Genomic DNA, 72,089 nt, shown 5'->3' with positions numbered 1-72,089 from the left:
TTGAACTCATTCTGACCAAAAGTGTGCTTAAAAGTTTTGATTTGCATGTTGCCTGTGTCTAATAAAATGTCAAACAAAAATAATTGGTTGACCCTTAACTTCTTTTGAGTAGTATATAAAGTCAATTGGATATTAACTTTAGACTCTAGAGCTTCTACAAGATTTTTCAAAGAGGTTAAGGGCTATAACTCTAGCAGTAATTAGACTGCTTCGTCTATTGATCTTAAACACTGTGTATAAATTTAAGGTCAGTCAGATATTAACTTTAGCATCTAGCTACTAAAGAGTCCAAAAGATATTCTAAAGTGATCAAGGATCATAACTCTGGCCGTAATTATCGGAAATTGTTGACAAATCAATAGTATTCTTTGTCTCATAACCTTAAACACTGTGTATAAATTTTATGTAAATCGGATATCAACTTTAGACTCTATAGTTTCTACAAGATTTTTCGAAAAAGTAAAGGGCCATAACTCTGGCAGTAATTATCGGAAATAGTTGAAAATCAATAGGATTCTTCGTATTAACTTTAGCGTCTGCAGCATCCACAAGATATTTCAAAGTGATCAAGGGCCATAACTCTGGCAGTAACTCTGACCTTAAACACTGTGCATAAATATAAAGCCAATTGGATATTAACTTTAGCCTCCAAATCAAGGGCCATAACTCTGGCAGTAATTATCGGAAATCGTTGAAAATCAATAGGCTTCTTTATCTCATGACTATAGACACTGTGAATAAATTTAAAGTCAACTGGACATTAAATTTAGCCTCTAGAGCTTGCACAAGTAAGTGTGGTCACGGGGCAGACAGGGTGCGTCAACAATATACGACCACATTTTAATGTGGGCATAAAATAAAATTGTACCATGATAGTTTGTGTTGAGTGGACATTAAATTCTCTCTGTCTCTCTCTGTATCTCTCTCTCTCTTTTGTAACAACCCTGCCCCACCAATATGATCACACCTAAAGGTGCCCTGTCCCTACCGATCTGAAATAGGAACACACCCAAAATGTGCCCTTAACCACTGTGTATATTAATCTAAAGTCAATTGGATATTAACTGTAGCCTCTAGACGGACAGAAGCGACAACAACATACGACCACATTTCAATGTGGGCGTATAAAAAAACGAACGAAATATAGATCTGTATTTTACAGGGTTCCCGTGGCTTCGTCAAACATTTTTTCAAGGATATTCAAGAATAAATATACGTCAAATTCAAGGATTTTCAAGGACATTTTTTAGCCTAAAGTTACAATTTTTCATCTTAAAAATAACCAAAACATTACCAACTATCGTTATAATCTCATAACGAAGACATTTGAAACAAAATTAAGGATCTCAACTGAAATTCACCGATATTTTTCTATTTCCGCGAAATTCAAGGATATTCAAGACCTTGAAAATGAAATTTTAAATTTAAGGATATTCAAGGATTTTCAAGGACCGCGGGAACCCTGTTTTAATCAAACTGTGTTAAAGTTCGGCCAATTCTATTTTTTGATCACCTGATATTTTAGAAATTTATCAACTTCTCTTTAATACTAAAGATGTATAAGTTAAGCCCAATTGCATTCCATTTCATTAGAGATAACTGAGACTTGTAATAGTTATACTGTCTTACAGTAAACATTCTTGGAATGTTTTCGGACTGTTTTCGAAATTTTGAGTTTGTTTCACCAAGTTTTTATGTCTGATCAGATTTTAATAATTTCCCAATTAATTATCATATTTGAACAGTGGTCGAGAAATGAGGCGCTTGTAAATTGGACGCTCATCAAAATTGAATGGTCAGCCTTAAACTGGATACAAGTACATATTAGATGATTAAATACATGCATACAATGTTACCTGATCCCAAAATGGGTAAAGTGATCATTTGTATTTTACTCTTTTCTGCCTTGTGAAGTATTGTAGAATACAATTTCTTAAGTTTCTCTACCCATTTTGATAAATCTGTACTGGTACGTCCAGTGTACATGGTTGTTACTGCTAAGTAGATACTTTTAAATTCTATGTATAAATCACCTGGATGCAGTTCATATACGTTTCCTTCTGCAAGGAATTTGTGTGTTTTGTGTAACTTGGCAAGTGCATTCCTGTAACTCACACCTCCGCGTATGTCCAACTGCCGTGCAATTGCACCTGGGTTCTTCTTTGATGATCCAGAACTATAAACTAAGACATCAGCTTTGACGGAGAATATGTCACCACATTCAACAAAAACAACCATATCATTTTTTAATTTCTGCTGCACATTAACTTTGCTAGATGCCATAATGTTAATTATTTACAACTGAAAATTAAAAAAAAATATTACATTTGGTGAGGCTCGCCAAAAGGTAATAAACAAGCCAACAGTGAGGCTGATGTCCCCCGCCGAAATAGGAAAATAATTAGAGGACACATATAAATTTATCACAAATAAGCGGAACGGACAGACAGACAAACAGACAGACGGACGAACCCATTTTAATAGTTCCCTGCTTTCTTCGAAAGGCGGGGGACAATCAAAGTAGGAGAGTTATTGTTTTCCAAAGTCTCGACCAATCAAATTGCGTATCGCTCTGCTTACCCTGAGCAGAAAATGCTCATTATCAAACTTAGTCAAGGTATTACTGTAATGAAACTATACACCAAGTTTCATCAATCTCACTTAATTAGAACTAAAGTTATCGTGTCCCAAAGCATCAACCAATCAAATTGCTTATCTCTGCTTACCCTAAGCGGAAAATGCTCATCTTCGAACTCCATCAAGGCATGACCTAATCAACACATACACCAAGTTTGAACATTCTAGCTCAATTAGGAAGAGAGTTATCGTGCCCCAAAGTATCAACCAATCAAATTGCTTATCTCTGCTTACCCTAAGCGGAAAATGCTCATCTTCGAACTCCATCAAGGCATTGACCTAATAAACACATATACCAAGTTTGAACATTCTAGCTCAATTAAAAGTTATCGTGTCCCAAAGCATCAACCAATCAAATTGCTTATCTCTGCTTACCCTAAGCGGAAAATGCTCATCTTCGAACTCCATCAAGGCATTGACCTAATCAACACATACACCAAGTTTGAACATTCTACCCCAATTAGGAAGAGAGTTATCGTGTCCCAAAGCATCAACCAATCAAATTGCTTATCTCTGCTTACCCTAAGCGGAAAATGCTCATCTTCGAACTCCATCAAGGCATTGACCTAATAAACACATACACCAAGTTTGAACATTCTAGCTCAATTAGGAAGAGAGTTATTGTGTCCCAAAAAGTGTGACGGACAGACAGACGGACAGACAGACGGACGAACCCATTTTAATAGTCCCCTGCTTTCTTCGAAAGGCGGGGGACAAAAAAAATAATTAAGAAGGGCATACACCATAGAGAGTGCCATGAGGGAAATATCGAATTCCAATTGTCAAGGGATATTTTACATGCATCCACATGTGCACACAAGACCTTGTTTTTTTCGTACCATCCAAATGACTGTACGTTGTCCCTTGCCAGGCCCTCGGTCCTACACTGCACTGACAAGGAAGAACCACGCCACAAAATCCTGTTGCACTTTCTCGGTCAACGCAAGGATCAAACATAGGACCTCGAATCCAGGTTAGCGATTTCCAGAAACAAATAAACATTTGATTGACTTCTGGCTGTTCCTGGTGCTAACATTTATTATACAAAAAATACCGTTAATCAGATGATAACTCTGACAGAAATTATAGAAAATCATTAAAAATTAATAAGCATCTTTGGGTCATAAACATAAACACAGCGTCAGTAGAGACCATTTACAATATCTCAAACAAAACACAACTCGTAAATGGAAGTACAGTACTAAACTGGTATTCTACAGTAGGGCATTATACAATGGCATGGTACTGAATGCGCATGAACCAGAGAAGCCTTCAGCACCTAGGCATGTGCATAATATAGTAGCCTAATATGGCATAAAGTTAAGTTACTACATATTCGCATTTAAAATTGATTTCAGGTCAAACAGAAAATTAATTATAAAATGCACATTATTGAACTTAGTCTTGTTATTGATGTTATGTAACTGCACACCCAATTCCACCACTCTCAATCAATTAGAGGTTAAATCCCATTTCATTTCTCAATCATTTAGAAAGAGTTGGTACCGGTATTTTAAAGTCACAGCTAATCAAAATGTTTATCTCTGCTTAAGCAGAAAATGTTCATCATCAAACTCAGTCAAACATTCCACTGATAAACAAATACACCAAGTTTGAATATTCTAGCTCAATTAGAATCAGAATTGGTATTTGAACAAATGTGACACATATGTGTTCGACGTGGACGGATGAAAAATGGACGAACCCATTATAATAGTAACAGACTTCTTCGAAAGGGAAGAGAAAAATAAATACCTGCAGAAAATTTTCTTATAGCTAAAGCACATAACAAAATGTGTTAAATATTTAACCAGAAACGGGGAAGCATTTTATTTACGATGACGAGAAAAGAGAAATCGAAAGTAGAGTAATCACCCCAATAATGACTTTAATTCGAAATATAAATCGGTGTCCTGAATAAAAACCATATGGCAAATATTCTGAAACTATAGTTGAACCACACAAGAAAAAAGTGGTAAACGCAACAGACAGAGACAAAGTCATATTTATTAATTTGAAACGAGGAAGTATTCCACTATGACAAGAAATTGAAATCGAAACCGAGAGTAGACTAAACACTTACTCAAAATATAAATAACGACCATTAATAAACCAAATATGGGTAAATAATATGAGCCTCATTTACAATGCCTTCACTTCGTCTCAACTTAGCAACAATACATTTGAACTTCGGGCTACATGTCATTTTTTATTTAGAAGCTTCGTAAATATTACCTCGTTGTCACTGTCGTCAGCAGCTCGTAATGCTCTATTTATAGAATAGTCTCTACAATCCAGTATGTTTTTGTTTTTACCGCGCTTTACGTGGGCGTATTCTCTTGGCTTGCCCAGTTTTCTTTTTGATGAAATTATAATGAATTTAAGTTTTTTGCAACCACAGTCACTTGCACCCTGACACTGCAGTAGGCCTAATTATCAGGCCCGTAAGAGGGGGGGGGGGGGCTTCCTCCCTGCAAAAAGTTATCCCCCCCCTCCATTGTCGACAATAATACATTGTCCGTCAATTTTACTGCACCCCTGAGAACATTTCTCACCTCCCTCGTTGATCTGAGATAGTTGCGGCCCTGCTAATTATATATTACTCAAATAATTGCCTTCATCAGGTAGAAACTATGTGTGTGATTTGATAATATGTATTCGGCTTAAAAAACATAAAACTAAGTTTGCTTCATAAATTCTTCTTGAAACCAGTGGCGGCAAAGGTTAAGGGGGCAAAGGCACGAGCTTCAACTAGGGGTAGGGGGCGTCCCCCAGAAAATTTTGAAAAACAGGTTGCCGGAAATGCAGCCTGGCATTATTTCAGGCACTGATCGATGAGGTAAAGTGTCCAACGAACGTACTTGCGAATCACGGCGAAGCCCACTCACGAGCGTCAAAGTAGGGAGTCCTCCCCCAGAAAATTTTGAAAAATAGACTGCCGGAAATGCTGGCTTACAGTATTCTTCAAGGCACCGATCGTCGAGATAAATAGATCTGCCCAGATACCGTTCGTCGCCTGATCACTAGTTTATTCGACTAGAGAACAAAATGTCAAACGAACGGACTTGCGAACCTCAACAAATTCCCCTTGTGAGCGCCAAAGTAGCGAGTCCATTGGGGACCTCGCCAAGACAATTTTGAAAAATAGACTGTCGGAAATGCTTTACAACATGCAAGTTTATGACTGAGTGGGGATGTGGGATTTATTTGCCCCCCCCCCCCCCGACGCCGCCACTGCTTGAAACATTTGAATCCCAGGGAATTCAACAACTTCGTTCTAAAAATCTATTCTAAGCAGCCTTGTTTGCCAAGTGACTTAGTTGAGGGAAAGCCCATTTCCATACTCGCTTTTTATTTGTTGATACCTACCTGCTTCCATTTGCTATATAAATATCGAAGCTAAGTGGGTATGATGCTGGCTCGCAAGCCTGGAAGTCACAGGTTTGTTCCTCGGGGTTGGCCGAGAAAGTTCATCAGGATATTCCAGCGTGGTTTCCCCTTATCCATGGTACAGGACGGGGGGCCTGACAAGTACAGCTGTCTAGTCGTTCAGATGGGACGAAAAACAAGGTCCTGTGTATACATTGGCAGGCACATGAAAAATCCCCTGGCAGTTGGAATTCAATGTAAGAGTAGGCTAAGCTGTAGCGCTGCGGTGCGGGCAAAATTTCCCTCATAGCACACTGTATGGCGGATGCACGTCTTCAGTAACCCAGTAGAAGCAGAACAGTGGGATGTTAAATTCCATTTCATTTTATAAATATCAAAGCCTAAGTAAATCCTTGAATAATCCTATGACAACTTCCTTTACCATCATTTAATCAGAGTATGCTGTATTTTAAGTATTTCACTGTTCTCACAACCGCTAGTCATTCGAGCTACACTTATCATAATAACCACACTATTAAAAGTTATGTTGCCAGACAACGAAACATGCACACAGCAACTAAATCCTTTGGACATATACTAAATAATGCAAAATGGATATATTGAACATTTCATTCAAATTACTTTATTCTGAGCTAAGTTATCACTGTTTGTAGTTATGAACAAGAGCATCGCTAACGCTGCAATATATGTCCACATTCCAGCTTTGATTGATATATGGTACTTTTTAAAATGAAGAGAATGAAATATGAAATTGCTGTAATATGATCAGAGGCAAAGAAGGCTAGGCGTCGGGTTTGTTTTGCCAAATATCCAGACAAAATACTAACAATAAAGTTGGTGTGACACTGCCCCAGGAGGTTGGGGCAAGCATCAAAATAAATAGTTGCTGTCTTTATGGTATAAGGAATAAATATGCAAAGTTCCAAGATGATCCATTCAGAATTGCAGCATGTAGACTATAAATACAAAAACTGGGCGTGGCTTTGCCTGTGGGGGTTGGATATGGAAACAATATAAATAGGTACCATCCTGTTATTGATATGACAACATCAATAGTTGCCGTCCTAAGGGTATAAGGAATAAGTATACCAAGTTCCAAGATAATCCATTCAGAATTGTGGCCTTTGGGCGTTAAAGGCAAAAATTGGGCGTGGCTCTACCCCTGGGGGTCAGGGCATTCACCAAATCAATAGTTGATGCCCTTAGGCTATAAGGAATACATATGCCAAGTACCAAGTTGATCCATCAGAATTCCGGCCTGTAAATGATATAAACATAAAAATTGGGCGTGGCTCTGCCCCTGGGGGTCGTGATATGCAGTTGTCGTCTTTGGCTATAAGGAATACATATCCCAAGTTCAAAGACAATACATTAAGAATCGTGGCCTGTAGGCAACTCACAGAGACACAAAGAAAAAATGGTTGTGGCTCTGTCCCTGGGGGTTGGGCAATCACCAAAAAACAATTGGGGGCATCCTTAGGGAAAAGGAATAGGTATGCAAAGTTTCAAAAGGAAATGTTAAGAATTGCGGCCTGTAGGCGACACAAAAGGCACACAAATTTTGGGCGTGGCTTTGTCCCAGGGGGTCGGGCATGCACCAAAAATAATAGAGGTCAGCCTTAGGGTATAAGGAATAAGTATAAAAAGTTTTCAAGATGATCGATTAAGCATTGCAGACTGTAAGTGACATACAGACACACAAAAACAAAATGGGCGTGGCTAAGTCCCTGGGGGCTGGGCATTCACCACAAACAATCGGGATGTTCCTTAGGATAGAAGGAGTAAGTACGCAAAGTTTCAAGGTGATATGTTAAGAAATGCAGTCTGTAGATGACAAACAATGAATAAAAGAAATGGGCGTGGCTCTGCCACTGGGGGTCGGGCATGCACCAAAAACAATAGGGATCATCCTTAGGGTATAAGGAATTCATATGAAATTTTTTCAAAACGATCGATTAAGAATTGTGGCCTGTAGGCGACACACAGACACACATACGCACACACCCACACACACATAGACAAGGGCGACGGCAATATACGTCCACATTATAAATGTGGACGTATAAAAAAATGTGTGCATTGATTGTTTATTCTCATAATTATGGTACTGATATATTCAAGACTTAGCTAGGCTTCTCTATTTTTAAATTAAATCATTAAATGGATGAACCGTTCTAGTTAAAATGTCCAGCATCCGATGGCATTTTGAGCTGATTAAAGTCTTGTCATGTTTATAACCATCTAACTGATGATTTATATAACATATAATATTCAAAAAAAGTAGGGGATATTTGATTTTTAAGTGTTATTAAAGTCACCTAATGAAACTGACGAAGAAACAAATGACAAAATGAAATGAAGTTCACATTCATCGATTTATTCCAAATGATCGTTAGACTAAGTAAGGCACAGACTGACCATTATAAGGGTAAAATGATACCCGGGGTCAAACAGCAAAGTTACCACAGCATCACAACCAAGTCAGTAACGGGTAAATCCTCCTCTGTTTGCCAAACAAGCATTGATCCGACGTGGCATACTCCTAATGAGACGTCTAAGGTCATTTTGGTCCAGATTGTCCCATTCCTGTTGCAACAAAGCAGCAAGTTCTTGGACATTGGCAGGACGTTGTTGACGTTGACGTAACCTCTGTCCAAGCATGTCCCAGACATGCTTGATGGGGGAGAGGACGGGACTCAGTGCTGGCCAAGGTAATGTGGTGATGTTCTGTTGTTGGAGGTAACCTGTAACGATCCTGGCCCTGTGACATCTTGCGTTGTCATCCTGGAAGATGAAACGGCGGCCATGACGTCGTGCGAACGGCACAACATGGACTGCCAAGAAGTTGTCCCGGTAGTACTGGCCTGTAACACGCCCTGCAACAACATGTAAAGCCGTTCTTCCAGCAACAGTGATGCCTCCCCACACCATAACAGAACCACCCCCAAATCGATCATGTCTGATGACGTTAACGTCTTGGAAGCGCTCGTTTCGACGACACCACACCCTCCTACGTCTGTCCAAAAAATCAACAGTGAACCTTGACTCATCTGAAAACATCACATTGCTCCAGCGTCGATTATCCCAGTGTTGACGATCCCTACACCAACGACGTCTTGCCTGAATGTGATGATCTCTCAAACAAGGGATCACGCGAGGACGTCGGGCGCGAAGGTGACCCCTATGCAGTCGATTCCGAATCGTCTGGCCACTCACTCTCACACCAGTGTCTGTTTGAAGATGAGCGCTGATCTGATTTGCTGTGATGACACGATTTCTCAAGGCCAAGGTACGGATAAATCGATCCTGGGCTTGAGTTGTCGCCCTTGGTCGACCTGAGCGTGGTCTGTCCTGTACAGATTGTGTATCACGGTATCTGGACCATAGCCTGCTTATGACAGACTGAGAAACATTCATCGTCCGCGCCACAACCGCCTGTGTTGTGCCGATCTGTAGCATGCCAAGGGCAAGTAACCTTTCATTTTGGGTAAGCCGACGCATATCAAAATTTGTTTTCTGGTCACTAAAACAATTAAACTGATGTTTCCACCCTGGAATTCAATGCCACAATGACTGTAACATTCAAAGTCAGAGTCGTGCAAATCTTGGGTTGGACCCCCATGATGATCCCAAGCATCACCTGCATTCCATGCGGTAGCTATTGGTGCGTTAGGGCGTCACATGTAACTGGAAATGTTTCTTCTGTTAGGTTCTATAGTGACTTTTTTCGTTGTCATTTGCATATTTTAGTATTATGCCCCCAAAATCAAATATCCCCTACTTTTTTTGAATAGTATATAAGGCCTAAAAGAAAGACCTGCAATAGGCAAATTTAGCTCTTACATGATGCCTGTTTAATAATGCCCTTTAATGTAAACAAACATTAATATGTGAGCGAACAAATTTCAGAAATGTGGAGGTTTCTAGGATTCAGTTTGTAGATCAGATGACAATAATATAGTATGTTTTAACTCCATACACAGACTGGATGTTGCTGGTTTTCATAAAAAAAAATACCAATATTGCAACTTAACACAAGAATTTCATATTTTTAAGTTATATTTTTAAAATGTATTAAAATAAAGCCTTAAAATAGATGGTATCTATAAATAGTCCTACTTTGTTGAAGAATAATCCTACTAATCCTATAATTCACTATTGCCAGTTGAGAAATTTGCAAAAATACAATTTTCAACTTAAAATGTTTGAAGATAGCTATTCCATGGGGGGGGGGGGGGATAGAAAAACAAGGAAGGTAATTGTGTTATTATTTCCAGTGAGAATGATACCTATGATCCTATAATAGTGAGTTGACAACCTATTGAGCAAAGACATGGAAATAATTATGTTTTATCTTTCTTAGAAAATATGAAATTCTGGCTTTAAAAACACTTCAAGTCAACACAGATAAAATACGAAGAAAGAAATTTAAATTGTTTTTATTTCTCCCTGGACATAAATTAACACATTGATTAACTGAAGAACTGCTCCCGATGATATTTATACATAAACCCAACAGGGTTAAATTGTCAAAACTATAATTGTTGTTGAAAAATGGAAAAAAAGTTGCAATTTATAATGTAAATGTCGTGGAAATGTCTTGCTTCTATTTTAAACACAAATATAAAATATAACCACATCTTTTGTTTCATCATCCATCTTGTAGCAAGTCATTCATACTCATCTTCTGAAAAATATAATACAATACTATTATTAAGATGTATTTATATATAGCTCTTTACACAGAGTAAACAATGAATGTGCATAATATAACTACATGACAGAATATAATAGAGAGAGAGAGAGCGAGAGAGAGAGAGAGAGAGAGAGAGGGGGTTTAGCCTCCATTCTACACAAATTAAGTTATTTTGGGACTAACATACATGTATGGTTCAATTTTACTTCAATAATTCATTGCTCGTAGGGGTCATTTAGCAGTGGGAGGAAACTGGAGGACCCGGAGAAAACCCACGAGGTTGGACAGGCGACCTGTATTTGTCACGTACAACCGGGGAGTTGAAAACCCACCTCTTGACTCAATGATAGAAATTATGATACAGCGCGCACATGCTAACCATTCGGCCATCCAAAACCACCCAAATATGATAACAGAGCTGTTTAAATGAAATGGAGTTTAAATGTGCTCCTATTTTAAAATTGCAACTGTCAATTATTTTTTTTAAGTGTACATGGAGCCTCGATTTTTGGTCCTATCCAAACGACTAAATGCCGATATTGCAAAACCACGCTAGAAAATCGTGGTACATGTAAGTAGACCAGCACATCACACACTGAGCCACAGCAGCTCCCTGTGATTGGAATAGCAGCGTTTTCGTTGGCTATTTCGGGTACACGACTAAGAACACAACACAATAATATAATTTTGTCAGATGTTACTTAAAACTGAGTCTGGTACGTTGATGAGTATAAAACAAATAAAACATAAACTTAGAGTGCCAGGCAATGAAACATAGGCCTACATCCACAGCACCTAAATCATCCCTAAAGAGTGTCACATTTTAATTCTTTTGTAGGCTAGACACCTAAAACTGACTAAAGGCAACCGATCATGAACTTTTGATCAGAAATAATTAAAATTTGAAGATAGGCTTCCAGTTCTTCCTAAATAAAACATGTTCCAATTTTCAGATATTTTCCATGTGTAAATTTCAAGTCACAATTCTTCAAAAGTGATCAAGGGCTATAATAATAAAAGTTATTATCAGGTGCTGCGTATGAATTTCAAGTCAGTCATATGATAACTTTAGCATCCACAAGATTTTTGTAAGTAATCAGGGGTCATGATTTTGTTTCTTTCCCGCATGAACATGAATGCTGTGTATATAAATTGGAAGGTACTACAATTTTAGATACGTGACCATCTGTAAATTTTTCTATGTAATCAAGGGGCATAACTCAGAAAGTAATGATCAGAAATTGTTGAAAATCAATTAGCTTTTACATATCATGAATATTAACAACTGTATGAGTCAATGGAATAATGGGAACAGGATGACGTCCACTTAGGATTAGAATTACAGATATCAGAATTATGAAAAACAAACAACGATCAATAGGCCTCAATATTATACCTGTCATTAGATAGTTTTCAGAACATCTGGGAGATCGCACTTGGGATGTTTACTTTCAAAATGTTGTTTATATGTTTTAGGATCTGGCATCTGGGACTGAAACAACAAAAATAGTGTACGTAATATTGATTTTTCTTCACAGTTTTACACACCATATATATATATTACACACACCATACAATACATAAAATACATTTACCATAAAAACTCTACTGTACGACAACCATAAAAACTGAACAACCATAAAAGTGTACAGTTACCATACAAATTATATGGACAGTACTATACAAAAATAATGGACTGTATAATAATGGTACATACAGAATGTACAACAGCCATATAAACTGTACAATAACATTACAAAATGTACAATTACCACAGAAACAATAAATCATACACACTGTACACTTGCCACACAAAATGTATAGTTACCATACAAACTATAAATCATACACACTGTACACTTGCCACACAAAATGTACAGTTACCATACCAACTGTACATACAGAACCACACAAACACTAACTGTTCATACAGAACCGCACAAACTGTAGAATAACCATAAAAAAATACCACTTACCATACAAACTGTACACTTATGAACCAATGCTTTTGCTGCAGCTTCTTTTTGGCTGGTTCCTTTCTTAAGTTTTGCTGCTTTCTCAGCATTTTTCATTTGAGACTGAATTTTTTGTTGGCCTCTTGCCATTTTGATTCTATTCTTTAATACAAGTCTGAAAATATATGTATACATACAGTCTTTCAATTTAATAAATTCCAATACTCGAATTTGAATAGTTTATCTACAATGTAGGTTACTGTATTCGATCAGATTCTTCAGCTTTCTTTATTTGAAGTCAATCGAATTTGATCTCTAATTACGAAATATTTTATGAAGAAAATTAAAAATTTGAATGATTTATAGTTTTTAGAAATCTGAAACTTGATCACAAAAGACATACATGTACAATATCTCTGTTCCTAATAAAAAAATAAACCTTGGAGAAAAAAAGGGTTCAAACTTTGTCTTAATTTTGGTTGACAAAGCAGCAGTCAATTGTTTGACAATATGTATCATCCTATATTGTGAAGCGTGAGATAATCTGTGATATTTTAAATTTGTTTTCTTAAAGGCTCAATACCACTCTTGTTTTAACTGAATAATATGTCCCAATCTTTATTCTAGTCAACAAATTGTACTATTTTACAATATTCCAATTAATTGATCATACAAATTTCATCTTAACACACCTAATTTAAAAAATTGGAAAAATTCAACTAAATGATTTGAAAAGCCTGACGTACATGTAAAGCTTTTCAAATGTTACTTGGATTTCAAATATTTTTGAACCCTCTGGACAAGTAAAATAGGATTTAATGGATAATTTACACAACAGGTAGGACACTAACGCATCTAGTACTTAGAATAAGGCTATTTTTTATTTTCTGGAGCTGTCAAGCCTGCCAGAGTGTTATTGTCCCTTTAACTAAATGTTAAATAATAAATGTAAAGTACATTTGAGCAAGGATTAAACCGTTAAAAATAAGATACTCTACGAAAAATAGAAATGACTAAGCTGCATTAAAATGTATTTAACCAACAAGGATCTATTATATGTAACTGATCTATTAAAATGTATTTAGCCTACATAACCCAGCAGCGTCAAGAAATAAATATTGATCTGTGATCATATGAAATTATACATGTATTTAAACTAGATTTACATCATATACCACCTGTTGTTCTTCACATGAACATTAAAAACAGAAAATAAACAAAGCCAATAACAGTTTTCATTGTTTACATAAATAGACAAAATATGACTGATAAATGTTAATTGATAGTAATTTAGCAGATTAAGACAATTTATTTACATGAACATTTGGGTTATACATTGTCCATGTATATTACATAGATAGATCATGTTACAAATCATTTATTTACATCTGTAAATTTGTATTATTTTCAAGTATTACTTGCTGAATTTATTTTTTTTATAAATACCCGTAAAATGAAATGGGGTTTTTAACATTCTACTTGTATGGACACAGGCATACACCATGCAGTGTTTTATTATTATTATTAGGGAAATTTTGATTGGACAGTCAGAATGCTGTCTATTCTTTATTGAATTCCTATTAGCAAGGGTACTTTTACATATGTTTGTGTAACTACATGTAGATGCCAAAGAGTACATGGGTAGATGTTTCCTTGAAAGCCCCTTGTACTGCACCTTATAACTAGATGTACATGTATGGTACTTAATACTTATAATCATATAATTAATCCAAATGAATCAACTAATCACCAATTTTACATTTGCTAAGTTTTGCATACATTGGCAGGCACATACAATTTTTGTAATAGGACCCTAGCTAGTACCTACATGTAGGTCAGACAAGCATATTTTTAAAATTGCTGGAAGAAATCGCCTGTGTGCGTATTCTCTGCGACGAAAATTCGGCTCGGCGAACCATTTGCCGAACCGATCACCCGTATCTAGCATGTTAGATATTTTCAGCTGAATATTTTACGTAATCGAGGTAATTTACTTGCAGAGTGACATACGCTCCCGAGTCAATCGCTGTGAATGCCTGTCCATGATCGACCATAAAAAAAACTGTTGCCGAATTCCAATCGCCGTGATCAGGCGAAAAAATACACTTGTCTGCTCATACCATTTTCAGTTGGAATTCAAAGAAGATAATACGCGGAAATGCTTCTGTCCTGGTAAATTTTACCCTTGTAGGTCTATTAATGCCCTCCAGTCAACTAAAATGGGATGTTAAACCCCATTTCATTTCCATGTCGTTACTGCAAGTCCAGAAAACAATTTGCATCTGAAACACCTATAGTATAACATACAATGTTTCACTCAAATTTCATTTGATGTAATTTCTCAACATCAGAAAATAATTTTTAACTTAATGATCAGTGGTCCCACAATCTGAATATCATTAACAAACTAGACAAGGCTTCAAGAAAATCGAATAGGCCAGCCGTAACGTTACAAAAACATTACACAATAATAAAAAAAAAAAAAAAAAAAAAAAAAATCAAATCGATCCAAAAATATGGGCAAAATAACGTAAGGATTAAAACATTTTCTTATGCTTCTAGTTCTAGCTCAGTAGTAGTACTTACTGTGTGAACCATCGTAAATTTTAAACAGATTTCTTCGATTATGAACAAACTACTTAACTTTGGTTATTATAAACTTACCTGAGTGTTTGTAATGAACTCCCGTTCGATAAAATCCATTGCACAACTAATTATCACAACGATGAAAACAAGTTCTCTCTTGAAAAATTTGAAAATTTACTTGTAATTTCGACAGAGTCGATGTCAACAATATCTTCGTGACGTATTGGTCGAATCCAATATACCTGTTGCGGGGGTTGGTTAACATTGAAAGATAGTTTGACAGCGTGCTCATTTTGATCGTATATGGGTTTGGGCGACGAAAAATATCAATTGAAGGCAATTACATAGGAGATTTATATGGAAACCATTGATCGCCAGTCCATCAAATTTTCTTCACAATTAAATTATCACTGATTGCACGGATACTCGTAAAAATAAAGTCATATATAAACTATAAATATCCTATCTTCTTTCTGTTATAAATAATTTAACAAGGATCATGAAGCTTACCTCCGAATTCTCTGAGTGTATTTTTAATTTTATACGCATTCTTTCGATCGAATGATAACCGCTTCAGTAACATCTTTAAGCGTGTTGCGACAGCCCTCAACGTGCCTATTGGGTGCCCGGGTGGGTATATAATGCTACTAAGCCCGTATGACCCCGTAAGAAGTGTGATGAAGCCCGTAAAACAAATGTATAGTTGTGTTTGTGCGGCATGCGTGTTCAAAAGTTAATTATCCCATCCGAATCGCTAATCAAATAATTAGAACAAAATATTTCAAAAAGTATGAAACCAAGAATGTAAGACGTAAAGCAAATGAGTTTAAAGGAGACGAAGTTATGTATTCAAGGTATGTGGGGCAAATTAATGTTAAAGCTATTAAATAAATTTGAAATCAATCTTATTATTTTCTCCCTCCCCCGCCCGCCCCCTTTGTCCCATTCTGTTTCGATCTTTACTGTATCTTGTCCCATTCGCACAACGTCCACTCTAATAGTCCCCCCACCCACACCACCAATTTTGGAACATGGATATGGTCACAGCTACGGAAAAGATTCCAACCATCACCAGGCTTTCACCAACCACCACCAAGCTTTCCAGGCTTTAACCAACCACCACCAGGCTTTTACCAACCACCACCAGGATTCCGCTACCACCGCCAACCAAACCAACAACCAAACCAGCGTCAATCAAACCGCCAACCACCTTCAGAAAATACTGTGACATCTAGCGGGTCCACAAACTAAAATGCGATTTTTCGAACAATCAGGGACCATAATTCAGGACGTTACGTTCGGATATGCGCGATTATCGAAAGGAACCACGGTCTTTGTGATATAAACATCAATTTTAAGTTTCATCAAAATCGGATCACCATTGTGACCTCTAGAGGGACCACAAGCTAAAAACGTACAATCAAGGGCCAGAATTCGGGCTGTTACGATCCAATATGTGCGAGTATAGAAAGTAACCGAGATCTTAGGATTATAAACATATATTCAAGTTTCATCAAAATCGATCAAAATTGTGACGACTAGAGGGCCCACAACCTTGAAATACCATGGGGTTTTTTTTTACAATATTTGCGTAAGAAGGGCGGCCAGTTTGGTCCGATTTTCACGAAATTTGAACTCAACCAAACATTACGATGTAACAGTGATTTTTTAAATAGGATAATAACTGTGACCTCTAGAGGGACCAGATGCTAAAAACGCGATTTTAGTACAATCAGGGGCCATAATTCAGTGAGCTACGAGCCGTTATAAACATGCATTTTAAGTTTCATAAAAATCGGATCAAAATTGTGACCTCTAGAGTGTCCACAAACTAAAAACGTGATTATTCGTACAATCAGGAGTCATAATCCATGAAATTATGGTCCGATACATACCAATATCGAAGGAACCGAGAACTTTGGGAGATAGACCTATCTTTCAAGTTTCGTCAAATTCAGATTGTGACCTGTATGTACTGTCCACATGAAACATTTTGTCCGTTACGGACGGACGGATAGGGGCGACGGCATAATACGTCCACAGCGAAGACAATTTTGTATATAAATCTAATGTAGTTTTATAAAACTAGAAAATATCACGAACTGAATTTTCAGTTGAGTGAGCCTTAACAAATAGATTTAGCCACAATACCCGGGACTACTATCCAGGAAGTTATGGTCTGAAAATGTGCGAATATCGACAGGAACTGGGATCCTTAAGATAAAAACATATATTTTAAGTTTCATTAAAATTAGACATAAATTGTGAGCTAGCGGGTCCGGAAACTTGGTATTACATACTTTTACATTATTTTCGGCCATTTTGTCAGGCAGTTTCGGTCCGACTTTCACGAAATCCGAACTTGACCACGAGATCGTTGAGATTTATAAACACGTTTTAAGTTTGATCAAAATCTGATAAAAAATTGTGATCTTTCGAGGGTCCACAACCTTGATACTTTTACACAATTTGCGTACAGAGAACGGCCTTTTTGTCCGGCAGTTTCAATGCGATTTTTACGAAATTTGAACTCAAGCATCATTATGGTGTAACGGTGGGATAGTCGAACGGTTTTTGAAATCGGATACAAATTGTGACCTCTAGAGCAACCACACGCTAAAAACGTGATTCAGGGGTTATAATCCAGAAAGTTAAGGTCCGGTATAGATATGCGCGATTGTCGACAGGAACTAAGATCGTTGGGTTATAAACACATATTTCAAGTTTCCTCTAAACTTTGCACCCGTTGCTATGGGTTCTGTTACAACGTTTTTACGACCCATCTGAACACGTTTCTTACCTGTCCCGCACCACTTCCAATAAATAGCTTGGAATAAAATTTTTGCAGACACTGGTATGTTGAACTTTCGGCCATTCTGCAATCTATGGTTGGCTTATCGCCAGTTAGCAAGTCTTTAACGGCATATTATAATTGTCTAACCCTTGATATTTCGATTTTGTTTTCTTTATTAAATTTTAAATACAGTAATCAATCTGAATACATATTAGTGTGGACTGTGACAAATTTGTTATTTTCTGGAGATCAAGCACCGTTACTTTAAAGTTATTTGGGAGTTAATGTAAATTTTAATACAGGCTTATGTGAGTTGATATTTTGTTCATGATACTGGATGCTGTATTTTCTGTAGATTAACTATTAGTAAGGGCACAATCCCCAGATCCGTGAACTTTTCTCTGGGAACAAGGTTTGGCGCATACTCCTGAAGCAATGGCCCGAGAAATCCCTCTCTGGCCATTGTTGGATTGACTTCTGATACTTGAGCTTTTGAGTTTGTCTATTCTACCCGTCCAATCAAATCTCTCGAATGTACAGCAACATGGCAGTCCTTAATTTAAGCTGGGGTCTTCCCTAAAGCGTTGGACAGTGATTTAAGGTATTAAAAACGGTGAAAGTATTGTTCGTCTCCAAACAGTATTGTTTACAGTGTAGCCGTTTTCATAGCCTCGTCTGTCACGCAATACGTTTTTCTGCAATATTCTGCTATGCACTGGTTAATTGGGCGTAATAAATTTCGTGATGGTGACGTAACGTTATGTAAACAAATTTGGAGCTATGTTTAAACCCGAATGATATTGTTACGCAGTCAGGTATTGGGTAAAATCGGACTATTGACCAGTCATAATTTGGAACAGAAATTTACTTTCATTACGGCAGTGTTGAGTGGGATTAGGTCTAATCAAACGAAACATTGCTAGGAGTATGGTTTTGCGATGGTTTCGGATAGAAGGGAGTAGTAGTAGGCCATATCTTGGTGATAGAAGGGAACCTAGTGAAGATATTTGTAGTTTGTTACCTCTGAAAACTACGGCCTAACTTCAGGAGAGCAGAAAATTCAAGATGGCGGTCAAACATATCTTCTCTAGGGCCCCTTCTTTTAGAAACCATCATCAAATAATATTCCCAGAGAAATGGTAACGGATCGGGACACAACTATAAGTGACCGTGCTAGAGATATGACAGAATCAATCACGGTGGGATGTCTTATGTCACCTGTATTTCTTTCTATATGCATGATTAATATTCCTTAAACTTCTCTTTTTTAACAGTTTGAAAAAAGATAAGTTGCCAGGCAACGAAACATACGCCCACAGCAGCAAAATCGTCTGGGCAGTCAACAAGAGTTGTCGCATATTTTTACTTTATTCAGTAATGAAACATTTATAATACACTAACAACTCATTTAGTAATTATCAGAAAACCATTAGAATTTGTTTGGTTTTTATAAAGTTCTGCCCCATGATAACTTTTAGTATACGAAACTTTTAATATCATGGATTTAGCTGTTCAAGTCATAAAAATTCAATGAAAATCAATATACTTGTTCGTCTCAAGATCTTAAACTCTGTGTATAAATTTAAAGTCAATCGGATATTAACTTTGGCCTCTAGGGCGTCCACAAGATTTTTGAAGTGATCAAGGGCCATAACTCTGGCAGTAATTATCGAAAGTCGTTGAAAATCAATAGGATTCTTCGTCTCATGACCTCAAACACTGTGTATAAATTTAAAGTCAATCGGATATTAACTTCAGCCTCTAGAGCATCCACAAGATTTTTTGTTTTTGAAGTGATCAAGGGCCATAACTCTGGCACTACTTATCGGAAATTGCTGAAAATCAACGGGCTTCTTCGTCTCATGACCTTAAAGACTGTGTATAAATTTAAAGTCAATCGGATATTAACTTTGGCCTCTAGGGCGTCCACAAGATTTTTGAAGTGATCAAGGGCCATAACTCTGGCAGTAATTATAGAAAGTCGCTGAAAATCAATGGGCTTCTTCGTCTCATGACCTTAAAAACTTTGTATGAATTTAAAGTCAATCGGATATTATACTTGGCCTCTAGAGCGTCCATAAGATTTTTTGAACTGATCAAGACCCTTAACTCTGGCAGTAATTATCGGAAATCGTTGAAAATCAATAGGATTCTTCGTCTCATGGCCTCAAACACTGTATAAATTTAAAGTCAATCGGATATTAACTTCAGCCTCTAGAGCGTCCACAAGCAATTGTGGACGCCGGACCGACGGACGGGGGCGACGACAATATACGACCACGTTTCAATGTGGGCGTATAAAAACGGAAACAAATGGAAGATCAAAGCAAGAAAGGCAACTCTTATTCTCATCAGGATTCAGACTAGTGATTATTTGCCCATTGTTAAATGGCTGTAACATCACAGGCTGTAGCTTTTTTTTCAACATTCCGTTGGTTCCGTTCTTTATAGGAACAATGGGGGCCACACTTGGCAATATCCTCATCATAATTTTGTAGAGGGTTGACCGTTTAGATTTTTTGCTCCAGGGATTTGATGTTGACTTGGGTGAAAATCTCACTTCCGACACAATGATTGCTCTGCAGAAAGACACTTTACACCCCCTATCCCTCAACTGTAATATCATCAGTATTACCCAAAACTGCTATGAAATTGCAAATTTGATCCCTTTCTCCAATTCTAGACCAAAAAGTCAACCCAAAAATGCAGGAAGAGGGGAGAAAAAAATTAAGGAAAAAATTGTCTATTTATAACTCACGGTTTATTTAATATTATATAAATACAACGCAACACTCACTCAATATAATTAATTAGCATAACAATAAGAGTTGTCATTCTGTTAAAAAAAAGGGTAAAGTTTTGATATAATATATTAAACATCTATGTATATAAAAAGAAAGAAAAAAACAATAAAAATGTGTTGTTTTATTTGAAATACAGTGTGTTTTGGGTAAATCAATAGACGGAAAAATAACAGGAGTGTTTACAAGACACTAAAAAGTCTCAAACAATTATATGTATATAATTATAGACAGCCTTTTCTTATTCACTTGAAATATAATTGTGGTCCCACATCGTCTTGTTCACCAGAATTTAATTCTGGAGTGTTCAAACGAGTGTCTCTGTCCTGCGGAAATAGAACTTTATCTAGTATCTCTGCAATAAATCACAAACCTGGATATGGAGCAATGAAACTGCCATTCCGAATTCTTGGATCATTAGATAGGTAGTTATTGACTCAGTGGAAGATTTTTCATTCAATTATTTCTAGTCAGGCTTTTAAGGGTTAAAGCGGTAAGTCGTTATTTTGGCTTCCAATGTTTTATTTAGACATTTATTAACATTACAAGCCCCATAATTAACTCTCCAGACCATCGGATGGACAAAATGGATAATCCAGACTTAATCACCTTTATCTAGTAACATTACTATGATAATAAATGATCTACGATACATCTTCAAACAGTAATAACTTCACTCAGAATAAAGTAATTTGAATCAAATTTTCAATATATTCATTTTTCATTATCTATTTGTTAACTATTATAGAAAAGATAGGTTGCCAGGCAACGAAACATACGCCCACAGCAGCTATATCGTACGGGCAGTCAACAAGAGTTGTCGCATATTTTTACTTTTTTCGGTAATGAAACATTTATGATACATTAAAATCTGATTAAGAGTAACAAGTAATTATCAGAAAACCATTAGAATTTGGTTTTTATAAAGTTCTGCCCCATGCTAACGTTAAGAAAGTGAAAGTAATTATGTCAACATATCCTTTCCATAAGTATAACCCGAGCCCGAACGTCAATATTACCTGCAACAGGTAAATTTCAACATTAGTAATTTCCGCCAGTTCTCCGTCGGTAGTCGGAACTTTCCGTCAATAAGCAATCCGTGACGTCATTTTAGTCCTTCTGCACATAGAAATATAGACTAGAATATGAGCAGAGGGACTAAAATGACGTCACATTTACGGAAAGTTACGACTACCCTCGGAGAATGGCGGAAATTGCTAACGTTGAAATTTACCTGTTGCAGGTAATATTGACATTCGGGTTCGTGTTATACTTATGGAAATGATATGTTGACATAATTACTTGCATTATTTAAAAAATTTATAAACCATTTCCGGTGACCTTTAAAGTCAATAGGATATTAACTTTAGCCTATAGAGCGTCCACAAGGCCGGGGGTGACAACAATATACGACCACATTTCAATGTGGGCGTATAAAAACAATCAGCCCTTTATCTCAATCTTACATAATATATCTTTAATATTTTATTTTCAAGTTGTCTTTGCTGCCGTCATCAAGTCTGATTAGCTAGACAATGGCCTTATACAATATGGTCATTATTGTCAATTGTTAAGTCATATTTATATACATTAAGCATAGATGACTTCACTATCATGTAGTCTAACATCTCGGATGTCATCTTCTGTTATTCCTTTACTGGCTAATTCTTCCTTTACACGTTTCAAATATGTGGGGTCTGGAAAACCAAAGCTACAAATATGAAAACCAGAACATTGAATAAACCAAAGCTACATATATGAAATAAAAAACGCTGGACAAATCAAAGCTACACATATGAAATACAGATCACTGGATAAACCAAAGCTACACACATGAAATACCGAACACTGGATAAACTAAAGCTATAGATATGAAATACAAAGCTTGAATTTGAGCATAATATTTTATGTGACACTGACGTGTGCTTTATTGACAGGTTTACAGAAATGTAGGTTAAATGTAGGAAATGTAGGTTAAAGTACCTTTATCAGTTCGATAATATTTCCCTTATAGCATATGTGTGTCTTTACTAACCCAGTTGCTACAGAGTACAGAGAAGCTGTAAATAGTCTGTACCACTTGTATGATTATATAAATACTAGAAGAATGCCCGGCTTCGCTCGGGGGTCATAACCCCGAAACCGGAAGTGGTAGACTAAGGCCACCTGGCCTATGTTACTCCTCGGTCCGAGCTACCCCTATACCCCAAATTTCCGACTCGGGGCAGACCTAGTGTAGCCCCCAACCCCGAACAGACAGACAAACAGACAGACAGACAAACGACAGTCACAAATATTCCCTCATAGCGTATTATATGTGTGTCTTTACTAACCCAGTTGCTACCGACAAGTAATAAATAGTCGGTACCCGTTAAGATTTTTTTTTTTAGGGGATCACGTGGCGAAGTGGGTAAGACGCTGGCTTGCTAGGTGTTCGATCCCTGCATTGGCCGAGAAAGTTCATCCAGATTTTCCGGCGTGGTTCTCCCTTGTCAGTAATGCAAGACGGAGGGGCTGACAAGGAAAGCTGTCTAGTCCTTCGGATGGGACGAAAAACCGAGGTCCTGTGTACATATTGCCGTGCCCGTCTTCATTAGCCCAGTTCGGAGCAAAACATTAGGATGTTAAACCCCATTTCATTTCATTTCACTTAGATATTTTTGAGGCCAAGTTCAAGTTTGGTCAAATGTCACAAAATGTAAACAGGACTATCGCTAATCCTAACCCTAACCCTTGACCTAGTGATAACCTTAGCCTAACCCTAACCTACAATCCTGCCAACAATCATGTGCCCTAACCTTATTTACATCTTAGCGACTTTGACGAAAATCGAGTTGGCCTTAACAATTAGATCTATCTGTCTGTACCACTATGTGATTATATAAATATTGACTCTGGATCTGCACTCTACCATAATGCTAGATTAAGCCCCTGTGTTGGACTGCCTTTCATGGATGTTTTATGATTTGCACAATACAACAATACTTACTACATCGGACCGCCTGACATGGATGTTTTATGGCGTATATCATTCCACATAATACGATTTTCTTGTCCGGTTGTTGTCGATCTTCCCACCGTAAAAATCAGTTTTCTCATAAATGCTACTATTAACATCTTACAGACATTTTTACCCTTGGTTGTAGCCGGTAAATAGGCTGTACGACTTGTAGGTAAATACCTGGTGCCTGGATTTGGATGATTCTCCTAAAACATAAAAAAAAAACCATAAAGGACTTAACAATAAAATTAGAGATAGGTTGCCAGGCAATGGAACATAAAGTTCTGCGGGAGAACTTCTGCCCCATGCTAACCTTTAGTATACAAAACTTTTAATATCATGAATTTAGCTGTTTGTCTCAAGACCTTAAACTCTGTGTATCAATCTGAAGTCAATCGGATGATCAAGGGCCATAACTCAATATGATTCTTCCTCTCATGACCACAAACACTGTGTATAAATTTAAAGTCAATCGGATATTAACTTTAGCCTTTAGAGCATTTACAAGATTTTTTGAAGTGATCAAGGGCCATAACTCTGGCAGTAATTATCTGAAATCGCTGAAAATCAATAGACTTCTTCGTCTAATGACCTTAAACATTGTGTATAAATTTAAAGTCAATCGTATATTATCTTTAGCCTCTAGAGCGTCCACAAGATTTTTCAAAGTGATCAAGGGCCATAACTCTGCCTCTGGCAGTATTTATCGGAAATCGCTGAAAAGCAATAGGCTTCTTCGTCTCATGACCTTAAACACTGTATATAAATTTAAAGTCAATTGGATATTCACTTTGGCCTCTAGAGCATCCACAAGATTTTTTGAAGTGATCAAGGGCCATAACTCTGGCAGTAATTATTGAAAATCGCTGAAAATCAATAGATTTCTTTGTCTCATGACCTTAAACACTGTGTATAAATTTAAAGTCAATCGGATATTAACTTTGACCTCTAGGGCGTCCACAAGATTTTTGAAGTGATCAAGAGCCATACTTCTTGCAGTAATTATCGGAAATCCCTGAAAATCAATAGGCTTCTTCCCTTAAACACTGTATAAATTTAAAGTCAATCGGATATTAACTTTAGCCTCTAGAGCGTCCACAATATACGGGGGCGACGACAATATACAACCACATTTCAATGTGGCCGTATAAAAAGTCTCCTTCATTCAGAGAAATGGGGTTAAACGTCCACTTGACACAAACTATGTCATTTCGGAGCTAACATATGGATCAACTTTGTTAAAATAATTTGCTTGCGTGTTTGGGTCTTTAGCAGTGGGAAAAAAAACAGATGACCCGGAGAAAAAACATGAGGTTGGACAGACGGCCTACTCATTTTTCATGTACTAGCGGGGAATAGAAACCATGCCACTTGACTCTATGACAGACCTTTTGATTGTACTGTTAAGCATTCGGTCACCAAACCCTCTCTTCCTTCATTCAGGATAGAGCGACCGTAAACTGAAGAATGAAATGAAAAGTCCTACTTTACGACAAGGGAATTTGCCCTAATAGTACAAATAACGCCTAATCATCGGTGTATTCCAACTGTCATGGGTACTTTTACACTTCAACATATGTAAGGACGTAGGATTCTTATCCTCCATCTGAAGGAAAAGATGTTTTTCCTTTCCTTTTAAAAACCTATAAAATCATGAACACCAGAAGAAAAAGATTAATTGATCTGTACAATTACACGATCTTCAGGGCTCCAGCGGGCAGATCTCAAGTAAATCTTATAGATGAGTTGGATCAATTCAATAATGTCTAGTTGTTCGGATTGAAAGTAATACTGTAAAAAGTAGGTTTTGTATTGTGTACACATTTAATTGTGCACGTATAGTGCCACTGTCCGGACCAAATTTCCCACATAGTACATAGTATGTCTGTTTTCATTAGTCCCATCTGTGCAGAAAATAAGGACATTAAAACCTATTTCATTTCATTTCAATATTTATGCCTAGATAAGTACTGGTAGTTTTATTTTTAAAAGAGTTGTTAGAAAAGGGCCTCTGGTATATTTTTTTTTCTGGGGGTGTGTGTGGGGGGGGGGGGAGAACGTAGCATGTGACCCCATTCTATCCCTCCGCCCCATTGTTTGCCCCACGCTTTTTGATTATCATTGGCTATAACATTGGTTACATGTATATGTACTTACATCTTGAACACCAGATGAAAAAGCATAATTTATCTCATAGCAGCCACAATTTTCTTCTCCTTCTACTCCTCTTTTGGACTTTGTGATCTTCATGACACCAGTTGGCTGATCACCTTTCAAAATACCATAAGTTGTTCCACAAGTTGGACAGACAGGTTTGTAAAGTTTAAAACAGGTCTCAATACAATCTGTACAAAAAACATGGCCACATTTACTCAAACATTTTGGATTATAAGCTACATCCATACAGATAGCGCAAGTTTCAATGTCATCTTCTTCCTCGTCACTGCCATTTTGCATTTCTCTTTGTAAGGTATTTTCATATTCAGGATCCTTACCTCTTGCAATTGGACAGACGTCATTAGCTGCCCCAAACTTAAGGCAAAGACGATTATTTTCTACGTCTTCATAGCTCTCATTAGTACGTTGACAATTTGGGGATTTGGATCTCTCCTTTGATATTCTGCGTTTTGTTTTGGTTTTTTCTGTTTTACATTGCATATCATCAATATTTTGCGATCTACTACCATCATTCTTTTGTGAAACAGTGACATCAGCATAGCTCCGTCCCCCTGGCATCTGTTTTATTGAATGTGTTGCATCAGTATCAAAGGATTTTTTAAAACTGTTTTTTGAACTTGTAGATGATGATGTAATTTTAGTGTCTACTGGTGCCCTTGACTTTAATTCATCACATATCTTTAAGTATGTATTGTAATCATTAGAAACTATATTAATGAATAATAAATGTTTACGTTTGAAATAATTAAAACTTTCAATAGCTGCTTTTATACACTTATCAACTGGTCCGTTTGCCAAACCTGAAATAAATAGAAAACATTGTATTCAAAGACTATTATATCTGGTGGTCCAAAAAAAAAAAAATTGACCGAATACTACATTGCTTGGTAAACCCACCCATAGAATATTAAGATGTTTTAACTGAATTAAAACAAGCATGTTCTGCATAGATCCTACAAGTAGTCTACACTTGTCCTTTAAAGGGGCATTATGGGAGATTAGATAAAGAGTTGACAGTTCTCGCTATAAAAGTTAAAAAATAGATAATGTAAATAGAATATACTGAAAATTTCAGTCAAATTGCTCCACGCTGAACCAAGATATTAGCTTTTGAATTTTAAACTAGCCTGGATCACCATTTATAAAGTCGGTAGGATAAAAAAAATCATTCTTGATTATCCATTTTTACGTTTAATTGTCCTTCACAAAATGTATTCCAATCTGCTAAATATCGCAGGCAGCCGATGGCATTGGGAATTGATTATAGTCTCTCATGACCTTTAACATTGTGTATAAATATACTACTCAAAAGAAGTTAAGGGTCAAACCTTTTTTTCTACCACTTAATTGTCTATGCACATATCAGATATATATATAAAATTATTGGCGGAAATCGTGTCAAAATTGGTTCACGATATCCTGAAGACAAAACCTTTGTACAAGCATAAGGCATATGTCATTTTCAAACAAAACAATTTTGACAGTCTCCTTAGAAACCATAACCTGAAGATCAAAACAAGGCTCCACAAAACTGTTTGCATCGCCCAAACGCAGTAGGGTACGACTTTTTGGAGTTGATTATGTCCATGCACGTGCACTATGCATTTTCCATTAACAGTTTTGGCATAAAAAAACCTTCCATGACCGTGCTGCTCTCAGTTGAAATTTCAACATGGTCAGACGTCAGCTGAGTGAACTTGACAGAGGAAGAGCCATTGCGTGGCTTCAACAGGGTTTTACACAGAGGAATGTGGCACAGAGAATCGGTTGTAGCCAGAATGTGATTGGGAGACTATGGCAGTGTTTCCAGGCAACCAATTCAATTCAGAATTGCCCACGGTCTGGTAGGCCAAGATCAACGTCGCAACGTCAAGACAGGCATGTCATTCAAATGGCCTTACGTCAGCGCGTAGTTACAGCGAGATGTCTCAGAGATGAACTGCGAAATGCAAGTGGTGTTCAGGTATCGGACCAGACCGTAAGAAATCGTCTGCGAGCCCACAACATTCAATCTCGACAACAAGCGGTTCGACCACCTATTCTTCAACGTCATAGGGCAGCACGTCGTGACTGGTGCACACGTCATTGAGACTGGAGACGGCGACAATGGGGGCGGGTACTCTTCACTGATGAGTCCCGATTTGCATTACAGTTCAATGACGGCAGACTTCGTGTCTATAGGCGGCAAGGAGAAAGATTTGCTGATGTTAACGTCAGACAACGCCATCGCTTTGGAGGTGGTACGGTAATGGTGTGGGCTGGAATTTCGGTACATCACATGACTCCTCTTTTCGTTGTCCAAGGAAATTTGACGGATATCAGGTACAGAGACAAAATTTTACAGCCTTTTGTCATCCCAAGTCTTCATCAAATTGGAGCAGGTTCTGTTCTTCAAGATGACAATGCTAGACCGCATAGAGCACGAGTTGTTAATGATTTTCTCACCCAAAATGGTATTCAACGAATGGATTGGCCTGCATACTCTCCTGACTTGGCACCAATTGAGCATGCATGGGATGAGTTGGGCAGACGTGTGAGAGACAATCATAGGCAACCTGATAATCTTCAAGAACTGGTGCAATTCCTTCAGGCAGAGTGGCAGGCCATTCCCCAGATGTTTTTTCGACGTCTGATCGACAGCATGCCTCGTCGTTGTGTCGACTGCTTACGAGCATGTAGTGGTTTCATTCATTATTAACAAAGTTATTGAATTTGAGACAGTTTGGACCTCATTATGCTCAAAATGGCGAATTTTCATCAGATCCTCAGAATAGTTGTGTATAAAAAGTGCATATGCTTTGCATAACAGACTCAACTTTGAGACATATTGAACTCATTCTGACCAAAAGTGTGCTTAAAAGTTTTGATTTGCATGTTGCCTGTGTCTAATAAAATGTCAAACAAAAATAATTGGTTGACCCTTAACTTCTTTTGAGTAGTATATAAAGTCAATTGGATATTAACTTTAGACTCTAGAGCTTCTACAAGATTTTTCAAAGAGGTTAAGGGCTATAACTCTAGCAGTAATTAGACTTCTTCGTCTATTGATCTTAAACACTGTGTATAAATTTAAGGTCAGTCAGATATTAACTTTAGCATCTAGCTACTAAAGAGTCCAAAAGATATTCTAAAGTGATCAAGGATCATAACTCTGGCCGTAATTATCGGAAATTGTTGACAAATCAATAGTATTCTTTGTCTCATAACCTTAAACACTGTGTATAAATTTTATGTAAATCGGATATCAACTTTAGACTCTATAGTTTCTACAAGATTTTTCGAAAAGTAAAGGGCCATAACTCTGGCAGTAATTATCGGAAATAGTTGAAAATCAATAGGATTCTTCGTATTAACTTTAGCGTCTGCAGCATCCACAAGATATTTCAAAGTGATCAAGGGCCATAACTCTGGCAGTAATTATCGGAAATCGTTGAAAATCAATAGGCTTCTTTATCTCATGACTATAGACACTGTGAATAAATTTAAAGTCAACTGGACATTAAATTTAGCCTCTAGAGCTTGCACAAGTAAGTGTGGTCACGGGGCAGACAGGGTGCGTCAACAATATACGACCACATTTTAATGTGGGCATAAAATAAAATTGTACCATGATAGTTTGTGTTGAGTGGACATTAAATTCTCTCTCTCTCTCTTTTGTAACAACCCTGCCCCACCAATATGATCACACCTAAAGGTGCCCTGTCCCTACCGATCTGAAATAGGAACACACCCAAACATGCCCTTAACCACTGTGTATATTAATCTAAAGTCAATTGGATATTAACTGTAGCCTCTAGACGGACAGAAGCGACAACAACATACGACCACATTCCAATGTGGGCGTATAAAAAAACGAAACGAAATATAGATCTGTATTTTACAGGGTTCCCGTGGCTTCGTCAAACATTTTTTCAAGGATATTCAAGAATAAATATACGTCAAATTCAAGGATTTTCAAGGACATTTTTTAGCCTAAAGTTACAATTTTTCATCTTAAAAATAACCAAAACATTACCAACTATCGTTATAATCTCATATTTAAAAGGAATTGAAGACATTTGAAACAAAATTAAGGATCTCAACTGAAATTCACGGATATTTTTCTATTTCCGCGAAATTCAAGGATATTCAAGACCTTGAAAATGAAATTTTAAATTTAAGGATATTCAAGGATTTTCAAGGACCGCGGGAACCCTGTTTTAATCAAACTGTGTTAAAGTTTGGCCAATTCTATTTTTTGATCACCTGATATTTTAGAAATTTATCAACTTCTCTTTAATACTAAAGATGTATAAGTTAAGCCCAATTGCATTCCATTTCATTAGAGATAACTGAGACTTGTAATAGTTATACTGTCTTACAGTAAACATTCTTGGAATGTTTTCGGACTGTTTTCGAAATTTTGAGTTTGTTTCACCAAGTTTTTATGTCTGATCAGATTTTAATAATTTCCCAATTAATTATCATATTTGAACAGTGGTCGAGAAATTAAGCGCTTGTAAATTGGACGCTCATCAAAATTGAATGGTCAGCCTTAAACTGGATACAAGTACATATTAGATGATTAAATACATGCATACAATGTTACCTGATCCCAAAATGGGTAAAGTGATCATTTTTCTTTTACTCTTTTCTGCCTTGTGAAGTATTGTAGAATACAATTTCTTAAGTTCCTCTACCCATTTTGATAAATCTGTGCTGGTACGTCCAGTGTACATGGTTGTTACTGCTAAGTAGATACTATTAAATTCTATGTATAAATCACCTGGATGCAGTTCATATATGTTTCCTTCTACAAGGAATTTGTGTTTTTTGTGTAACTTGGCAAGTGCATCCCTGTAACTCACACCTCCGCGTATGTCCAACTGCCGTGCAATTGCACCTGGGTTCTTCTTTGATGATCCAGAACTATAAACTAAGACATCAGCTTTGACGGAGAATATGTCACCACATTCAACAAAAACAACCATATCATTTTTTAATTTCTGCTGCACATTAACTTTGCTAGATGCCATAATGTTAATTATTTACAACTGAAAATTAAAAAAAAATATTACATTTGGTGAGGCTCACCAAAAGTTAATAAAAAAAAATAATTAAGAAGGGCATACACCATAGAGAGTGCCATGAGGGAAATATCGAATTCCAATTGTCAAGGGATATTTTACATGCATCCACATGTGCACACAAGACCTTGTTTTTTTCGTACCATCCAAATGACTGTACGTTGTCCCTTGCCAGGCCCTCGGTCCTACACTGCACTGACAAGGAAGAACCACGCCACAAAATCCTGTTGCACTTTCTCGGTCAACGCAAGGATCAAACATAGGACCTCGAATCCAGGTTAGCGATTTCCAGAAACAAATAAACATTTGATTGACTTCTGGCTGTTGCTGGTGCAAACATTTATTATACAAAAAATACCGTTAATCAGATGATAACTCTGACAGAAATTATAGAAAATCATTAAAAATTAATAAGCATCTTTGGGTCATAAACATAAACACAGCGTCAGTAGAGACCATTTACAATATCTCAAACACAACACAACTCGTAAATGGAAGTACAGTACTAAACTGGTATTCTACAGTAGGGCATTATACAATGGCATGGTACTGAATGCACATGAACCAGAGAAGCCTTCAGCACCCAGGCATGTGCATAATATAGTAGCCTAATATGGCATAAAGTTAAGTTACTACATATTCGCATTTAAAATTGATTTCAGGTCAAACAGAAAATTAATTATAAAATGCACATTATTGAACTTAGTCTTGTTATTGATGTAATGTAACTGCACACCCAATTCCACCACTCTCAATCAATTAGAGGTTAAATCCCATTTCATTTCTCAATCATTTAGAAAGAGTTGGTACCGGTATTTTAAAGTCACAGCTAATCAAAATGTTTATCTCTGCTTAAGCAGAAAATGTTCATCATCAAACTCAGTCAAACATTCCACTGATAAACAAATACACCAAGTTTGAATATTCTAGCTCAATTAGAATCAGAATTGGTATTTGAACAAATGTGACACAATCATGTGTTCGACGTGGACGGATGAAAAATGGACGAACCCATTATAATAGTAACAGACTTCTTCGAAAGGGAAGAGAAAAATAAATACCTGCAGAAAATTTTCTTATAGCTAAAGCACATAACAAAATGTGTTAAATATTTAACCAGAAACGGGGAAGCATTTTATTTACGATGACGAGAAAAGAGAAATCGAAAGTAGAGTAATCACCCCAATAATGACTTTAATTCGAAATATAAATCGGTGTCCTGAATAAAAACCATATGGCAAATATTCTGAAACTATAGTTGAACCACACAAGAAAAGAGTGGTAAACGCAACTGACAGAGACAAAGTCATATTTATTAATTTGAAACGAGGAAGTATTCCACGATGACAAGAAATTGAAATCGAAACCGAGAGTAGACTAAACACTTTGATCTACTCAAAATATAAATAACGACCATTAATAAACAAAATATGGGTAAATAATATGAGCCTCATTTACAATGCCTTCACTTCGTCTCAACTTAGCAACAATACATTTGAACTTCGGGCTACATGTCATTTTATTTAGAAGCTTCGTAAATATTACCTCGTTGTCACTGTCGTCAGCAGCTCGTAATGCTCTATTTATAGAATAGTCTCTACAATCCAGTATGTTTTTGTTTTTACCGCGCTTTACGTGGGCGTATTCTCTTGGCTTGCCCAGTTTTCTTTTTGATGAAATTATAATGAATTTAAGTTTTTTGCAACCACAGTCACTTGCACCCTGACACTGCAGTAGGCCTAATTATCAGGCCCGTAAGAGGGGGGGGGGGCTTCCTCCCTGCAAAAATTATCCCCCCCCTCCTTCCATTGTCGACAATAATACATTGTCCGTCAATTTTACTGCACCCCTGAGAACATTTCTCACCTCCCTCGTTGATCTGAGATAGTTGCGGCCCTGCTAATTATATATTACTCAAATAATTGCCTTCATCAGGTAGAAACTGTGTGTGATTTGATATTATGTATTTGGCTTAAAAAACATAAAACTATAAGTTTGCTTCATAAATTCTTCTTGAAACCAGTGGCGGCAAAGTCCAAGGTTAAGGGGGCAAAGGCACGAGCTTCAACTAGGGGTAGGGGGCCTCCCCCAGAAAATTTTGAAAAACAGGTTGCTGGAAATGCAGCCTGGCATTATTTCAGGCACTGTTAGATGAGGTAAAGTGTCCAACGAACGTACTTGCGAATCACGGCGAAGCCCACTCACGAGCGTCAAAGTAGGGCGTCCTCCCCCAGAAAATTTTGAAAAATAGACTGCCGGAAATGCTGGCTTACAGTATTCTTCAAGGCACCGATCGTCGAGATAAATAGATCTGCCCAGATACCGTTCGTCGCCTGATCACTAGTTTATTCGACTAGAGAACAAAATGTCAAACGAACGGACTTGCGAACCTCAACAAATTCCCCTTGTGAGCGCCAAAGTAGCAAGTCCATTGGGGACCTCGCCAAGACAATTTTGAAAAATAGACTGTCGGAAATGCTCTACAACATGCAAGTTTATGACTGAGTGGGGATGTGGGATTTATTTGCCCCCCCCCCCCCGACGCCGCCACTGCTTGAAACATTTGAATCCCAGGGAATTCAACAACTTCGTTCTAAAAATCTATTGTAAGCAGCCTTGTTTGCCAAGTGACTTAATTGAGGGAAAGCCCATTCCCATACTCGCTTTTTATTTGTTGATACCTACCTGCTGTCCATTTGCTATATAAATATCGAAGCTAAGTGGGTATGATGCTGGCTCGCTAGCCTGGAAGTCACAGGTTTGTTCCTCGGGGTTGGCCGAGAAAGTTCATCAGGATATTCCTTCCCCTTATCCATGGTGCAGGACGGGGGGCCTGACAAGTACAGCTGTCTAGTCGTTCAGATGGGACGAAAAACAAGGTCCTGTGTATACATTGGCAGGCACATGAAAAATCCCCTGGCAGTTGGAATTCAATGTACGAGTAGGCTAAGCTGTAGCGCTGCGGTGCGGGCAAAATTTCCCTCATAGCACACTGTATGGCGGATGCACGTCTTCAGTAACCCAGTAGGAGCAGAACAGTGGGATGTTAAATTCCATTTCATTTTATAAATATCAAAGCCTAAGTAAATCCCTGGATAATCCTATGACAACTTCCTTTACCATCATTTAATCAGAGTATGCTGTATTTTAAGTATTTCACTGTTCTCACAACCGCTAGTCATTCGAGCTACACTTATCATAATAACCACACTATTAAAAGTTATGTTGCCAGACAACGAAACATGCACACAGCAACTAAATCCTTTGGACAGATACTAAATAATGCAAAATGGATATATTGAACATTTCATTCAAATTACTTTATTCTGAGCTAAGTTATCACTGTTTGTAGTTATGAACAAGAGCATCGCTAACGCTGCAATATACGTCCACATTCCAGCTTTGATTGATATATGGTACTTTTTAAAATGAAGAGAATGAAATATGAAATTGCTGTAATATGATCAGAGGCAAAGAAGGCTAGGCGTCGAGTTTGTTTTGCCAAATATCCAGACAAAATACTAACAATAAAGTTGGTGTGACACTGCCCCAGGAGGTTGGGGCAATCATCAAAATAAATAGTTGCTGTCTTTATGGTATAAGGAATAAATATGCAAAGTTCCAAGATGATCCATTCAGAATTGCAGCATGTAGACTATAAATACAAAAACTGGGCGTGGCTTTGCCTGTGGGGGTTGGATATGGAAACAATATAAATAGGTACCATCCTGTTATTGATATGACAACATCAATAGTTGCCGTCCTTAGGGTATAAGGAATAAGTATACCAAGTTCCAAGATAATCCATTCAGAATTGTGGCCTTTCGGCGTTAAAGGCAAAAATTGGGCATGGCTATACCCCTGGGGGTCAGGGCATTCACCAAATCAATAGTTGATGCCCTTAGGCTATAAGGAATACATATGCGAAGTACCAAGTTGATCCATCAGAATTCCGGCCTGTAAATGATATAAACATAAAAATTGGACGTGGCTCTGCCCCTGGGGGTCGTGATATGCAGTTGTCGTCTTTGGCTATAAGGAATACATATCCCAAGTTCAAAGACAATCCATTAAGAATCGTTACCTGTAGGCAACTCACAGAGACACAAAGAAAAAATGGTTGTGGCTCTGTCCCTGGGGGTTGGGCAATCACCAAAAAACAATTGGGGGCATCCTTAGGGAAAAGGAATAGGTATGCAAAGTTTCAAAAGGAAATGTTAAGAATTGCGGCCTGTAGGCGACACAAAAGGCACACAAATTTTGGGCGTGGCTTTGTCCCAGGGGGTCAGGCATGCACCAAAAATAATAGAGGTCAGCCTTAGGGTATAAGGAATAAGTATAAAAAGTTTTCAAGTTGATTGATTAAGCATTGCAGACTGTAAGTGACATACAGACACACAAAAACAAAATGGGCGTGGCTAAGTCCCTGGGGGCTGGGCATTCACCACAAACAATCGGGATGTTCCTTAGGATAGAAGGAGTAAGTACGCAAAGTTTCAAGGTGATATGTTAAGAAATGCAGTCTGTAGATGACAAACAATGAATAAAAGAAATGGGCGTGGCTCTGCCACTGGGGGTCGGGCATGCACCAAAAACAATAGGGATCATCCTTAGGGTATAAGGAATTCATATGAAATTTTTTCAAAACGATCGATTAAGAATTGTGGCCTGTAGGCGACACACATACGCACACACACACACACACACAGACAGGGGCGACGGCAATATACGTCCACATTATGAATGTGGACGTATAAAAAAATGTGTGCATTGATGGTTTATTCTCATAACTATGGTACTGGTATATTCAAGACTTAGCTAGGCTTCTCTATTTTTAAAATTAAATCATTAAATGGATGAACCGTTCTAGTTAAACTGTCCAGCATCCGATGGCATTTTGAGCTGATTAAAGTCTTGTCATGTTTATAACCATCTAACTGATAAGGCCTAAAAGAAAGACCTGCAATAGGCAAATTTAGCTCTTACATGATGCCTGTTTAATAATGTCCTTTAATGTAAACAAACATTAATATGTGAGCGAACAAATTTCAGAAATGTGGAGGTTTCTAGGATTCAGTTTGTAGATCAGATGACAATAATATAGTATGTTTTAACTCCATACACAGACTGGATGTTGCTGGTTTTCATAAAAAAAAATACCAATATTGCAACTTAACACAAGAATTTCATATTTTTAAGTTATATTTTTAAAATGTATTAAAATAAAGCCTTAAAATAGATGGTATCTATAAATAGTCCTACTTTGTTGAAGAATAATCCTATTAATCCTATAATTCACTATTGCCAGTTGAGAAATTTGCAAAAATACAATTTTCAACTTCAAATGTTTGAAGATAGCTATTCCATGGGGGGGGGGGGGGGGGGGGTGAATAGAAAAACAAGGAAGGTAATTGTGTTATTATTTCCAGTGAGAATGATACCTATGATCCTATAATAGTGAGTTGACAACCTATTGAGCAAAGACATGGAAATAATTATGTTTTATCTTTCTTAGAAAATATGAAATTCTGGCTTTAAAAACACTTCAAGTCAACACAGATAAAATACGAAGAAAGAAATTTAAATTGTTTTTATTTCTCCCTGGACATAAATTAACACATTGATTAACTGAAGAACTGCTCCCGATGATATTTATACATAAACCCAACAGGGTTAAATTGTCAAAACTATAATTGTTGTTGAAAAATGGAAAAAAAGTTGCAATTTATAATGTAAATGTCGTGGAAATGTCTTGCTTCTATTTTAAACACAAATATAAAATATAACCACATCTTTTGTTTCATCATCCATCTTGTAGCAAGTCATTCATACTCATCTTCTGAAAAATATAATACAACACTATTATTAAGATGTATTTATATATAGCTCTTTACACAGAGTAAACAATGAATGTGCATAATATAACTACATGACAGAATATAATAGAGAGAGAGAGAGAGAGAGAGAGAGAGGGGGGGTTTAGCCTCCATTCTACACAAATTAAGTTATTTTGGGACTAACATACATGTATGGTTCAATTTTACTTCAATAATTCATTGCTCGTAGGGGTCATTTAGCAGTGGGAGGAAACTGGAGGACCCGGAGAAAACCCACGAGGTTGGACAGGCGACCTGTATTTGTCACGTACAACCGGGGAGTTGAAAACCCACCTGTTGACTCAATGATAGAAATTATGATACAGCGCGCACATGCTAACCATTCGGCCATCCAAAACCACCCAAATATGATAACAGAGCTGTTTAAATGAAATGGAGTTTAAATGTACTCCTATTTTAAAATTGCAACTGTCAATTATTTTTTTTAAGTGTACATGGAGCCTCGATTTTTGGTCCTATCCAAACGACTAAATGCCGATATTGCAAAACCACGCTAGAAAATCGTGGTACATGTAAGTAGACCAGCACATCACGCACTGAGTCACAGCAGCTCCCTGTGATTGGAATAGCAGCGTTTTCGTTGGCTATTTGGGGTACACGACTAAGAACACAACACAATAATATAATTTTGTCAGATGTTACTTAAAACTGAGTCTGGTACGTTGATGAGTATAAAACAAATAAAACATAAACTTAGAGTGCCAGGCAATGAAACATAGGCCTACATCCACAGCACCTAAATCATCCCTAAAGAGTGTCACATTTTAATTCTTTTGTAGGCTAGACACATAAAACTGACTAAAGGCAACCGATCATGAACTTTTGATCAGAAATAATTAAAATTTGAAGATAGGCTTCCAGTTCTTCCTAAATAAATCATGTTCCAATTTTCAGATATTTTCCATGTGTAAATTTCAAGTCACAATTCTTCAAAAGTGATCAAGGGCTATAATAATAAAAGTTATTATCAGGTGCTGCATATGAATTTCAAGTCAGTCATATGATAACTTTAGCATCCACAAGATTTTTGTAAGTAATCAGGGGTCATGATTTTGTTTCTTTCCCGCATGAACATGAATGCTGTGTATATAAATTGGAAGGTACTACAATTTTAGATACGTGACCATCTGTAAATTTTTCTATGTAATCAAGGGGCATAACTCAGAAAGTAATGATCAGAAATTGTTGAAAATCAATTAGCTTTTACATATCATGAATATTAACAACTGTATGAGTCAATGGAATAATGGGAACAGGATGACGTCCACTTAGGATTAGAATTACAGATATCAGAATTATGAAAAACAAACAACGATCAATAGGCCTCAATATTATACCTGTCATTAGATAGTTTTCAGAACATCTGGGAGATCGCACTTGGGATGTTTACTTTCAAAATGTTGTTTATATGTTTTAGGATCTGGCATCTGGGACTGAAACAACAAAAATAGTATACGTAATATTGATTTTTCTTCACAGTTTTACACACCATATATAATTACACACACCATACAATACATAAAATACATTTACCATAAAAACTCTACTGTACGACAACCATAAAAACTGAACAACCATAAAAGTGTACAGTTACCATACAAATTATATGGACAGTACTATACAAAAATAATGGACTGTATAATAATGGTACATACAAAATGTACAACAGCCATATAAACTGTACAATAACATTACAAAATGTACAATTACCACAGAAACAATAAATCATACACACTGTACACTTGCCACACAAAATGTATAGTTACCATACAAACTATAAATCATACACACTGTACACTTGCCACACAAAATGTACAGTTACCATACCAACTGTACATACAGAACCACACAAACACTAACTGTTCATACAGAACCGCACAAACTGTAGAATAACCATAAAAAAAAACCACTTACCATACAAACTGTACACTTATGAACCAATGCTTTTGCTGCAGCTTCTTTTTGGCTGGTTCCTTTCTTAAGTTTTGCTGCTTTCTCAGCATTTTTCATTTGAGACTGAATTTTTTGTTGGCCTCTTGCCATTTTGATTCTATTCTTTAATACAAGTCTGAAAATATATGTATACATACAGTCTTTCAATTTAATAAATTCCAATACTCGAATTTGAATAGTTTATCTACAATGTAGGTTACTGTATTCGATCAGATTCTTCAGCTTTCTTTATTTGAAGTCAATCGAATTTGATCTCTAATTACGAAATATTTTATGAAGAAAATTAAAAATTTGAATGATTTATAGTTTTTAGAAATCTGAAACTTGATCACAAAAGACATACATGTACAATATCTCTGTTCCTAATAAAAAAATAAACCTTGGAGAAAAAAAGGGTTCAAACTTTGTCTTAATTTTGGTTGACAAAGCAGCAGTCAATTGTTTGACAATATGTATCATCCTATATTGTGAAGCGTGAGATAATCTGTGATATTTTAAATTTGTTTTCTTAAAGGCTCAATACCACTCTTGTTTTAACTGAATAATATGTCCCAATCTTTATTCTAGTCAACAAATTGTACTATTTTACAATATTCCAATTAATTGATCATACAAATTTCATCTTAACACACCTAATTTAAAAAATTGGAAAAATTCAACTAAATGATTTGAAAAGCCTGAAGTACATGTAAAGCTTTTCAAATGTTACTTGGATTTAAAATATTTTTGAACCCTCTGGACAAGTAAAATAGGATTTAATGGATAATTTACACAACAGGTAGGACACTAACGCATCTAGTACTTAGAATAAGGCTATTTTTTATTTTCTGGAGCTGTCAAGCCTGCCAGAGTGTTATTGTCCCTTTAACTAAATGTTAAATAATAAATGTAAAGTACATTTGAGCAAGGATTAAACCGTTAAAAATAAGATACTCTACGAAAAATAGAAATGACTAAGCTGCATTAAAATGTATTTAACCAACAAGGATGTATTATATGTAACTGATCTATTAAAATGTATTTAGCCTACATAACCCAGCAGCGTCAAGAAATAAATATTGATCTGTGATCATATGAAATTATACATGTATTTAAACTAGATTTACATCATATACCATCTGTTGTTCTTCACATGAACATTAAAAACAGAAAATAAACAAAGCCAATAACAGTTTTCATTGTTTACATAAATAGACAAAATATGACTGATAAATGTTAATTGATAGTAATTTAGCAGATTAAGACAATTTATTTACATGAACATTTGGGTTATACATTGTCCATGTATATTACATAGATAGATCATGTTACAAATCATTTATTTACATCTGTAAATTTGTATTATTTTCAAGTATTACTTGCTGAATTTATTTTTTTTATAAATACCCGTAAAATGAAATGGGGTTTTTAACATTCTACTTGTATGGACACAGGCATACACCATGCAGTGTTTTATTATTATTAGGGAAATTTTGATTGGACAGTCAGAATGCTGTCTATTCTTTATTGAATTCCTATTAGCAAGGGTACTTTTACATACATGTATGTTTGTGTAACTACATGTAGATGCCAAAGAGTACATGGGTAGATGTTTCCTTGAAAGCCCCTTGTACTGCACCTTATAACTAGATGTACATGTATGGTACTTAATACTTATAATCATATAATTAATCCAAATGAATCAACTAATCACCAATTTTACATTTGCTAAGTTTTGCATACATTGGCAGGCACATACATTTTTTGTAATAGGACCCTAGCTAGTACCTACATGTAGGTCAGACAAGCATATTTTTAAAATTGCTGGAAGAAATCGCCTGTGTGCGTATTCTCTGCAACGAAAATTCAGCTCGGCGAACCATTTGCCGAACCGATCACCCGTATCTAGCATGTTAGATATTTTCAGCTGAATATTTTACGTAATCGAGGTAATTTGCTTGCAGAGTGACATACGCTCCCGAGTCAATCGCTGTGAATGCCTGTCCGTGATCGACCATAAAAAAAACTGTTGCCGAATTCCAATCGCCGTGATCAGGCGAAAAAATACACTTGTCTGCTCATACCATTTTCAGTTGGAATTCAAAGAAGATAATACGCGGAAATGCTTCTGTCCTGGTAAATTTTACCCTTGTAGGTCTATTAATGCCCTCCAGTCAACTAAAATGGGATGTTAAACCCCATTTCATTTCCATGTCGTTACTGCAAGTCCAGAAAACAATTTGCATCTGAAACACCTATAGTATAACATACAATGTTTCACTCAAATTTCATTTGATGTAATTTCTCAACATCAGAAAATAATTTTTAACTTAATGATCAGTGGTCCCACAATCTGAATATCATTAACAAACTAGACAAGGCTTCAAGAAAATCGAATAGGCCAGCCGTAACGTTACAAAAACATTACACAATAATAAAAAAAAAAAAAAAAAAAAAAAAATCAAATCGATCCAAAAATATGGGCAAAATAACGTAAGGATTAAAACATTTTCTTATGCTTCTAGTTCTAGCTCAGTAGTAGTACTTACTGTGTGAACCATCGTAAATTTTAAACAGATTTCTTCGATTATGAACAAACTACTTAACTTTGGTTATTATAAACTTACCTGAGTGTTTGTAATGAACTCCCGTTCGATAAAATCCATTGCTCAACTAATTATCACAACGATGAAAACAAGTTCTCTCTTGAAAAATTTGAAAATTTACTTGTAATTTCGACAGAGTCGATGTCAACAATATCTTCGTGACATATTGGTCGAATCCAATATACCTGTTGCGGGGGTTGGTTAACATTGAAAGATAGTTTGACAGCGCGATCATTTTGATCGTATATGGGTTTGGGCGACGAAAAATATCAATTGAAGGCAATTACATAGGAGATTTATATGGAAACCATTGATCGCCAGTCTATCAAATTTTCTTCACAATTAAATTATCACTGATTGCACGGATACTCGTAAAAATAAAGTCATATATAAACTATAAATATCCTATCTTCTTTCTGTTATAAATAATTTAACAAGGATCATGAAGCTTACCTCCGAATTCTCTGAGTGTATTTTTAATTTTATACGCATTCTTTCGATCGAATAATAACCGCTTCAGTAACATCTTTAAGCGTGTTGCGACAGCCCTCAACGTGCCTATTGGGTGCCCGGGTGGGTATATAATGCTACTAAGCCCGTATAACCCCGTAAGAAGCGGAACATTAATTCTCAATTCGACAGTTTGGACTGAAGTGTGATGAAGCCCGTAAAACAAATGTATAGTTGTGTTTGTGCGGCATGCGTGTTCAAAAGTAAATTATCCCATCCGAATCGCTAATCAAATAATTAGAACAAAATATTTCAAAAAGTAAAGCTATAAAATTTGCAGAGATTTTACTAGAATGTAAAAGACGGTAACTAAAATGCGGGTAGTTATGTGTGCGAACGCTCAAACTCAATGCCAATTGTCGTAGGTATTCAGACCACTCGGACCAAAGACTACTCGGACTAAGACCAGTCGGACCAAAACAAGACCAGTCGGACCAATTAAATTATATTATAAGGCTAGACAATATGCTATTTATTTATTATTAAATCACAATACAAAGAAGCAAATAATTCTTATACGGAATTCTTATATTTAGAGTTGTTTAGTTCAATTTTGTGTACGGAAAATAAATCAACGATTAGTTTTAAAATTAATTAATAATGGTGACAAAAAAAAAAATATCAATCTAATTTTTCTTATTTACTCTTGCAATGAGACTCGGTATGTCCAGACTTTTGACAGTTTCTACATATACGGGTATACTGTTCTTATCTGATGGCCTAATTTTACTTTTTCCACATTCGCGGTATCCCCAGTGGTTTCATTCCGTTCTACCCCACTAACCACTGGGTTAATATATGGTGGGGAGGGAGACACGTTTTCAAGTTATCCGCCCTTGATGCATTAATATAAACAGCCCATAATAATACGAAGACCGGACGTTTATAATATGCACCTTTTTAAACGTGACTACTGTACAAGTGTGGTTCTCGATATTTTGCGATTTGGGATACAATTATCAATTTATTCAAACAACACGTTATTATTAGTTCGAGTAGTCATATTAAAACACACACAATTAGCAATTTATTCAAATAACACTTTATTATTGGTTCGAGTAGTCATATTAAAATAAACGCAATTATCAATTTATTAAAATAACACTTTATTATTGGTTCGAGTAATCATATTAAAACAAACGCAATTATCAATTTATTAAAACAACACTATATTATTGGTCCGAGTCGTCTTTCTGTTGGGTACGTATAGTCTTTTTGTATGGTCCGAGTAGTCTATTTGTTTGGGCTGAGTGGTCTATCAGTTGGTCCGACTGGTCTTGAACCGGGAGGTCTTTGGTCCGAGTGGTCATGGATTCTTGTCGTAATTGTACTTGAATTTCCTATGCTGTCACCCCTAATACGAAATGATATCCTCCGCAGAGTGACGTAACCATCTTCCATATTGGTATTTTTCTCTGGGAAAAGTTTATGATATTTCAATTTTTCAAGAGAGAACTTGTTTTCATCATTGTGATAATTAGTTGTGCAATGGATTTTATCGAACGGGAGTTGATTAGGCTGACCTTAAAAATATCTTTGTTTCGCCTAACGCGACCGACTAACTAAAACCACCCCCGACTTAAATTATTTTATTGCACTTTTCCGCGATCTTTTTATTTTATTTTGTGTGTCAACCTGAAATATATCACAAGAGTTATTTCCCTTTACTATGGTTTGATTCATTATTGAAACTGGTTGATCAAGACGAAAGCATCATAGGTGTCGCTTCTCAACAAAATGGTTGTAGACGAAAGCACGTCCATTCCAACGAAATGATTCTGCCTCTATTTTTCTCGAAAACGGATATTGAATATCCGTTTTCGAGAAAAATGAAGGCACAACCCGCACGATCGTTAAAAAACATGTTGAGGGAGTTTCAAACGTCAGTTTCTGGCAATTCATGTGCGAGTCGTGCATCACGAAAAATCCCGATGTCATTGATTTGTTTGACAATAGGCTAAAAGAAGACGAATGTTTGCACCCGGAAAATTATCAAGCTGTCAAATTAGCTCTTAAAAAAAAATCTGAAAAAAAACCCCGACCTACCGACCCTTCTCCTCGATTGTGGGTCGGGTTTGGTGAAACAAAGATATTTTTAAGGTCAGCCTTACAAACACACAGGTAAGTTTATAATAACCAAAGTTAAGTAGTTTGTTCATAATCGAAGAAATCTTTTTAAAGTTTACCAAGACTCAGACAGTAGCAGTAGCGATTTTGTCCATTCTCTTCTTCACAAAGAAACCGAAAATTGGTTACAAAATACCAAAACAAACTTGTTTTCTGAAGACAAATAATCAGCAGTGTAGAATACAGACGTACAACTTACTTTTATTAGTACAGAAATCACAAATATACAGGGATGAAAATCGAGATTTGTGCGATTTCTATTTTATTTTCTGAAACGGAAGTAAGATTTTGCACACGAATTTATTTTTTTACCCACAGTTTCACAGGTACGTAGAAACCGTTGTTCGTATCCTGTGTTTTAAATACAATATTTCACCTTTGATCAGATTTGTCGTCACTTAAATGATATACATTGAGTCATGGAAAATATTTTATTTTCAAAACAGAGGAAGTTGTACTCTGAAAATGAAAATAAATGACGTACATTTGGGCATGAGGTAGATTAATTCTAATATGGCGGCGCCCATGAAATTTCGTCAAATGTCGAAATTTTGACTTTTATCCATAAAACTTACCGAATGTCTGCCTCTAAATACAATTAATTCAGTTTAAGAATAGATCCGAATAGGTTAATATCATATTTCATTTAAAAAGCCTGTTTGATTTCCCTATTTATTTAGGTGACAACTTTCAACGCTATTTTGTCTCGATTATCCAGATGTATAATATATAGTCTCGAATTACCAAACTTCATGTTATGGAGAAATGCGAGCTGTTACGTACTTAGTTAATTCGTACCTCACATAAGCCGTTTCGTACCTTGGTTAATTTAAAGAAAACAAGAGAACTTTTACATGCACTTAATGTAGCTAAGTCGCTAATAATTGGGACCTAGAAATTGACACAAATGGGTCGCAACGCATACAATAATGTAATATGAATGTATATATTGATTTGCATTCAATCGTTTCTCTTTTTACTGTAATTTCTAATCAGTTAGGTTCGACGAAATATGCCAGTAATCTCATTCGAATTTCAATCTCAGCGCTTGGTTATTCCAGTCACCGCCGTTAGTATTTATTGGGCATGCTCTCTAGATAAGAATGAATGCATGACCACTCGGACCAAAGACCACTCGGACCAAGACCACTCGGACCAATTGATAGACCACTCGGACCTAACTAAAAGACTACTCGGACCATACAAAAAGACTACTCGGACCAAACAAAAAAAACCACTCGGGCCAATAATAAAGTTTTGTTTTAATAAATTGTGTTTGTTTTAATAGGACTACTCGGACTACTAATCAATTGATGTTTAAATAAATTGGGTTTGTTTTAATATGACTACCCGGACCACTAATAAATTGTTGTTTTAATAAATTGGGTTTGTTTTAATATGACTACTCGGACCGCTAATAAATTGTTGTTTTAATAAATTGTGTTTGTTTTAATATGACTACTCGGATAGCTAATAAATTGTGTTTGTTTTAATACGAAAATTATAAGTGTTATGTACTTACCCGTGGTATTTGATCATAATGAAACACATCAAAGAAGATTAATTAACAAAACAACGATAAATGGGTAGTGATTAATACATTAGTATGTGTTGATAATGTACTCATCCATGTTACAAGGTAATAAAGTAGATGAAGCACATGAAAGAAAATTGATTCATTTTTAATTGGTGTGATTGGAGTAATGTCCAAGCGCTTAAATTGTATATAAACATGTAAAATGTATATATGATATGGGTGGAAGTGGACGTAAAACCCCAGAAATCAACCAACCATATTTCATTATCATTTGTCAAAATGTCCGATACGTGTATAGTTTGCGATTCTTCAGTTCGACCAAGGCAGGAGGCTGTATTGTGTCATTAGTAAATTTATAAGTTCTTCAGAAAGCTCCTTGCCTTGCCATCGGAGCATATTTTGCCGGCTTTTACAAAACTGGAGGAAAAGGTTGACAAAGAACAAATTGGATAGAAAATACTGTGTGGAGAATTTCGTCAGGCCAAATAACGATGTCGAATGCTGGAATAATCGCATCAACCAGAAAGCTAAAAAATGAAATCTACAATTTTATTTGTTGACAAGCCTACTATACAAAGAAGCCAGCCAACTGCCTCAACAGATGAAAATGATATCCGAAGGAAAATTATAAGACACCAAAAAAAACCAGACCCGTTCAAAACAGGGAAAACTTTTTGCAATTTGGAAACTATACAATGAAGAAGCAATCAGCACAAGCCAACTATTAAAGAAATGTGGTTTAATTTACGGTCCCTGCAAATAAGTCACTAGACATGTCACAGGCATATCAAAAACTGAAAAAAAAAATTTTTTTTTAATAAATTGTTGATGTAATAAATATGAATATGCTACTTACCTGTACCATATGCCAATGGGCATATTAAAGATAAAAAAAATATTTTATAAATTGTTGATGTAATACATATGTAAGGAAGGAGGACATTTCTAAATTTATGTATAGATTCACCTATAAATTATTCGCTTCTTTGTATTGTTATTTTTTAATAAATAATATTTATTTAATTTAAAATCTGTATTTTATTTAAGTGAATAATTGGATTGAGAAGCAACATAAATTGGATCGAGAGGCGATCCTTTGGGTTGGCCCGAGAGGCAACATAAATCGATTGGTACAAGTGGTCTTCCAACATAAATCGATTGGTCCGAGAGGCAAGTATTGGTCCGAGTGGTCTTCCAACATAAATTAATTGGTCCGAGGGGCAACATAAATATTGGTCCGAGTGGTCTTTTGGGTTGGTCCGACTGGTCTTTTAAGTTGGTCCGAGTGGTCTTTTTTTTGGTCCGACTGGTCTTGGTCCGACTGGTCTTTGGTCCGACTGGTCCGGGTACCATAAGAATATAGCGTCACCGTTTGACATGACTTATGTAATATGCCTAGCCTCGTTTTCGAGTCCCTTATTACAAATAGCGCTGAAACGTATTATGGTACACGATTCGTGTACCAATTGTAAAATGTTTATTTTGTCTTAAATATTGGATATATGGCCCCAAGTTCACAAATCATTCTCAGACTTAAGTTAAGAATTTACTCAACTTTCAAACACTGTTTATGAGAAATATTTTTCATCCAGAAACACATAACTTTGCACAAAGTTTCTTATAGGTGTATTTGATACACTAAAACAACAAAACTTTTATAAAGGGATATATTTTAGTTACAATAAGGCGAACAATTTTGAGTAAATTCTTAACTTAAGTCTGAGAATGATTTGTGAACTTGGGACCAGGAGCCTACCTTTTCCCGGTAAGATCACAACATCAATGTTGATTTAAATTGACAAATAAATCGTGTTTTCAATGTCGAAGATTTTGGATAAGATTGAGTTAGAGACTTGCCTACTTTAAGCTTAACCTAACTCTCCTCCTTTTGCATCCGGACTTGGGACTGGCAGAATGTGTTCAATAATCAACACCAGATTAAATATTTTTTAATCATTTTTTTTAACCACTTTAACAATCGCCAATCAATTATCGTTAATTTTCGCAACTCACTCAGCAGAATGGGTTCAGTAATCAACACCAGGTTAAAAACTACAAAAGGCAGGTAGCAGTGTTTGTTTTTTTCAGTCGTTTATTATTTCAATTTATTTCAACAACAAATAAATCGTGTTTTCAATGTCGAAGATTTTGGATAAGATTGAGTTAGAGACTTGCCTACTTTAAGCTTAACCTAACTCTCCTCCTTTTGCATCCGGACTTGGGACTGGCAGAATGTGTTCAATAATCAACACCAGATTAAATATTTTTTAATCATTTTTTTTAACCACTTTAACAATCGCCAATCAATTATCGTTAATTTTCGCAACTCACTCAGCAGAATGGGTTCAGTAATCAACACCAGGTTAAAAACTACAAAAGGCAGGTAGCAGTGTTTGTTTTTTTCAGTCGTTTATTATTTCAATTTATTTCAACAACATATAGGTTTATTTCAATTTATTTCAACAACATACCAGTATAGGAAAAGGTACGAAACAATTTGTGGTACAAATCACATGCATGTTCTACTTCTGGTTTGGCAGCCATTTTTATATATTTCGCGTAGCAGTAGCAGTTAGATTTTATCAAATCGTTTAATTATGTTTCACCTTTTTTTCAAATTCTTTCAAGCTATTTCAATTTATTTCAACAACATAGGAAAAGTACGAATCAATCTGCGGTACGAATGAACTAAGTACGAAACAGCCAGGGTACGAAACAGCCTGCACCCTTAAGGAGGTATACCGAGAAAAAAAAGCTCAAGTAAATGGAATTTTTACATGGTTTATGATATGATCCAGAAGCTTAATCATGTTTTTTTGTCGAAAACACAATACTGAACTAAAATTGATCAAAAGAATTACTTCCCTTTAATAAGTGCTATGAATCGGTGTGTCAGAAGGACTAATGGGCCAAAAGTTCACTAACCTACATGTACTTAAAGGCCTCACTGATGATGGTATATTATTGAAAATTTGCAAATTCCCTTTTCTCAATTAAGCCGAAGCGAGTTGAAATGCATTTTTCAATACAGTAATACTGAATTAAACTTAACTTACTCGTATCCCCATGTCAGTTACTTCCCCAATTGTATGTGACAAGGAGTAGGATCGCCTGTCCAACCTTGTGGGTTTTTTCTGGTCCTCCGGTTTCCTCCCACTGCTAAAGAACCCTACGCACAAGTGAATTATTGAAATAAAATTGAACCATGTGTTAGTCCTGAAATGACCTATTTTGTGTCAAGAGGATGTTAAACCCCATTTCTCCCTCTCTCTCTCTCTCTCTCTCTCTCTCTCTCTCTCTCTCTCTCTCATTAATATAAATGAAAAATGACATGACATGCATGTATATAATTCTCAAATGGCAGTAGGATTCAGTGTTGACGATCATTCAGTCTACTTGTACATGTTTTATTTCAGTTGAAAGATTTGATTGCTAGTAAGCGACCATGAAGACGAATATACATCAGACAGTTTTAAATCAGCTGAAACAACTACTGCGTGTTAAAGATACCCTGTTCACACTAAACAGATCAGCTGGTTCATATAAACAGAGAATATTAAAAAGAGAGGACATCAAGGAGGAGATAACTCAGTATATAGGAGAGAACGCGAAACAAGCCCAGCGAGTATATGTATGGGGTTGTGCTGCTACTGGCGCTTTAGGTCTGTATTTTCGCTGAAATCTTAAAGTTGCAATAATATTAATTTATAAAAGCCCCAATTGGCGTTGTTTCGATTCCCTGGTTGTAGGTGGGCTTTCTCTGGGTACTGCGGTTTCCTCCCACCACTAAAGACCCCTAGCACAAGTGAATTATTGAAATAAAATTGAACCATATGTTAGTCCCGAAATGGCCTAGTTTGTTAAACCCCATTTTTCTCTCGTGTATAAAGCCTACAGCCCACTGCGTCTAGTCTTTGTGTATTATGGTCAAACAAGTCTGGTGAATATATGAATGACATTGTGCCGCTACTGGTGCTTTAGTTTTGTAAAGTTGCAATATTATTAATTTGTAAAATCCACCACATCTAGCCAAGCGATTATAAGCATGAAGTTGTAACGCTACTGGTGCCTTAATTTGTTGTCCAATGCAGGGATCAAATATTGGACCTCCAGGTTAGCGAGCCAACGTCTTACTCACTTAGCCCGCGTGGCTCCCCTTTATTGAAGTATAAAATGCTATAAAGTGACCAGTGCAAGTGATCATTCATTCACACTTAATAGGAAATAATCAGATATTTTCTTTATTGTAGGTATAGCTAAATTTCTACGACCAGAAAAAGGTCATCGACCTCTTATGCAGGTTAAAACTCCATCGAGAATGAAATCGATGAATGAAAATAACATGAAGGTTTGTAGTCTTCTTAAAGCTCTTTAACTCGCTTCCTTATTGGGGTGGGGGGGGGGTGTTGTCATACAATCTGAAGAATCCTTTTAAAGAAATATTGAGAGCCACGGTGGCTAAGTGGGTGAGATGCTGGCTCGCTATCCTGGAGGTCGTGCGTTTGATCCCTGCATTGGCTCCGTAAAGTCATTGAGATTTTCCGACGTGGTTTCCCCTTGTCAGTGTTGCAGGACTGAAAGCCTGACAAGGACAGCTGTCTAGTCATTCGGATGGCACGAAAAACCAAGGCCCTGTGTATACATTGCTGTACATGTAGAAGATGCCCTGGCAGTTGGAATTCGATATAAGAGTAGGCCATAGTTCCACTGCCCAGGCAAAATTTCCCTCATAGCACACTGTGTGGCATATGTTCGTCTTCATTAGCCCATTTTATTTTATCAAGATTGGAGACATGCTGGCTCAATGAGTATGGTGGTGGGAAGGTCTAATTATTTGGCCAATCAAATTCAGACTTGCCAATCTCTCTTAGTCTTATTGCCCCTGAAAAAAAAACACCTTACAGAAATGATGTTTTCAAGATTTTATTGATTTTTTTTCAAAGTAACTGGGATTGTTTGTAGGAGGAACTGAATTCAGACGTGTCTGTCGATGTTTTTGCCAAATAAAACTTAAAAGCTACAATTCTTTGTGGTGCATGATGTTATAAAGGCAATAAGCATGTAATACTTGGTATTAGAATGATATCAAGCAAGGAAATAGGGCACCTACCACAGACATGGTTCGGTATAAATACGTGACAAGGAGTGGGGTCGCCTGTCCAACCTCGTGGGATTTCTCAGAGTCCTCTGATTTCCTCCCTCTGCTACGTGTAAGCGAGTTATTGAAATAAAACTGAACCATATGTTAGTCCCAAAATGACCCAGTTTGTCTCAAGTGGATGTTTAACCTCATTTCTCCCTCTTTGTGTTTGTTGTTATTGATACATGACCATTAGAAAGTTGAAAATGTCAGGTACTGGTTCATTATATCTAGGCCTGAATAAATGTCAGGTACTGGTTCATTATAGGCCTGAATAAATGTCAGGTACTGGTTCATTATAGGCCTGAATAAATGTCAGGTACTGGTTCATTATAGGCCTGAATAAATGTCAGGTACTGGTTCATTATAGGCCTGAATAAATGTCAAGTACTGGTTCATTATAGGCCTGAATAAATGTCAGGTACTGGTTCATTATAGGCCTGAATAAATGTCAAGTACTGGTTCATTATAGGCCTGAATAAATGTTAAGTACTGGTTCATTATATCTAGGCCTGAATAAATGTGTTGTTTTGTATTAGGTATATGATGTTAGCTGTGGTTATGGTTTTACTGTTTATGCTGTGAAGAAAGGCAATAAGCATTCTATACTGGGTACTGGAATAAACACAGATTCACAGATTGGTTATCACGAACAACCCAGAAATTCAGGTACAGTGTTGTGTCCCCTTATCACAAATGTTGTTTCCATATCAAAAAATGAATACAAAAGTAACAGGGTTGTTGGAATATACAACTGTGATATTGTTCAAAAGTTATGTTTTCCCTGGATAAAATCAGTTAAACTATTAAGGACCATAATATTACTAACCACACCCACCCCCTAAGAGTATTCCTTGACTTGCATCGAACACCACACCTTCACTACTTAGGAGCTGGCTGTGCTATTGTACAGGTACAGGTATTGTAGACCTAAGTGGGTAAGACGCTGGCTCGCTAGCCTGGAGGTCAGGTGTTCGATCCCTGCATTGGCCGAGAAAGTTCATCCAGATTTTCCGGCGTGGTTCTCCCTTGTCAGTGATGCAGGACGGAGGGGCTGACAAGGAAAGCTGTCTTGTCGATCAGATGGGACGAAAAACCAAGGTCCCGTGTACACATTGGCGTGCACATAAAAGATCCCTTGGCAGTTGGAAATCGATATAAGAGTAGGCTGTAGTGCCGCTGTCCGGGCAAAATTCCCCTCATAGCACACTGTATGGCGTATGCCCGTCTTCATTAGCCCAGTTCGGAGCAAAACAGTAGAACGTTAAACCCATTTCATTTCATTTCGGTATTGTAGACTGATACAACAACAAAAGTCATAGGGCAGTATGCTAGATACTCAACTGAAATGTTCAGTAATCTTTAAGTGGTATTGAGCAATTGGGAAATGCATTAATTACTAGTTTCTTTTTTTTTAAAGCATAGTGTTTTGACAAGTTTACAATTTTATTTGAAAAAGTGATTAGTTTCGATCATTTTCACCCTTTTTTCTTGATACAAGAATGGCTGCGTATTTACTTTAGATGTTAAAGAACTCATTTGACCTTTGAACCCTAACAGCGGACTGATTACTACCCGGCATCATATTCTACGCTAAACTGTAGAAAAGTTGGGTCTAGTTTTGTGCCCGTTTGATGTACAAGGAGTAAGGTCGCCTGTCCAACCTTGTGGGTTTTCTCCGGGTCCTCCGGTTTCCTCCCACTGCTAAAGACCCCTACGCGCAAGCAAATTATTGAAATAAAACTGAACCATATTGTTAGTCCTGAAATTACCTATTGTGTGTCGAGTAGACGTTAAACCCCATTTCTCTCTCTCTCTCTGTAGCCATTATAATTTTGATGTTACAGGCAGAATATTAGACTATGTCATAGGACCTACACAGATTTATCTCCCCTTGAAAGATCCAGATACCACCAGGGTGAGCAGTATGTCATGTGGTAGAGCACATACAGTTATTGTTACTGAGGGAGAGGGAGGTACGTATAATACAATTAATTATTGACATATTTGAATTGAGTATTGATTTGATGTTCAATCTCCTGGTTACATAACCATTGCTCATAGACTATTGTTTCCAGTAACTGTGTGTTCAATCCCTTTGTAGACCGAGAAAGTTCATCTGACTTTTCCAGCATGGTCCACCTTTATCAGTGGTGCAGGATGGATTACCTGGCCAGAGACAATGTATAGTCGTTCGGATGGGATGAAACACAGAGGTCGCGCGTAAACATTGAAGTGCACATAAAAGAACCCTTGGCAGTTGGAATTCGATATAAGAGTAGGCCATAGTGCCACTGTCAGGGCAAAATGTCCTACATTGCACACTAAGGCATATGCCCGTCTTCATTAGCGCACTTGGAGCAGAACAGTAGGTGTTAAACCCCATTTCATTTCAATACCTAAACTTTGGATTTACTATCACTAGGGGGTGGATGGCCGTATGCGTGCTGTATCATAAAGCCTGTCATTGAGTCAACTGGTGTGGTTTCGGATCTCCGGTTGTACGTGACAAGGAGTAGGGTTGCCTTTCCAAACTCGTGGGTTCTCCAGGCCCTGCGGTTTCCTCCAACTGCTAAAGACCCCTACGCACAAGCGAATTATTGAAATAAAATTGAACCATGTGTTAGTCCCGAAATAACCTAGTTTGTGTCGAGTGGAGGTTAAGCCTCATTTCTCTATCTCTCTCTCTCTCTGTCTCTCTCTCTCTTACTATCACTATGTTGCATTTTCAGGTTGTGGTGTGTTTGAAACATAAGGTACTTGTCACAGACATTGTTACATACAAATTATCACACAACATAGAAAATCTGTGATAGGTGCCTTATGTTCAAGCATGATTTTAACCGCTAGTGAAGTTAAAGTTTAGGTTATAATGTATATTTCAGTGTATAGTTTAGGTGATTATGTATATTTATATTTCAGTGTATAGTTTGGATAATAATACATATTTGTATTTCAGTGTATAGTTTAGGTAAGAATGTATATTTATATTTGCTGTGTATAGTTTATGTAATGATCTATATTACAGTGTATAGTTTAGGTAATAATGCTTATGGTCAGTGTGGTAGGTCTATAGTACCAGAAGAAGTATTTAGGTAAGTATTTATCAAGTATAGTATAAGGATCAGATTAATGCAAATCAGTTTTTTGCTTCCAGCATGTGATGTTAGATAAGCACACTTCATTTAACTTAATGTTCACTATATTTACGTAGTTACATGTTATGACTTCAATTGTGTGCAAAAGACAACTGTACACTTCAAAATGACAACTCCCCACATACGCAGCTCTCGTTATTTTTTGTATAAAGAGAGTTCCGGAATATTGTCACATAATTAATGCTTAATGCATTGTGTACATGTTAATTAATGTTACCAACCATACTACCTATTTCTAATGGAGAGTGCCATGATGGCCCATTAGTATGGACTCAGACTCAATTACAAAGAAGGAGTCCTGTGGTTGTCATAGAAAGTTTCTTGCAATTTTTCATCCAGATCTCACCTTGTCAGTACCGTAGAATGTGTAGGGTCTGACCGGGGGGCAGTAGTAAAAAAACCCATCATACGTCAAGTCGAAAAATATGCACTGGACCTGGGTAGACCACCCACCCATTAAAATCTTGCGTAAAAAAATATTCACCATCATTTTTAAGAAAGACCACCCTAAAATCTTGCGCAATAAAATGTGTTCTTCACAGTTGCTTAATTGACCACCCAAAAATCATGCGCAAAAAATGTGTTCCTCACAGTTGCTTATTAGACCACCCTAAAATCTTGTGCAAGAAAATGTGTTTCTTGAAATATCTCATTTTAGACCACCCAAAAGTATGTGCAATACCTAACTACTAAAAGGCTGAGCAATAAAACAAATGACAAGACGATATGTTATAAATACAGTATTTATATTGAGTTGATGTTCGACAAAATTCTGAGTCAGAATTATTAGCAAAGATAGTCTTAGACTGCCCATATGCAGAGACAGGCTAAAATATATGAACTTAGGCTTGTACCTAATCATTTATTGTGCTTTCCCATATCCACTCAAATCTACTGATCACAGGTTGACCAATTTTGACCAGAATGTGAAGAAGTAAAAGATTACCCAAATCTCATCTCGGCATGCTGCGGTGTTGTGGGTAAAAAAGATGTTGGCCCTCTCCACACGACGTGTTTATTCGGAGTGGGCTGGCAAACCAAATTGACAGGACAACAGTCGATCAAATCACGGGATAACACTTGAATGAAATGATAAGGCTTTGAAATATTAATGAATATTTATGTAAATAAACATATTCAAGAAACAGGAGTTACAGTACAAACATAAACAAGGTGACAGTTTTCTTTGTTGACAGTTCTAATTCAATAATTAGAGTTAATGAGTCACGGAATTCACAGTTCATAGAGTTCATGGTTCACAGTGTTCACGGTTCACAGAGTTCACGGTTCACAGAGTTCACGATGTCTATGGAGATCCGCCATGTTAGAAAGCATGGGTTTTCACGAAATTAAAGTTCACTTTCCCGGAGGAATTATAAAGTTAATCACAGTCGTCACCTTACGACACAAAGTTCACCATTCACTTAAGTATCACAATTGTCCTAAAAACATAGTTACCAAACACCATCACCGAGACAGGGAAAAAAGCAGTATCGACACGGCATTGTAACATGCTTAAGGGTGAATCTTGCGTTTTGTTTGGTGGATTAGACACTGTCGATTGGACAATATATAACACCCCTCTGTTTTAGCAAGGCGAATAACTGCGTATATAAATATTACAGTGTACTTTTTTTTCATTTTGTGCTCAGTCATCTTCCTCAACTCAAATCTTTATTGTCAAATATCTTCAAGAAATTCTGCTCAAATGACCATCACACTATTTTCAAACTTCGTCCAAACACATCTCTGAAATATATAAAACAGAAGAAAATCAGTCATAAACAGGCATCATAAATTGTTCGTAACTAAGCAGTGTGGACAATTTTTTTTTTTTTTTTTCACTCTGCAGTGTTTACTTTAAAGTGGACAATTTAAATCAAAGTTTGCCCAAATTCTGAATAACATGATCCGCCTGATAATGAGTCATTAGTCTCAAGAAATTGTTTGAAAATATAGTCACTAGGGGAGGTGAAATAGCAACTGATTTGGGCCTAGGATAACGGGAAATTATGCTAAATTTGACAATGACAATGATTGACAACACGTCAGAAATATCGCATAGCAACCACTTGAATCCTAGGCATCACATAGTTTTATAGGGTATTCTGAGGGGTGTATGCAAGAACTGCTCTTGTCTGAACAAGAACTAGCAATAAAATTGTATTGACAGTCTGCAAATAAAATAATAAAGGCTAAAAACTCACCCATGTCAAAGTTAGCATAACCTCGAAAGTGTAGCCAAGAGTTATCCCTGTGAAGTCTCGGTTAACAGGCTGTAACTAATTCATTCACGACTGGCACTACCGGTCAAAAAGGCCACACTAAGGCTAATTTACTAATCTTTTTAAAAATCTTTTATTTGAAATATTCGAATAGCATTTTCTTTCATTATTTATTTACCAGCGACCCAAGACTCAAGCATTTTAAAATTGAATTTATCTTCGCTTGGATTCGACCACTAATTCGACACACCTCGGTATTCCCTATTGAAAGAGTAGAGCCGTAGTTTCTAGAGCTGCCGTTGTTATTACATATCAATTCTATAGAATTCAGATTTTGTTGCATTTGGCCGACATGATATCTAGTCGTATAATACCCAAATGACCTAACGTCAACTCATTTGGAGCTCAAAACAGCGCATTTATTGTAATTACTGAGGCAAAAAGTAGGATATAGCTTTCAATTTTATATCCCTATTTTTTGTAGACGTAAACTATAATTTTGGATACGGTCTAAAATACGATTCTATTTTGATGGAGTTGTTATTGATATGAACTGAAACACTTCGTATCCCTTTTCATGCAATTTTCTTGCAGGGACCCATTAGACCACCCAATTTTCTTACCCAGAAATGCTTTTTTTCTTTCAGAACTCTGTTAGACCACCCAATTTTCTTACCCGGAAATGCTTTTTTTTTTGCAGAACTCAGTTAGACCACCCAATTTTCTTACCTGGAAATGCTTTTTTTCTTGCAGAACTCAGTTAGACCACCCAATTTTCTTACCCAGAAATGCTTTTTTTCTTGCAGAACTCAGTTAGACCACCCAATTTTCTTACCCGGAAATGCACTTTTTCTTGCACTTTTTTCGGCTGGCAGACCCACCCCACCCCCCAGTTGCTGTTTGCATTTTTTTTACAGTTGCCCCCTGGTCTGACAAGGAACCAATCTGATTAAAATACAGATCTATATTTCGTTTTATTTTTTTATATTTTCGATGGCCTACACTACATGAAAATCTGACCGGTTTTAGCGATAGGTCGCGTCAGAGGTCATACGAGCGGCTTTTGACCCTATGACATCAGACATTTGATTAACCAATCAGCACAGATGTTACTAGTGGATTACCCACAGTTCTGTGCAAAACATGCTCAAAGCTCGCTGTAACAGACCGTTTCATTGGCTAATTCCTCACACCATTCAGAACACATCAATGATAACAACTCTTCTAGATCCTAGTGTAGTAAAGACAAGTAAAACAAAATTTTGAACTATAAAAACGAAACGAAATAGGATCTGTGTTTTAATCAGATTGACAAGTAACACACCTGGACAAAAAATTGATGTCCTGTATACACATTGGCTTGCATGAAAACAAACCTTGGCAGTTTGAATTCAAAGAAAATAGGTGGAAACACAGTTATCCAGGCAAAATTTTCCTGACAGCACACTGCTTGGCGTATGCCTGCCTTCATTATTTGCCTAATAAGAGGATGTTAGTACATTTAATTTTATTTCATATGACTAAATTGGGTGTTCTACAGAGGTTAAAATTAATTATTGGAGTGCTGGTGGGTCATTGGGTGATATGATGGCTTGCTAACCAGGAGTTCTCTGGATTTCTGGTGTGGTTTCCCCATTGTCTTATAAGTTTTAGATTTTAGTATGTTGATCAATTATGGCAGTCAATCATCTTACACAGGAATTAGAAACTTTAGCAGTTTGGTGATTGATGAAAAGAATTTAATTTGACTATACAGTTAATGTATACTGGTTGTTCAAATTGTATATAAGGATAACAATATATCGTTGGGGGGTCACGATGACTCAGTGAGTAAGATGTTGGCTCTCTAACCTTGAGGTTCCTCTTTGTCAGTGGTGCAGGATCGAGGGCCTGGCAAGAGACAATACATAGTTGTTCAGATGGGATGAGAAACTGAGGTCCCGTGTACACATTGGCGTGCACATAAAAGATCCCTTGGCAGTTGGAATTTGGTATAGGAGTAGGCTGTAGCACGGCTGTCTGGCAAAATTTTCCTCATAGCACACTGTATGGCATATGCCCGTTTTTATTAACCCGGATATCATTTTTTTTCAGAAAGAATCCAAGAGTAAATGTTTTAACTGATTTACCAGATAATATAGTCAAGGTATGTAGCACAAAATCTTGAGAATACAAGATTAGAATAGTGATAAACAATGTGATTGCTAGATACTTTATTAAAAGATAAATGTGCTGGCTAATATGTACTCGGATTGAAATTCCCCAAATCCACCATAAAAAACAGCTTCCTAGACTGTTACGAATAATTTGATTGGTCTGGAATTTCACTTATCTGGACATCAATTTCAAATAAAATGCGTCTGTAAACTCGAGTAACGATGTGCGATTGGAATTTGTTGTAAAATATCAAATTTGTCACGGCTTAACCCACGCTAATATGTCCTCAGATTGATTATTTAACATATAATTAAGAATGATCAAAATACCAATGCTAGATAGCTCTCTGGCTTGGATTTAAGGCCTAGATTGATGAAATTTCAATTTACATAATTTTGTAAATGCTGAATAGAATTGAACCATTTCTGGAATGATATTCCTATTTCAGATTCACCTTTATTGTAGTTTGCAAAGGATACCTTTTGCTTAAAACTATGCATCAAGACTTTAATGAGTATCTTCTGTTTTTTGCAGGTAGAATGTGGACAGGACCATACCATGTTTTTAACGGAAGAAGGACATGTGTATAGTTGTGGACTAGGTGCAGATGGACAAACAGGTAAGAAGTACATACTTCCTTCAATAGTAATGGGTTAAAATAAAACTAGGGCAGCAGTGAATACTTCTTACAATAATTATAGGTTATCAACCACAATACTACGGCAGCAGTAAATACTTCCAACAGCAATTACAGGTTCCCATAATACTAGGACAGCATTAAATACCTCCCACAATAATTATAGGTGATTAGAATACTAGGGCAGCATTAAATTCTTCCTACAATAATTATAGGTGAATAGAATACTAGGGCAGCATTAAATACTTCCTACAATAATTATAGGTGATTAGAATACTAGGGCAGTATTAAATACTTCCTACAATAATTATAGGTGATTAGAATACTAGGGCAGTATTAAATACTTCCAACAATGATTATAGATGATTAGAATACTAGGGCAGCATTAAATACTTCATACAAGATTATAGGTGATTAGAATACTAGGGCAGCATTAAATACCTCCTACAATAATTATCGGTGATTAGAATACTAGGGCAGTATTAAATACTTCATACAATAATTATAGGTAATTAGAATACTAGGGCAGTATTAAATACTTCCTACAATAATTATAGGTGATTAGAATACTAGGGCAGTATTAAATACTTCCAACAATGATTATAGATGATTAGAATACTAGGGCAGCATTAAATACTTCATACAATGATTATAGGTGATTAGAATACTAGGGCAGCATAGATGATTAGAATACTAGGGCAGCATTAAATACTTTATACAATGATTATAGGTGATTAGAATACTAGGGCAGCATTAAATACCTCCTACAATAATAATCGGTGATTAGAATACTAGGGCAGTATTAAATACTTCCTACAATAATTATAGGTAATTAGAATACTAGGGCAGTATTAAATACTTCCTACAATAATTATAGGTGATTAGAATACTAAGGCAGTATTAAATACTTCCTACAATGATTATAGATGATTAGAATACAAGGGCAGCATTAAATACTTCATACAATAATTATAGGTGATTAGAATACTAGGGCAGTATTAAATACTTCCTACAATGATTATAGATGATTAGAATACAAGGGCAGCATTAAATACTTCATACAATAATTATAGATGATTAGAATACTAAGGCAGTATTAAATACTTCCTACAATGATTATAGATGAATAGAATACAAGGGCAGCATTAAATACTTCATACAATAATTATAGATGATTAGAATACTAAGGCAGTATTATACTCACCGAGTCACCTTGATAGAGAGTTTACTAACTTGAGCTATTATGGTTATAGTTCATCAGGATTTTTCAGGATGGTTTTCTTGTGTCATTGGTGCAGGATGCAGGGCTTAGCAAGGACAGTGTCTAGTTGTTCAAATAAGATGGAAAACTGAGTACCTGTGTACATGTTGGTGTGCACGTAAAAGAACCCATTAGAGTTGGAATTCATTAGCCTGGTAGGTGCAGAACAGTAGGATGTTAACCCCATTTCATTCATTCATTATAGGTTTAGGCCATTATAATAATATTGATAAACCAACAAGGTTAAAGGGTGATATAGAAGGAGAAAAGATAGTGTCTATATCCAGTAAAGGTGATTGTGTTCTAGGTATATCAGGTGAGTTATAGAAAACATTATACCGCAACTAACAACCAAACCCTGACGACAAAACAGCGGACATAGAGAGAGAAAAATTGTGCCTTACATATGGTTCAATTTTATTTCAATAATTTGCTAGCGCGTAGGGATGTTTAGTGGTGGGAGGAAACCGGAGGACCCTGAGAAAACCCACAAGGTTGGACCCTACCCATACATGCAGGAAATCGAAAACATGCCACTTGACTCACCGACTAATACTTTAACCATTCGGCCACCCAAACCAGTGGACAAGGTATAAAATATCTTAACATTATTAATGATAAAAGTACTTAAACATTATACCACACATTACAACCCAACTGAAACCCAGACGACAAACCAGCGGACAAAATGTCAAGCATTTGAACATTATTAATAATACAAGTACTTAAACCTTATACCACATGTATCAACCCTTGTTACGAACCAGCGGACAAAATGTCATGCATTTGAACATTAGACCATATAAAAAAGATATTCCGGTTCTCAGATAATTTTGCGTCACTTCAAAAGGGTCGCATGACCTGTTTTATTTCAAAATATAAAAAAGTGGCTCATTAATTAATTATTTATTTCATCTGATATATGATATAAAATTATCTGAAAGGACTTTGATTTTAACAGGCATACTCATATATATCCTCGGGTGGCCCAGAAAAAATGTGGATTTAAAGTGGGGGGTCACGGTGGGTAAGACGCTGACTCGCTAGGGTCACATAGTGCGTCTAACATACTACTAAATCTGCTCCTGCTATATTTTTTAAGGGTTACAGATGCCTTTTATAGTTAAGGGGTGGATGGCGAATGGTTAGCGCGTGCGCGCTGCATCATAAGTTCTGTCATTGATATAACTAGCATGGTTTCGATTCCCCGGTTGTACATGAAAAGGAGAAGGGTCGCGTGTCCAACCTAATGGGTTATCTCAGGGTCCTCCGGTTTCCCCCCACTGCTAAAGACCCCTATGTGCAAGCGAATTGTTGAAATAAAATTAAACCATATGTTAGTTCCGAAATGGCCTAGTTTGTGTCGAGTGGATGTTACCCCCCCTCTCTCTCTCTCTCTCTTTCTCTCTCTCTCTCTCTATTTGAGTAACACCATATGTGTGCATGAACTAAAATTGGACAGAAAAATGCTGAATTTATATATATTCTATCTATATCAATTTATATGTTTAGAAAATGGTGAAGTATTTGGATGGGGTAACTCTGAATATAATCAGTTGTCAATGGTAACCGAGGAGACACAAGTCAACATTCCCCGTCATCTACCAATTACAAAGTATTGTGGAAAGATTATCAAGGCTGTTGCTGGGGGTTCAGTTTGCGCGATTTTAAATAGTAAGTTTTTTTTGTTAGTGTTTACCAGACTCTTTTCCATTCCTTGCTATCACAATTAAAATCCACTGCAGTTTGTTTGATTTTTTGTGGGGGAGTAAGGGAGCGAGTGCTCCAGATAAATGAAATGGGGTTAACGTCCTACTGTTCTCCTCGACTAGGGTTAATGAAGCCAGCCAGGCGAATGGTCTAATGCGTGCCTGAATCAAATGATTCCTTTCAAAGCTGTATATGACAAGGAGTAATAACCCCACGGATAAAAAAAACCTACACACAGGAGGATTATGGAATTAGATTTATCCCATGTTAGTCCTGAAATGACCTAGTTTCTGTTTAATAGACTTTAAACACCATCTGTTATTGATCGTCTAGTTAAGACGAAGCGGTAACCACCCAAGATGCTGCTAAGGTAAGGGAGGCTTAACATTTGAGAACCACCACCCATCGAAAGAGAAACAACTGCACGAATGTCTGACAATCTTAATGATGTCCTGTCCAGAATTATTCCCACTGTTAAAGATCTCCACTCTCAGCAATTTATTGAAATAAGTTATTATGTCATATGTTAGTCCCAAAATGACCTAGCTTTTGTTTAGAGGATTTTGAAACCCCTCCTCTTGATTTTAGGTAAAAATGAAGTATATGTTTGGGGCTATGGTATTCTGGGTAAAGGACCAAAGTTGGACATGTGTATGGAACCTTCCAAATTACCCCAAGCCTTATTTGGGCAGAACGAACTACAGCCGGAGGTCAAAGTTCTTGACATCGTTTGTGGGTTGGGTCATTTTGTTGCATTAACAGGTAGTATATTTTTTCCAGTTTTAGGGAATTGATAAACAATGGAGATTTTTTTTTTTTTTTTTTAAAATATTCTTTACATAATGAACTGTTCTCTTTCTAAAATATTGGAATCTCTCTAAGCATTCAAAGTATTATAATTTAGGTAATGAAAATTTTTGGATTCGTCATAATCTCACTTTGCCTATGACCTCCAGGGATTAGATCATGGGGTCTGTCATGGATTCATAAATTTATGGTTCCAATCTCTGGAGGGCGGCTTGGATGGTCAAATGGTTAGCATGTGCGCGCTGTATCATAAGGTCTGTCATTGAGTTAACTTGTGTGGTTTCGATTCCCTGGTTATACTTGACAAGGAGTTAGGTCGCCTGTCCAACCTCGTGGGTTTTCTCTGGGTCCTCCGGTTTTCTCACACTGCTAAAGACCCCTACGCGCAAGCGAATTATTGAAATAAAAGTGAACCAAATGTTAGTCCCGAAATGACTTAGTTTGTGTCGAGTTGCCGTTAAACCCCGTGTGTACACTGGACCTCAGTTTTAAGCCCATCCGAGCAACTAAACATTGTTATATGCAATACCCTCTGTCAAAGGCAAATATTTATTTTTCATCTATATTTCAGATAAAGGTGATATATTTCATCTATATTTCAGTGATATTTTTTTATCTATTTCAGATAAAAGTGATTTATTTTCTCTGTATTTCAGATAAAAGGGACATTTTTCTCTCTATTTCCGGTAAAGGGGATATATTTTTTCTATATTTCAGATAATTGGGATATATTTTGTCTATATTTCAGATGATGACGATACATTTTGTCTATATTTCAGATAAAGGTGATATATTTTCTCTACATTTCAGATAAAAGTGATTTACTTTCTCTTTTTTTTTTCATATAACAGTGATTTATATTCATACATTCTATGTTTCAGATAAGGGGGATATATTTTCATGGGGTAAAAATAAATATGGTTGTATTGGTCTTGGTAAGGAAACTGATCAGTTTTTTCCACTAAAGGTAGGATCTAAAATTCTTTTTTTTTTTTGTGAAAACCTTGCCCAAATGCCCTTAGAGGAAATATCATGATTTTTCAAGCTTCGTTACTGTTTTTCTTTGTTGACTCCTGGGTTTCTGACATGGAAAATGTGTCTAATCGTTTTGATGGATTCGTTTTGTATTACGTTTTGTATACAACTCTTTCAGGTCATAGTCTAGAAATTTTATAAAGTTATAGCCACCTATAATCAGACTAAGAAATAGTGATTTTTGTTGTTCTGATATTTGTATCTTTGCACTATAAAAATATCAATAAAGCAGAAAATAAAAAGATAACCCGGGCGTACAATAGAAATATGAGTAAACAACAGAAGAAAAGTAAATCTGTGCCCTACAAATGACAGGTAACAGATCCAACAAAGTTTGAATTTGTGCCTGACATGATGTCTATGACAGTGCATTATTTCCATGATTGCATGTAATATGAGGGTAATTCCATGTCAAGTGGACCAGTGCTTGTCGGCTGACCCCCATAGAATATTGTGAAAAAAATATATGTTATAGTACATACAAAATTAACTTCCAATACTCTGATTATCATCAAATCACACCCTATAAAAAGCAATCATGTGGCAACCCATAGCTTCTATATCCTGTATGGATACACTATACATGTGACAACTAACAACCGATAATATACTGTAGTAACATTCCTACATTGTTTCAAAATATTGATTTTTTTTCTCACAAGTAATGATTTTTGGCACGTAATGAACGCCACTTGTTCGGAAATTCTGATAAAGGATTTTTAGTCTACTTAAAAAGTTTTTCCAAATTTGAAGAATATTGTCTAACTGTTACTAGAAGATATAAAACCAGTACACGAAAATCGAATCATAGAATAGTAGTTTCAAAAGGCCATATCTCAGTCAATATTAATGCTAGAGTCATATAACTTCGCAGTTTTACATAAGTTTATATGTAATATAACTTATATTTTTTTCATAATATTCTGAGGGGGCGACTTTCTTAGAATTTTGTCCAATTGACATTGAATGGCCCATGAAGTAAAGCTGCACTATAAACATTTAACTTTCAACTGTTAGTTAATAAACTTTAATTTGTACGCTCAGATAAGGTTCTACATTAAAGTTATATATTGTAGGTATCATTATATAGAACTTATATTAGTCCATTTAGGGTTACTGGTAATATATAGAATTGAAGTATTTTATTTCGAATAACAATCTGAAAAGCTACCCACTACTTGTATTGTTCTATTTGAGTTAATACAAAGCTTGAAAGCTACCCATTTGAGTTAATAAAAGAATTTATATTTTAATATTTTGTAGGTATCTTTACCAGCTGAAGCAGTGTCTGTATATTGTGGAGTAGATCATACTGTGGCTCTAGCTAAATCATTCTGTTAATTACATTCTCCAATATGATAATGAAAACTCTGACATTTTAGAAAAGCATATGACATTATAATGAAAAATGTTATGGTTAAAAAATTTTATAGTGATATCATTAACTGTATAGTGAAATTTAATAAAGCAACCCTAATGCTAAGATTATTATTATAGAGGTTTGCCATGATATTTTCTTTGTGCAGGCTTACTGTGGAGTATAAAGAAATGCGTTATGTCACACTAGAATTTTCATTGTGAGGTTTGTTTATTTACATATGCTACAGATAGCTGAAAACTTGATGTTTATAATAAAACTGGTTTCAAAACTTAAATGGTCATAAATAAAAGTTATATTCGAAACAATTAGTGAGAATTGTAAATTAATATATTTATTCTTTGCATGGTCGATTATTGATGAAAACAGACATATGCCATACAGTGTGCTATGAGGGGAATTTTGCCCGGGCAGCGACACAATGGCCTGCTCTTATATCAAATTCCAACTGCCAAGGGATCTTTTATGTGCATGCCAATGTATACCTGTGACCTTGGTTTTCCATCCCATCCCAACGACTAGACAGCTGTCCTTGTCGGGCCCTCCGTCCTGCACCACTGACCACTGTCGGAAAATCACAATTAACTCTCGGCCAATGCAGAGATTGAACATGCAACCTACAGGCTAGCGAGCTAACGCCTTACCCACTTCGCCACTGTGGTGACCCGGTCGATCATTGCACTGAACAATATCAGTCTTGCGGTATCGCAGGATATGTACCATGGTACAGAACAGAATACTGTGGTATGTACCATAGTACGAGACAGAATAGTACAGTATACAATGGCATAATGCCAATGAACAAACTTAATGGAATCTTATTGAAAAGTTAAAAACTTGGCCTGTGAATCTGTGTGGTTTGCCCCTACGCGCAAGCGAATTATTGAAATAAAAAAAAAATTAAACCATATGTTAGTCCCGAAATGACCTAGTTTGTGTCGAGTGAGCGTTAAACTTCATTTCTCTCTCTCTCTCTCTCTCTGTGGTTTGATACATTGCACAGACCATGGTCAGTTGTCATTCTGTAAGGCTCACAGTTGACCAAATTGCAGTGTCACGGAATTCGGTCATGTCACATAATATCTGTTAATTGCGATATCTAGTGTCCTTACCATGAAAACATATCGCTATGAAAAGTGAACTAGCTCTGCGAGGGAGATAACTCACCACCCCGAAGTAGCATACTAACTACTATGGGAACAATTACATGTAGAAGACATACAAACATACCAAAAGTGACAACTCGTGAAGTGGGTCGTCGAGCCTATAATTGTCATTTGAGGGATATATTGTCCCTTGCAAATTGTAATATTTTAAAAGTTTACTCTAAAGCCAAGGTAATACGAGTCCAAAATATCTTATTCCCGTTCAGTATTAACAAAGATAATTATGATGAACAGAGACTGTATCAACATCCGACATTCAGTGTCGACGACATCTGTAATCTTGGCTGACATCTTTTTATCGGCTTCTATTATCTGCCGTTGATATGTTGGTTTTGTTTTCAACGGTAGATACACATGACGCTACTTGTGTCACGACAGACAAAATGAACTGTGCACCAGCTTACAAATTTAAACAATGTGTCACATTTGTTCTGTGTATTCTTAAACTTCTGGCCAGTGTATATAATCTTTTAAAGGGCATGTCTTGAAATTGTTACAACTTTAACTTTACTCTCTGCACTAAGAGGACCGATGATATTGTGATTGGGGAAGAGTATTGTGTCATTTATATTCTGTCATTGTTAAAAGTCACCAAAAAGATAGAGCCAAATGAACTGAAAATGTTTAATGATGAAATTACGTGCCTTGAAATATTTTTTAGAAAAATACCAAACGGTGAAAGAGAGGGATGTGACCGAAAGACCTAACGCGTGTGCTTTGCTTCATAAGGCCTGTCATTGAATCAATTGGTCTGGTTTCGATTCAAAGGAATGGGGTCGTCTGTCCAACTTGTAGCATATCAGGTTGAATATTATATGGAAGCCTATCCTGGTCATTAATTGCCAAATCCTGCTACACAGTCTTTTTCACGACAGTCAATCGTTGCGTGCAACACTATCCAGAGTCAAGGCACCTAACCTTGTACTTCACGTTTTCATTTAAAATGGACTTCACCACGGACTTAGTGCGCCAGATCCTCCATGCGTCTTTATCTGGCGCTAAACATCAGCTGTCTCTCGGCTAGTTCTAAATAAAATAAAACCAAGTACGAACCATAACAACGTTTACATTACAAATTTGAAGCGTACCAGGCACGTGCGGCACGGTTATTTTATTTTATTTTTTTGATAGTGTAAATGGGTCAAACATAAGCGTGCCGCACTGAGTACCCAATCCCAGAGATAAATTTGGCCTTCGTTTATCTCTGGTAAACCTCGCCGGCCATTTTGAAATCAGCAGCATTTCATTCTACCAAATCCTGCCAATCAGTAGGTACTGGGGGGGGGGGGGGGGTCGGCGAGTTTTAGAAGAAGGTAAAGTTATCTCTTGAGATCGAGATTGCGAAGTACCGTGCCATGGCCGTGAGTGGTCTCGGCACGGTGTCGGGCACGACACGGTTAAATGGCTGCCCAAACTAAATCAACCGCCATAATTGTTTTCATCCGGGTAATTTGCATAGTGCCTTTGGGAAACCGTTCCACCCGACACTAAACGCATATTATTATGCGAATGACATCGGTTTTGCATATGCTAGCTCCCTTGCAAGAGCCTTAACATAAAGGTTTTTTTATGATACCCTACTTGGTTAAACACAAACGATACTTGAACAATAACATATACATGGACAAAATACAAATCTAAATTTCCGAAAGTTTTTGACAATGTAATTTTGAACTAAGTAGAAAAGCTATTCTTATGGACCTTTGTTTCAATCTCGCAAAATGTCCACTTTCGAATTTTTTCGCTACTAGTAGGCCTACTATAGTTCGTTTAATTTCCTTTAATATTTTATTTTATTATTTTCTTACGTTTCTTTATTATAACATACGTTTAAGCATAAACATTATTAAATTTGCATTTTATAATTACACATTTATATCAAAAAATATCAATGACAGCATGATAAACCGCTCGGAACAGAATAATTAACAGTTCAAAATTAGTCTTGGTTACCCAGAACCGCCTAGTTCCATTGCCCCAATCTGTTTTACAGACCTAATGCGACATCCGCCTTTTATCTCTGTCCAAGATGACTGACCTTTAAAAGGTCAGACCGCTGTAGTTCTAAGGGTGACGTCACATCACAATGTTTACCAACAAAGCAAGATGGCATCGATAACGCCAAAAAAGATTACTTCTGTGGCTTGTAAACAAACACGAGAAGGTCAATCAGATTAGACGGTGAAAAGTGTACTTCCGAAAGAATTCAGAGTAAACAAACAGAAAAAAACGTCAAATTGATGGTCACACGTGCGTTGTTTACATCGAACGTAGTAATATGAACTGGTACGGGCAGAATTATATCGTTTTGCCCATTTTACGCCTCCGCGTACTATTTTCTGTACCTATTTACGCTAATTATGGAATATTTTTATCAAGATATACTTCAAACCCCTATATTTATTTTTCTAATACTAAAAAAAAATGTTTCAGAATTTAATTTGTCGAAAGAAAAAAGTTAATATTTTGTAGTCATTAAGTCGCATCGATGTCATCCTTATCAGTGATTGTAGTGGCCAAGCGAATATTCACTGCGGATCAGTGTGCCATTGCCCATGCGTAACCGTTTTTTTTTATGTGGTTGATTATCCAGTATTTTTGGCCAAGTCAAGTAAGAGTTGCACCCCTTCCCACAATAAATCCCATAATTCCTTCATTATTATAAACAAACATAAATCGTGACGACGAATTAGGATTAATAAAAAAAAAAAATCAAACACAAAAAACACATAGATATGACACATGAAGAGAGAAATTTTACAATAATAAAAAAAAGTGTTGGATATTGAACTGGCAATGCAATCAAATGGATTTTCTGAAATGACATCCTTAAATTAATGTTTTAGGACTAGTTACCTCCCTTAAACTTTGTTATGATAATATTAATGACCGGATAATTTGGCAAATGACCTATTATTCTTAAATGTTGACAACGCATCCAAACTAATATTCATAGAATATTTTTCTGGTTGATAGAGACTTAAAAATAGAAGATAATAAATGGACACTGTATTGGCAGAATTTTCTTATCTCGATTTGGACATGTAACGAGAGAAATATACCATTGTATATGACTTTTAAACAGCTCTAATGGTAAAGGATAAGGCACACGGTCGTGTCACTTTTATCGTAAAAAGTGTTGTTTTACAATTTTTATGTACGTCGAATGACGTAACCGGATGTGACCATCCATGACAGGTGAGGTTACTCTTGTTTGGCCTGAGCTTGGGCGGTCACGTGTTGAATTTCGCTGTCGGTACCTATCCCAAAGGCCAGAGATGGTACTCCCGGAAACAGCATGCAGCCTGGCTACATATGTCTGGGATTAACCTGCTTGTAACAGACCGATACTGTTGTTGCGTTGGTCTTCGTTCGAATGCGGCATCACTTGGCTTTTCGAGTGTTTACATGTGCAACTGATTTTGAAACCGAGAACCCCGGGATTTTAAAAGCCTTAGATTTGAGTTTCATGCGAAAAGCTTGCAAAGTTGTTAAACTCATTTATCTTGTCTTGGTGCAATCAAGCGAAAACAAATTTCGGCACCAGCCACAATTAGTGACCCTACATTTAAAACCAATCATGACTTTCTTTTATCCTTACATAATAACATTAAAAACAAGCAAGATTTATGGAAACAACGACCCCTTTTAAATAAAATAAAAATGATGAAAAACTGTCTATGCGTTTCTGTTTTTGAAGAGTATGTCGATAAAGTAACAAAAAAACGAGGCTCTGTCGAGTTTGTTTTTTTTACTTTATCGACGAGTGTTGATATATTTTGATATCAAAAAAGACGATAAGGAGATTTTATTTATCACCCAATCCTTTCTTATGCACAAATATATAAATGTAATTCTTTGCTATAGATTTCACTTTTTTTACTGAACCTGATTACATTATGGCGTAGTGATACATCATTTTTTGACAGCAATTCAACCATTGCAAAGTCCTTTATATTGACCCAGTCTTTCCATCAAGGTCAATTAAATAAAAATAGTTCCTTTTTAATAAGAAAGAAGTTACTTTTAATAAAAAAAAATGAACTGTTCTTTGAAAATAAAAAAAAAGTAGTTCCTTTTTGATTGACCAATCAAATTCATGTAAAGCGATATCCCCTAAGGAGATATAGTAGTAGATTATGAAATTTATCACATAAGCGATATCTACTGTAGAATGTATCATTTGGTGATAAATTTCCGTTAAACCATCACTGCCAGTTTTAATACGAAATATAGATTTTTGAAGTTTCGTTTTCAATATAGTCATTAATATTGAAATGTTGGACATCATACAGCCAACATGTTTTGTTTGACTTATTGTACGAAAAAATAGTACAGTAATTCTTCAAGTCACATTCTACACCACACTTTATCCTCGTAATTTCAGCGATGATAAATTTAGCCAAGGTGGTGGAGTACAGGTTTCCTTCTGATCGCCAGGTATTAATTTTGATAGGTTCTGAAAATTGAATAACAACACAGAGTGTCTGTCAAGAAAAAAAAACATAAACATACGGCCACATTAAAATGGTGTTGTATATTGTTGCCACCCATTGTTTGTGGGCGCTTCAAAGATTAAAGCTATCATACGATTCGCTTGAAAAACTTTATGTATATGAGACGCATATTGATTTCAACGATTTTCGATAAATAATGTCAAAGTTATCGCCCTTGATGAATTTGAAAATTCTTGTGTCTGTGGACATTCTCATGGCCAAAGTCTACCACTGCGCATAAGCCACTATATATTCAATTGTATGAGAAACTTGGTAATCGCGCCAATCACTTGGGGATGGAATTTGGTTTGTTTTACCGCAAAATGGAGCACAGGGCTTCATACATTTGTACAGGACTGGGATTAAGGTTTCCAAGAATCGTGCCTTGAAATATTTTTTAGAAAAATACCAAACGGTGAAAGAGAGGGATGTGACCGAAAGACCTAACGCGTGTGCTTTGCTTCATAAGGCCTGTCATTGAATCAATTGGTCTGGTTTCGATTCAAAGGAATGGGGTCGTCTGTCCAACTTGTAGCATATCAGGTTGAATATTATATGGAAGCCTATCCTGGTCATTAATTGCCAAATCCTGCTACACAGTCTTTTTCACGACAGTCAATCGTTGCGTGCAACACTATCCAGAGTCAAGGCACCTAACCTTGTACTTCACGTTTTCATTTAAAATGGACTTCACCACGGACTTAGTGCGCCAGATCCTCCATGCGTCTTTATCTGGCGCTAAACATCAGCTGTCTCTCGGCTAGTTCTAAATAAAATAAAACCAAGTACGAACCATAACAACGTTTACATTACAAATTTGAAGCGTACCAGGCACGTGCGGCACGGTTATTTTATTTTATTTTTTTGATAGTGTAAATGGGTCAAACATAAGCGTGCCGCACTGAGTACCCAATCCCAGAGATAAATTTGGCCTTCGTTTATCTCTGGTAAACCTCGCCGGCCATTTTGAAATCAGCAGCATTTCATTCTACCAAATCCTGCCAATCAGTAGGTACTGGGGGGGGGGGGGTCGGCGAGTTTTAGAAGATAAACGAAGGGTAAAGTTATCTCTTGAGATCGAGATTGCGAAGTACCGTGCCATGGCCCATGGAAGTGAGTGGTCTCGGCACGGTGTCGGGCACGACACGGTTAAATGGCTGCCCAAACTAAATCAACCGCCATAATTGTTTTCATCCGGGTAATTTG

At 36.5% G+C, this 72,089-nt stretch overlaps 3 protein-coding genes across 10 annotated transcripts in view; 1 reads left to right on the top strand and 2 right to left on the bottom strand.

The window, feature by feature from the left end:
* The window catches only part of LOC130010309 (uncharacterized), a 14,216-nt gene extending 9,314 nt beyond the window's left edge, over positions 1-4,902 (bottom strand). The window contains exons 1-2 of one of the 2 annotated variants that reach the window (XM_050539254.2): positions 4,873-4,902; positions 1,857-2,301 (exon numbers count right to left, since the gene is read on the bottom strand). In XM_050539254.2, the coding sequence (XP_050395211.1) occupies positions 1,857-2,283 (427 nt within the window). In that variant the 5' untranslated portion in view covers positions 2,284-2,301; positions 4,873-4,902. Of the gene's footprint in view, positions 1-1,856; positions 2,302-4,392; positions 4,414-4,872 lie in introns of those variants that run through there. The other variant, XM_050539272.2, reaches the window with a different exon arrangement.
* Positions 4,903-20,811: 15,909 nt separating this feature from the next.
* LOC126814221 (uncharacterized) lies at positions 20,812-32,678 on the bottom strand. Of its 2 annotated transcripts, none has more exons than XM_056098280.1 (5): positions 32,650-32,678; positions 30,627-31,071; positions 26,018-26,838; positions 23,849-24,066; positions 20,812-22,570 (listed from the first exon to the last, which is right to left on the bottom strand). In XM_056098280.1, exons 2-5 carry the CDS (start codon positions 31,051-31,053, stop codon positions 22,450-22,452), a joined length of 1,587 nt encoding a protein of 528 aa, XP_055954255.1. In that variant the 5' UTR covers positions 31,054-31,071; positions 32,650-32,678; the 3' UTR covers positions 20,812-22,449. The 2 variants fall into 2 exon arrangements, with proteins under 2 accessions (XP_055954255.1, XP_050395265.1); XM_050539308.2 differs by lacking the exon at positions 32,650-32,678 and adding an exon at positions 32,166-32,201 and having other exon boundaries at positions 22,444-22,556.
* Positions 32,679-44,672: 11,994 nt separating this feature from the next.
* Positions 44,673-65,337, top strand: LOC126821203 (RCC1-like G exchanging factor-like protein). Of its 6 annotated transcripts, none has more exons than XM_050549609.2 (14): positions 44,683-44,804; positions 48,369-48,473; positions 49,130-49,375; positions 49,964-50,061; positions 51,393-51,522; positions 52,701-52,829; positions 53,882-53,948; positions 58,331-58,382; positions 58,928-59,012; positions 60,497-60,607; positions 61,804-61,965; positions 62,590-62,763; positions 63,690-63,775; positions 65,107-65,337. In XM_050549609.2, the coding sequence occupies exons 3-14, from the start codon at positions 49,159-49,161 to the stop codon at positions 65,182-65,184; spliced, it is 1,389 nt and encodes a 462-aa protein (XP_050405566.1). In that variant the 5' UTR covers positions 44,683-44,804; positions 48,369-48,473; positions 49,130-49,158; the 3' UTR covers positions 65,185-65,337. The 6 variants fall into 6 exon arrangements, with proteins under 6 accessions (XP_050405564.1, XP_050405566.1, XP_050405581.1 ...); XM_050549624.2 differs by lacking the exon at positions 48,369-48,473 and adding an exon at positions 46,761-46,883; XM_050549608.2 differs by lacking the exon at positions 44,683-44,804 and adding an exon at positions 44,914-45,107.
* The last annotated feature ends 6,752 nt before the right edge of the window (positions 65,338-72,089 follow it).

The sequence above is a fragment of the Patella vulgata genome, chromosome 1 (assembly GCF_932274485.2).
Source record: "Patella vulgata chromosome 1, xgPatVulg1.2, whole genome shotgun sequence".
NCBI lineage: Eukaryota > Metazoa > Mollusca > Gastropoda > Patellidae > Patella > Patella vulgata.
Note: the sequence above shows the minus strand (reverse complement) of the source record. Positions and strands in the feature narration are given on the sequence as shown.

Coding starts and splice junctions, on each gene's coding strand:
- LOC126821203 (XM_050549607.1), top strand. CDS start 49,159: ATGAAGACGAATATACATCAGACAGTTTTAAATCAGCTGAAACAACTA. Junction 62,764..63,689: donor TCATTTTGTTGCATTAACAG/GTAGTATATTTT, acceptor TCTATGTTTCAG/ATAAGGGGGATATATTTTCA. Junction 63,776..65,106: donor ATCAGTTTTTTCCACTAAAG/GTAGGATCTAAA, acceptor AATATTTTGTAG/GTATCTTTACCAGCTGAAGC.
- LOC126814221 (XM_056098280.1), bottom strand. CDS start 31,053: ATGGCATCTAGCAAAGTTAATGTGCAGCAGAAATTAAAAAATGATATG. Junction 26,839..30,626: donor TTTACCCATTTTGGGATCAG/GTAACATTGTAT, acceptor TATTTATTTCAG/GTTTGGCAAACGGACCAGTT. Junction 22,571..23,848: donor ATGTCAGGCGGTCCGATGTA/GTAAGTATTGTT, acceptor TCATATTTGTAG/CTTTGGTTTTCCAGACCCCA.